The sequence below is a fragment of the Apium graveolens genome, chromosome 1 (genome assembly GCF_009905375.1).
Source record: "Apium graveolens cultivar Ventura chromosome 1, ASM990537v1, whole genome shotgun sequence".
Classification (NCBI taxonomy): Eukaryota; Viridiplantae; Streptophyta; class Magnoliopsida; order Apiales; family Apiaceae; genus Apium; species Apium graveolens.
In genome coordinates, this window is record NC_133647.1 from 18,339,031 (window position 1) to 18,411,119 (window position 72,089).

Genomic DNA, 72,089 nt, shown 5'->3' on the forward strand with positions numbered 1-72,089 from the left:
ATGCCACGAGTTGCTTTACGTGGTTTGTATGTAGCATTTGGATCTACAAAAAAATCAATAATAAACACCAACATGTAATAAATAAAGGTATATATCTTTCTATAATTACCATATTGTGTTTTAGAAGAGGGAGGGTCATTCTGTTGTTCACTCTGTATCACAGAGGGCCGCTGGTGTTGTTCAATATGGGTACTGGATGGTGTGATGGGTCTAATCGGTTCACCATATAGAACAGACTGTGTTGTGGATCCAACTTGTTGACCCCTAACCTTAGAGCAAGTGGTGCACTGAGTAACTTGGGAAATTTTACGACTAGAATCGGTGATGCATTCTTTTTCAGTGATACTTGCATTAGTATCATTAGTTGGAGTTTCTTTCTCCCTATGTACAGTCGATCTAGTCATCCGCCCTCCAGGAGGCATGATGCACAAACCTGCAACAAAAGAGAAAATTTACAAAATTTCAGAACTGGCATATGATATTGGAGCAATCATATACATGAACTGATACATATAAATATAAAATAGGTTACCAGTGAAACTACTAATGTTTGATGAAGGTACGTAAACAGAGAAATTAGTCCAAAAGGCTTGTGGAATATGTATAAGATGATGAGAGATGGAGGTTTAACCCTAGATGTATTACTAGGTATTTAATTACATCTAATAAGCGGTTGTTTAGTCTAATGTTTAAAAAAATAAAAAATGTTGGGGGAAAGGGAAGCGCCAAACCGAAAAACTTCCCTCCTAGAAAAAATGTGTCAATGCATTGTACTTGTTTAATTGTTACAAATTTTAGACATAATATTTCTTGACTAATACATTTATATGGACTTACAAGTAAATGGAAAAGAATTTTTTAATTTCTCTACAAAAAAAAATAATTTATTAATTCAAAATTTTATACTAATATTCTTTTCTGACATGTTCATAATTATAAAACTGAAAAATACACTTATCTCCTCAATTTGATATAAATATTTTGAAAAGATAACTATTAGGTTTATATTAAATTAATATCTAAATGAATAGTTTTTAGAGATTTTTTGAAAAAGAAATTTTCTCAGTTTTCAACTATTTTCTTAGAAATGAAAATTTTAGAAAATTTTAGTAAAACAAAAAATGGAAAAATGGAAAAAATTTCTACAAATAAACAACCCATAAGTTGTTTTTCACAATTTTATTCCTAGTTATAAATCAGAAAACTGTATTTTTCATTTTTCTAGTTTTCATTTTAGAAAATATGCAAGTTGAACACATATTCAAAAATTTTTATTTTCTAAGAAAAGTTTTCTGAAAAACTGGCGAAGTAAACACCCCTAACTTTCAAACATTTTTATAAAAATACCATTTTGCAATTCATTACCTCCCATTAAAATAAAAAATAACCTAAGTTATCTGATAGAGATAAATAAATCCTGATTATGTAATTAAATTACAGTAATTATACATGATTTGGGCTGCCAGACCCAATAAGAAGATGTATGACATTCAGACCAAAAAGGTTAACACATTGATCAGACCTGATGGACCAGATCAGGCCTGATGGAACAAAGAAGGCCCAAAAACCCTGAATATTAATTAATTAAGAAATTAATTAATAAGGGAAAAATCAGCTACTGAGAAGAGTCCCAATAAGGATATAAATCCTTGCAGATTAGCCTCTAAGGGACCTAGAAGGATAATGAATCAGTTTCCTACTATATAGGACTCCAAAGTCCATTCAAATTCAGAGACTTGCTCACCAAGTCTCCTAACCCAAGTCTAATTCAAGGACTCCCAACATCTATATAAGGGGCTTCACCCCACAAATCAGAACTACAGTTTTTGGCTTGATTCTCTAATCACAGAGATACGTAGGCATCTCATAAAGGCAGAGTTAAGCTACGAAACACGAGAGCAGCCATTAAAGTCCTTGAGCTCCCGAACCTGAGCAATAAATACAACAAATAATAACCTTAGTTTTTTATCCATGACATTTGGCGCCTTCTGTGGGAAATCACAACAATAACCATGGCGAAAACACGGAGAACAGTTAGAGCCCTTGGAGGAGGAACACCAATGGGGACAACCCAAGTGATTTCTTCAACTGTGGAGGTACCTCCTCACTCAACCTATGCAACCACCCAAGTGGACATGTTGGACGTAGTGAAGCACGAGGGCGTTCGCCCCCATACATATGAAGTTTGGCTCCTATCCCTGAGGATCAGAAATTTTCTGGTCCTTATACTGAGAGAGACTCCGAATCTTCAGATGATGAAGTAGCCCCAGGAAGGAGACGTGCTGGCAAAGAGCCGATGGCTGATGGTAGCCAACACCCTTAAAGCACCCAAGGGACAAATCCCCAAGAAGTACAGGAAAGAATCAGGGCTCACGAGGCTGAGATTCAAAGGCTGAGGCGCGACTTGGAGGCGCACCAAATCACCAGACCCTCAGTACCTCCTAGGGGGAGAAATCCTCCTCCCATCATAAACCTGAATGGTCCAGTGCAGAGAAGGGCTGTTGTCCCAAGGGCTGATCCAAGCAATGTTCTTCCCCTTGGAGATCCTGATTATCCTACTCCACCCTTCACTAAAGATATAATGAATGCCCATATCTCAAGGAAGTTCAAGATGCCAACTATAAAAGCTTATGACGGCAGGGGAGATCCCGCTAATCATGTTAGAACATTCTCTAATGCACTGCTATTGCAGCCCGTGAATGATGCTATTAAGTGTCGGGCCTTTCCTCAAACCCTGTCGGGTATGGCTCAAAGGTGGTATAGTCGTCTGCCCCAGAACTCTATTGGGTCGTTCAGAGAATTAAGTCAGGCTTTTATTAAGCAATTCATCAGCGGGAGAGTACATGAGAAAAGTTCAGCATCCCTTATGAGCATTATGCAGGGAACAAAGGAATCCTTGAGAGACTACCTGAATCGTTTCATAAAGGAGGCTTTAAAAGTCCCAGACCTTGATGATAAGGTAGCCATGATAGCGCTGCAACAAGGAACTAGGGATGAGTTTTTAAAGATGTCCTTAGCCAAACGCCCCCCTGAAAGCATGTTGCAGCTCCAGGATAGGGCAGGGAAGTACATCAAGGTGGAAGAAAGCATGAGGAAGACCGTAGAAAGTAATGAGCCCACTGGAGGCAAGAAGCAGAAAACTGATTTGGAGTATATCGCTAAGGAAAAGTATCCTAGAACCGAGCAAAACCCTGATTCAACCCCCAAGAAGGGAGGACCTGGGCAAAAGTTCAGTGAATACGCTAAGCTGAATGCTCCTAGAAGCCAGATCTTGATGGAAATCGAGAAAGATCGAGATATTCGTTGGCCTAAGCCCTTGAAAGTTGATCCTGCCAAGCTAGATAAGAGCAAGTATTGCATATTTCACAAAGATGTCGGTCATGACACCGATGAGTGTAGACAACTGAAAGATGAAATTGAGTTCCTCATTCGAAAAGAAAGATTGAATAAATATACTGGAGATGGAGGGGAAAGGAATAACAATGTAAGAAAGAACTTTGAAGATCGTAGGAGGGACCAAGATGATCAGGGGTGGAATCCCCAGCCTAGGGGACCTGTGATAAATACAATCTTCAGAGGACCACGACCCCGAGGGCCTGTAATAAACACAATCTTTGGAGGACCAACTGCTGCTGGGTTATCCAAGAACTCCAGGAAAGCGTATGCCCGAGAAGTTATGCAAATTGTTGGGGAAGCCCCGAAGAGGGCCAGGACAGGAGTAACAATATCTTTTGATGATTCTGATCTGGAGGGTGTGAAATTTCCCCATGACGACCCGTTGGTTATAACCCCGATAATATGGAACAGCCCAGTGAGAAGGGTCATTGTGGATAATGGTGCTTCAGTGGATATCTTGCTCCATGACACCTTTTTGAGAATGGGATATAATGACTCCCAATTGACCCCAACCGACATGCCAATATATGGGTTTGCGGGAGTGGAGTACCTCGTAGAGGGGATAATCAAGTTTCCAACAACCATAGGGCAGGAACCAAGGCAAGCAACTCAGATGTTGGACTTTGTGGTGGTGAAGGCTAGTTCGACTTACAACGCTATTATGGGAAGAACAGGGATACACGCCTTCAAAGCAGTCCCTTCTTCCTAGCATTCAGTTATGAAGTTTCCAACCCGGGATGGGATCGGAGAAGAGAGAGGAGACCAAAAAATGGCTAGAACTGTTATATTGCCTCTTTGAGGGCAGATGGAGTTGGGGGCAGGTTCTTCCTATTGAAGATCTGGATATCCGAGAGAATGATGAGAAAAGAGGAAAGCCAGCAGAAGACTTGGTTTCAATTCCTTTAGCCCCCGAAGATCCTGAGAAGGTGACTTTTATTGGAGCAACGCTCGAGGAGCCCCTTAGAGGGAAGTTGGTGAAATTTTTGCAAGAAAATAGTGACGTATTTGCATGGTCAGCAGCTGATATGCCAGGAATAGACCCAAAACTGATTACTCACAAGCTGAACGTGGACCCAAATCGGAAGACAATGAAATAAAAGAAAAGAAGTTTTGCTCCAGAAAGGCAAGAAGCTATAAAACAGGAAGTGGAGAAGCTCTTGGAGGCTGGTTTCATTGAGGAGATTCAATTTCGAGAGTGGTGAGCAAACCCTGTAATGGTGAAGAAGGCCAATGGAAATGGAGGATGTGTGTGGACTTTACTGATCTAAATGATGCCTGTCCTAAGGACTGTTTCCCATTACCAAGGATCGATACTTTGATAGATGCCACTGTTGGGCATGAAATGCTGAGCTTCATGGATGGATTCAGTGGATATAATCAGATCAAGATGCACAATGATGACATTCCAAAGGTATCATTCATCACTGACTTTGGTGTTTATTGTTATCTAGTTATGGTATTTGGCCTTAAGAATGCAGGAGCCACCTATCAAAGGTTGGTAAATAAAATTTTTAAGAATCTTATTGGCAAGACTTTGGAAGTTTATGTCGATGACATGTTAGTCAAGTGTCTAGTAAAGATTGACCATATAACCTATTTGAGGGAAGCTTTTGAGGTCCTGAGGTACCACAAGATGATGTTAAATCCTACAAAGTGTGCTTTCGGAGTAGGGTCTGGAAATTTTTTGGGATTGATGGTCTCCAAGAGAGGGATCGAGGCTAACCCCGATAAAATAAAGGCAATCCTGGACATGGAACCACCAAAAACTGTCAAGGATGTTCAGAAGCTCACAGGAAGGGTTGCTGCGCTGGGACGATTCATCTCCAAGTCAGGAGACAAGTGCCTATCATTCTTCAAGTCACTAAAAATATTAAGGACTTTGTATGGAGTGAGGAAAACCAGAAGGCTTTCGAAGAATTAAAGAAATATATGGCCCATTCCCCGTTGTTGGCCAAGCCAGCTTTGAATGAAGTTTTATTCTTGTACTTAGCTATTTCAGATAGTGCCTTGAGCGCTGTATTGGTTAAAGAGGAACTGAAAATCCAGAAGCCCGTATACTATGTCAGCAAAATTCTGCATGGTGCTGAGTTGAATTATTCAACTATTGAGAAATTTTCTCTAGCCTTGGTGATGGCTTCAAGAAAGTTATGTCCTTACTTTTAGGCTCATCAAATTGAGGTGCTAATAAATCAGCCCCAGAGAAATATCATTCATAGTCCCAAGGCTAGTGGGAGGTTGATCAAGTGGGCAATAGAGCTGGGAGAGTTCGACATTAAGTACAAGTCACAGACGGCAATAAAAGGCCAGGAATTAGCTGACTTCGTGGTGGAATGTACCATACCCAACCAAGAAGTCGGGGGGCAAGAAGATATCATACCTCAAGACAAGGAAGTTGATAAGGTGGACAAAGAGAAGGTTGATAAGGAGAAAGAATATTGGGTTCTCTATTTTGATGGAGCATAAAAAACAAAATCAAGTGGAGCAGGTTTGGTTTTACAAAGCCCTGATGAGTTCTTAATTGAGTATGCCATGAAGTTAGACTTCCCAACCATAAACAATGGGGCAGAATATGAAGCTCTGATAGCTGGTCTTGGCTTAGCAGGGACACTTAGAGTCAAGAACTTAAAAGTCTGTGGAGACTCAAAGTTGGTCATATCCCAGGTGAAGGAGAGTTTGACGCAAGGGATGAAACGATGGCAAAGTATGTCCGCCTGGTAAGGGCCGTGATGACCCAATTTGATGAATACCATGTTGAGCACATTCCAAGGGAGGAAAATGCCAAGGCAGATGCGTTGTCTAAATTTGCTTCATCTGAGATGGAAGAAAGTTCTGGAAGTGTATACTATCGCGTTTTGAAAACACGGAGCATTGATGTTAAGCTTGTGGCTCCTATAGGCCTGGGGACATCATGGATTGATCCCATTAAGGCCCACATTCAAACCGGTTGGTTACCAAACGATGCTACTGAGGCACGAAAATTGGATGTTCGAGCACTGAGATACTCTTTGATAGATGGAATTCTGTATAAAAGGTCTTTCGTGGTTCCCTACTTAAGATATCTTAGGCCCGATGAGGCTCGCTTGGCTCTTGAAGAAGTACATGAAGGCATATGTGGGCAACACCTGGGGGGCAGGGCCTTGGCTCATAAGATAACCCGTTTAGGCTTCTGTTGGCCATAAATGATGGTTGATGCCAAAGAATATGTGAAACAATGTGACCGCTGTCAGAAGTACGCACCAGTTGTTAGACAACCCCCCGAGATGTTGACCTCTATTAACTCGCCCATCCCCTTTGCTATGTGGGGAATGGATATATTAGGGCCCTTCCCCATGGACACTACACAAAGGAAGTTTCTGATTGTAGGCATTGATTATTTCACCAAGTGGATTGAAGCCAAACCCTTGGCCAAGATCACAACTAAGCAGGTTGCACAATTCCCGTGGGAAAGTAATATGTGCCGGTATGGAATTCCCCGCATCCTAGTCACTGACAATGGAACACAGTTCAACAATGAGGAATTCAAGAAATATTATGAGGAAAATGAAATTGAGTTGTGATTCACATTCGTGGCTCACCCGCAAGCCAATGGGCAAGTGGAAGTGGCAAATCGAATAATCCTGGATGGACTAAAGAAGAGGATCGAGAAGTCAAGAAATAACTGGGTGGATGAAATACTCCCCATACTATGGGCCTATAGGACTACCTGTAGAGTCACGAATGGAGCAACTCCCTTCATGTTAGCATATGGTGCAGAAGCAGTTGTTCCTGTAGAGATCTCACATTCCTCCCCCAGGATTCAAGCTTTCAATATTGAGGAAAATATAGAAAGGGCAAAGGTTAGCCCTGGATCTAATTGACGAAGTACGACATGAGGCACATACGAAGATAGTGGAATATCAGAAAAAAGCTTCGTTCTACTACAACCTAAGGGTTAAAGAAAGGTTCTTCAAATAAGGTGACTTAGTCTTGAGGAAAGTGGAAGCTTCTGGTGTAGGACAGAAAGGGAAACTTGCCCCAAATTGGGAAGGGCCGTACAAAGTCAAGAGCGTTCGGGGTAGAGGAACCTACAAGCTGGAGACTATGGATGGTTTTGAAGTCCCGAGAACTTGGCATGCCCAAAACCTGAAGGTTTACTATATGTAGAACAGTTAAAGTACGATTCTCACTTGTCAATATGACAAGTAGGTTTAAAAGCACCTTGAAGCTTTGCTTGCTTAGGATTTTTCTATATAGAAGCTATGTTTAGATTTTATCAGGGTTGAATACATTTCATGTAAGGTATCAAGAACACTAAGTTATAATATAAAGCCTTCGACTTAATCTCAGCTTATTAGATTAATGCATTGTGAAGGATAAAACCGAGTTATAAACTTGAGTTTGAAAAATCGAAAGAAAAATATGACGATACTTGGGCAAAATACTACTGAAAATAATAAAAGTCAATTACAAAGTTCAATATTAAGAAAGAAGAAATACATAAAAACTTAGGCCTTGGAAGGCTGGGATTCTTCGGAACCACTATCCGAAGTTTCCTCAGATGTCTCTTCAGTCGGTCCCTCGGAAGTCCCCTCGGAAGTCTCCGCAGAGGTTCCCTCGGAACTATCTTCGGACGCTTTGGATGCTGCAGGAGACGCTGGTTTAGGAAACGCTGTCTTTGGAGGCTCTTCTACCCTGGCCTTCTTTACAACGGGCTCAGGCTCCTCCTCAGAAGAAGATTCCTCCTCTTCAGAGCTGGACTCAAGCTCCTTCCTCTTTTGGCCTTGGCCTTGACTCCCTGATGGGCCGTCCTTGATCAAATCAGCAAGCTTATCTGTAACGCCCCCAAGTGCTGGAACTCGCACAGGGCAAGGGAAGGAGGACTGTTCGAGGACTTCTGGAAATTCGTCCTGAATGGCCTCCACAGCGGCGCCCCAGCCTTCCTTATAGCTGACTGGATGAAGGAGGGCATCGTGCTCCACCATTAAATCCTTGAACTCCTGAGTGTCCATCCAGCTGTCAAAGGCTTTATCCTTTTGAGCCTTGAGGATAACATTTTCGGCCCGGGCCGTTTCCAAGTCAGAAGTAGATGAGGCAAGTTGGGCTTCAAGGGCCTCTATTCTTTGGTTGGCCTCCTCCAGCTTCTTGTTCGCATCCTCGAGGCCAACCTTCCAAGCCTTGGCTTGATGAATCGCCCTTTGAAAATGGGTATTCTCCTACAAGATACACAGCAAAGGTAAGAAATGAAAAAAATCAAAAAGGTAAAAAATTACGAATTGCAAAGGAAAAAGACGTACTGTCGCCAAAACCTGAGCTCCGAAAAGCTCGTTAGCCTCTAAGTCCTGTTGAAGGACAAACTCTTGATAGTCAACCGGGGAAATGGAATGTATAGACCATTCCTTGGCAAGCGCTGTGCTGCCAACAATGGAATCCTTGCCCCGGATTCCCCAAGCAGGTTGGAAGTAAGCCCCTGGTTTTTGCTTGGTACGTAAAACTTGGATGGGGCCTTCTTCGCCCGGTTCCTTTGCCAGGAGTAGGAACTCCGGGAAACGATCCCCAAGGCGCGGGTCTTTAAAGACTTTTCAAGCACGCTTCATCCTGGTCGTTTCCAGGTCTTTAGGCTTTGTAGCCTCCTCAATTTTCTCAGCCACTGCAACAAATAAGATAAGTAAGTTGAGAAGTTAGCAAAATGGAAGATAGAAGGAACAAAAACAACTAGATAAGGAAGAACACGTACTCTTTTTAGGGACGGGAGAAAGGCCGCGTTCTACAAGAACGGTCTCCTGATAAGATCCCAAGAATGGGAAGTCCCATTATCTTGCATAAGGAGGCTGAAAGCTCTTGTCTCCTCCTCAGACAAAATTATATCGTTTGGGATCCCATCTACGGATAGCCCAAAAGACGAGCGAAATAGGGTGCCCCAATCGCCACCCTCCCAAACGACGAACTAGAAAATCTTTCTTCCACCCCAAGGTATTGTCGGGGATGGACTTCCCGTTCACTATGTGGGGAACGGTTGGGCGCTGGTTTAAAGAAACACACCCCGGATTCTTGTCAGGACTGTTCTTGAACTAGAAAATCTTTCTAAAAACAGCAACAGAGGTAGAGACATTATGCTTGGCACATTGCGACAGATAGCACAGAATCAACCTCCAAGAGTTAGGAGGTAGTTGGCAAGGGCTGATGCCCACATCAGCTAGCAAAACAGGGATGAATGGGTGAAAGGGGAGTTTAATACATGCCCTTAAAGTATCCCTGTAGACGCATAGTGCGTCTTTCCTCCACTGACAGGCCCTGTCGGCCGGACCTGCAAGAACTAGCTTGAAAGGATCCTTGATTCTGAAACAACTGCTCAACTTGTCCAGCTCCTTTGGATCCCGCAAGGAGCTGATATGGTCGTGCTCGTCTAGATGCGCATCTGACGGGTACTCGTCCCCTCGGGTGTTGATCATATCAATCAAGGAAGTGTACTTTGACCGAATGGGGAATTCATTGGACATTCTGGCCACATTCATCTTGGCCAAACGAGTCATTTTCTTATCAGCCATCTGAAAAAAAGGGCACATAAGGAGACAATTTTAAAACGTAAACTATGCAAAAACAAGCACAAAAAGTAAAGGGAGAAGTCTTACCTGAAGTAATGCTCCTAAAAAAGGCTTTGGGGCTTAAGATACTCCGACTTACTGTTATTGCTCTGAAATTCTTAAGAGAAGAAGAAAGAAGAAGAAAGAAGAAGAATTTAGAAATGAGAAAGTGAGGAGCAGTAGACTCTACTCACTCCTTTATATAGGAGAAAAAGTGAAGTTGAAGGAACAAAAAGCCCAGTAAGGATAAAGGCCCAAAGAAAAAAGCCCAGAAATGGAACATTCCAGAATATTCCAAGGAATTCCAAAGAAATTTCCGAGAATTCTAGAGAATTCTAAAGAATGTTTTTAATATATTAAGCCCAGAATAATAAGAGGCCCAATGGGAGGCCCAAATCCAATTAAGATTTGGAAAATAGAAGGCCCAAATCCAATTAAGATTTGGAAAATAGAAGGCCCAAATCCAATTAGGATTTGGAAAAATAGAAGGCCCAAATCAAAGCCCCTAAAAAAGATAAGGCCCAAACAAGGCCCAATCCAAAATAGGATGAAAATGAAGCCCAATAAGACCAGCATTGAGGTCGAATTCTAGGTCGTGAATTCTGCTCGAATTCTTTCGAATAGACACCCGAAAATTACGGGTATAATAGACCAGGATTGAGGTCGAATTCTAGGTCGTGAATTCTGCTCGAATTCTTTCGAACAGACACCCGAAAATTACGGGTATAATAGACCAGGATTGAGGTCGAATTTCAAGTCATGAATTCTGCTCAAATTCTTTCGAACAGACACCCGAACATTACGGGTATGATAGACCAGGATTGAGGTCAAAAGTCAGACCAGGATTGAGGTCGAATTCCTGAATCAAGCATAATATTTTTCAAGAATGGGTGCAGAAACCTAGACTCAAATCCAGGTCGAAGAATCGACTAGGATCCTGGTCGAAACCCAGGTCGTGAATCCTAGTCGAAATCTAACGACCAGGTGGCAAATAAGCATAGAAGTCTCGACTAAGATTCAGGTCGAAGGTTCGACTAAGATCCTGGTCGAAAGCCAGGTCGTGGATCCTAGTCGAAGTCCTTCGACCAGGATTAGAAAGCTGGCCCAAATTTCGAGTAGGATCCAGGTCGAAATTTCGACTAGGATCCTGGTCGAAAAAGGGCTGAAAATTTGAATATTTGTGAAAGATTGCAGAAAATGTGAAAAAATCTCGGAAAAAGGGGAAAATTCCTGGAAAAATACCAGAAAATTCCTAAAAATAGGGAGAAGGTAAGAAAATAGAAGGGGAAGTTTTTAAACGACCCTGAAGCCACGTACAAGGCAAATCGTTGTAAGCGTGTAGGTTGCTCCACACTTTACGCAAAACGATACCCTAAAAGGGAGTGAACGAACTTAACTTTTGCGAAATCTTATACGGTTTCCCAAAAGTTGGGGGGCAAATGATAGGGATAAATAAATCCTGATTATGTAATTAAATATTACAGTAATTATACATGATTTGGGTTGCCAGACCCAATAAGAAGATGTATGACATTCAGACCAAAAAGATTAACACATTGATCAGACCTGATGGACCAGATCAGGCCTGATGGAACAAAGAAGGCCTAAAAACCCTGAATATTAATTAATTACAAAATTAATTAATAAGGAAAAAATCAGCTACTGAGAAGAGTCCCAATAAGGATATAAATCCTTGCAGATTAGCCTCTAAGGGACCTAGAAGGATAAGGAATCAGTTTCCTACTATATAGGACTCCAAAGTCCATTCTAATTCAGAGACTTGCTCACCAAGTCTCCTAACCCAAGTCCAATTCAAGGACTCCCAACATTTATATAAGGGGCCTCACCCCACAAATCAGAACTACGTTTTTTGGCTTGATTCTCTAATTCAGAGAGATACGTAGGCATCTCGTAAAGGCAGAGTTAAGCTACGAAACACGAGAGCAGCCATTAAAGGCCTTGAGCTCCCGAACCTTAGCAATAAATACAGCAAATAATAATCTTAGTTTTTTATCCATAACATTATCCTTAAGGATATAGATAGAAGTTGAATTTGATTGCAAATCGATTTTTGGAAAATATTTCAAAAAATGGTAAAATTATAAAAAAAACTCGAAAATTGATAATTTTTCAAATCTATTATAGTTAGAAAGTTTTAGACAGTGATTTAATAGTAATTTTTGTCTCAACTGAATTTAAAAGTTAATGGATTTAATAATTTAACATATTATTTTTCTCGTATATTTACATAATTAATTTTATTTTTCATCATATATAGTTAAAAAATTTAATTACTAAATTAAAAATGAAAATTAATTTTTTTTATAAAAAAATTGTTCAAATTTGATAAAATAGTTTCAAGTGGTTCTAACAACAATAAAATCAAATTTATCCAAAATTATTACACAATAGAATCATACTTAAAATTAATATTTTTTGAAATTTCAATAAACATTTTAATATATTTAAATATTATTATTCTATGTTAGAAACGAGTTTGATGAAATTTTATAATAGAATCAAGGGTTCTCTGATTCTTTAAGAAGTAGGTGTATGTTTATGTATGTTATAATAGTATTTCAATGTTAAAATATTAATATTTTAAATTTCTTTCTTATTTTAAGGTAAGATAACTTCATATGTATTTTTTTAATTTCATTTTTTAATAAAAATTAGATATTAGAACTTAAAATAAACGATTTATTTTAGTAAAAATAAAATGTTGTGTTGTTCTGAACAAAGTTAAAATAAAAACATGGCTTATTTGATACTTAGAAAAAAATAAATAAATTGTTTTGAAAATTAAAACTTAAGAAAGTATAATTTTGGCTTTAAAACGTATTTTTGAAAAAATCTCAAAATATAATAATGAAGACCGTTCATTTTATAGGACTTTAAATACACATAAAATATGGAAAGGAGTAGTATTTTGAGAAAAAATAAATAATTAGAACTGAACTATAACTCTTGTATTTACGTATTATAATTTTATATCTATTTGTTAATTAAATTATTTACAACATAGTGTACTTAAATCAAACATTATTTGTTATTTTTTATAAAAATAAAGCTTAGAAAACAAAAGTGTTGAAACTTGAAAGTTGGCAAATGAGCAAACAAATTGATCATACTTGGGTCAACATTAATATTACACAAGTATTTCACATATTACTATTCTCTGGGACTTGAGAAAAATCAACAATTCTACGGACAAATACGAGTATCTTATCACTTTTCACAACTTTAGCAGCAATAGTACCCAAACAGCATCACAGCCCTGCAATCTGCCAAATGGGGAAAATCATTGGCATTACTTTATAAAAAAAAGTTCCGGTCTGGTATGTAAAAATTAAGTCCCTTCATTTTTTTTGTCCTACACATGTATAAAAGCAAATTTCAGAATAAGTTGAAATTAAAATCTTGTATAATGCAATATCAACACTGAAACTAAGCAACTGAGCTAAAAAATATCAAACCTCATACCATGACTTAACAAAAATTCTAAGCACTGAACTATATATAATCCCAAAAAAAATTAAACCACTAAAAAAAATTAAACCTCATAACATGACACCAACCATACCAGCAAAAAATCCAAATATGCAGAGCAGTGGCGGAGCTATGGGGTCACGTGCCCCCACAATTTAAAAAAAAGAGAATTTTTTTTAATGTTAAACCTACAAATGAAATAACAATCACATGTAAATACTTATGCAGGTGCCCCACTTTCCACCTCTTTTTTTAATTAAACTATGCTTGTAAACTGGACCGAGAATGTAATAACCAGTATTTTTCTTTATATATATATGAATTAAGTTAATTGTAGTTGTAAAAAAATTAAATATTTATTAAATTGAGTGGATCCATATACATAAATATGCAAGATCTTAAAAAAATATATATTTGAATAATACATTTCTTTATGTTTCAAAATATCTTTAAAACAATTATATATTATTTTATGTGTTTACATGTCTATTTTTACTTGGTCAAAAAAACAAACAACAACACGTTATTTAGAGATAAGATATGGGTCGGTTATCATAATAGGAGGGCACTACCTAAAATTTGTAAATAAATATAGGTGTCTCGGCTAGTTTATTTCTTGCACAGCATCTTCTTTGTCAGTACTTTTGTTTTCTCTAGATTTTCTTTTCAACCTGTGTGTTTGTATTCATTTATGTAATGGTCATATTATTTTTAATACTTAATATATGTGCTTGTTGATTTATATATTTTATTATACATTGAGATTTTGTTAAATACTTAATGATCTGTTTAAAAGTAATATTTAATTTTAAAGAGAATGATTTGTGAAAAGAAATATTATGTACATGTGATATTTCTGGTTAACTCCTTTTATATGATTTTGTTAAATTATATTGTTAAAGTGATAAATGTGAAAAATAGTTAATTATGTGTATTATTTTTATAAAAGATTGTTATATGTAACTGTTTATTTATTTTATGAGATATTATTATTAGTATTTTTATTATTATGTTAATGACACATGTAATGGTTTTATTCTCTTTTATAAGTCTCTATTTTGTTAGATTTATTTTTATAAATTGATCAATCATTTATTCATTCTAGAAATTTTTAATTATATTTTATTAGTATATGTACATACATGTTTATTTATTTAATTTTTATTTTACTTATGTGTGTTTTTAGAAAATGGTAGTAATAATATTAATTGACTTGTATAATTTTAAAAAAAAACTCATTTAGTAAATTCTTGTTAGTATAATATTTCATTATATTTAGTTTTTTTTTATATTATCTTGTTGCCTGGTTTTGTATTGCAACACATGTTATTTTATAAGGTTGGCTGATTTTGTATTGCAGCTCTGTATATGTTGTTTTTATTGCCTGGTTTTTGTTTTAGAATCCTTATTTTGTGTATATATAATTTTATATATATTATCTTTTTCCTGGTTTTTATTTTAGAGTTCTTATTTTGTGTATATATAATTTTATATATATATATATTATCTTTTGCCTGGTTTGTGTATTAGAGTGTATGAGGATAATTAATTATGTTTGTTTTTAATAATAACTACATAGGTTGGATTTCCCTGCGTGAAGTGATAAATTGTTAAAGTGGTTGTCAGTGTCAAGGTAAGTTAACTCTTCACACTTTATTTTATTTTAAAATCTTTTAAATATTTTGCACTGCTTTTGTTTTAAAAGTTATAGATCAAGTACCCTGTTTTAGAAATAAGAATTCCCATTGAGTTCTGACTTTTGAACCAGTTAGTAATTGCGTATAGTTCCGGAACTAGCCTTTGATACCTTACTTGGGAGTGCTACTTATGATGCCTTCGGGAGCGCACACTCTATGATACCTTAGTAAGGGGCGCATTATTGACATAAATTATGAACTTTTGATATTGTGTCACCAGGTATTTGTGGCCTTAGCGAGCTGTGGAATTTTTATATCTTATGACATATGGATTTTGGAAAATGATTTTTGTTTTATAAAATTATGATACTTGATCCACTAGTGTAGAATTATTTTCTTGCTGGGCCTTGGCTCATTACTTACAAATTTTCAGGTGCTTAGCTTTTGGGACAGTGGACTTGATTTGACCTTGCTTGGGAATAATATTTTAGTGATTATGTTTGTATTGGAGCTGCGTCTCCCAGGATTTGCTTTATTTTCAACTCAGATGACTTTATTTATGTCTCGGATTTTTAGAATTTTATGGAAAACTAGAAACTTATTCATATTATGGATTTAATTTGGAGTTTTAGTTGAATATTTAAGTATAATTATTTTCTGAAAAGTTGGGGTATTACAAAAAATCCAAATATACAGAGCCAGTGGCGGAGCTACACCCAAACACCTGGGGTCACGTGCCCCCATAACTTAAAAAAAAGAGAAATTTTTTTAATGTTAAACCTACAAATGAAATAACAATTGCATGTAAATACTTATCCAGGTGCCCCACTTTCCACCTTTTATTTTAGTTGAACTATACTTGTAAACTGGACCGGAGAATGTCACCTGACAGTAGTAATGACTGATAGATGATTAATTGGTATACTTTGATGTAAAAAAGACATGTGTGACATTAAGAACCAATGTTGTTAGCTAGGAAAAACAAGAAGATCAGAAACTCGGATTAATAGTTGATGCTTACATTGAGAGATTTTATTATACATCAACAGAACATCCAAAGATCATATATGATCCTGCAGACTATGATTGAAAATAAACAACAGAATGACAAACACACAAAACAAGCCGTACATGATTAACTCATGCAAGCTAATGACCTGCAATATTATTGTTGATCAGAAAAAATGTTTAATTAAGAAGAGAACCGAATCTTGACACTGCCAATGGTGACTTTCCCTTTCCCAGTTCTCGGAACCAAGGCCACCACCAGGCCTTAATCATCATCAGCTCCCAAGTCCTCGAGAAGCTCCATTATTCCCAAATTCAGGATGGTTTTCACTTTTTTGCTCACTTAAAATGGCACATTGGAGAAGGCCCCTGCGAACTCAACATTTTGAGGTCCACTGTCTACTTCATCTTCGTCGTTGATGTAAACATCAAATTTAATATACTCATCTCTATCATATTCAATCCCGTCTATCTCCAGTATCTCATCCTTGTCTTCCTTCTCCTCTTGAGTCCTTGATTTTTTGGGCCTGGGAACGTTAACTTTCAGGATTCCATCCAGAACTTTAGGCAGTGCGCTAGCGTCTAATATAGGTGTTGGTGCTTTAGCAGCATTGGCAGACCGCACCTTCCTTTCTTAGGCTTTTTAGTCTTTCGGACAGGACGGGATCTGAGCCATGGAAGTGGAACATCTTGGTAAATATATCCCAGCTTTTTAGTATCAAGACAGTCCCTGACTTTAACTCGAACCAACTGCTTGTTCTCATCATTGAAAAGGAAAGCAGAGTCCAAATAATCGATATCCATAATGTCCTTATGGTTTCTTCTAGGGAGTGTCTTCCATATGTTCCATATTTCATCAAACAAGAATTGAAAATATTATAACTTTATTAACTAAAAATGTGTTGTTAATCAAGATATGGTATTGCAAATTTATAACCAGATTGTATGGTGCCCCCATGAGGTAAACCTCCTGGCTCCGCCACTGTGCAGAGCATCACTAAAGTAAAAAAAAATTAAATTTTCTCTTAAGTATATATACTATCAACAATATCTTCAACTATATTTCTTACACTAAAGGATATATAGATCTCAACGAACCACATTACCCATCACAAACCAAACCAAACTACTAAGAACAAAGAAAAACTGAAGTGCATACCTGATATTTCATACCTGCAACCAATAAATGTAACACCCCCAAATCCGGGGTCGGGGATCCGGGTTGTCACGAGTTCTATTTCCCTTAATAGCACCCAATCTTAATAAACAATCAACTACTCTGTACTGTGACCCCATAATAAACACACACACCACAAGTTATCGTCTCAGAGATGAATATCCAAAAATAACACGAGTCATTTTATTCCAAAATTATATGTCATTACACCTTAAAAGGGTTTCTGAATAAATTTATATTTCTTTGCCATCATTACAATGAATAAAGATACATAAGTCTGGTACATCAAAAGCTGAAAGCCTAGCCTATTGGTAGTTCCTACCTCAGCTACAGCGATATCAACGCCTATAGGAAACTGCGGAACATTTCCTATCCGCTCGCGAATTGGGAGCTTGATCCTGTTCATCTTGTCTATCTGATGTTGTGTGATGAAAGCAGAAAGCAAGGGTGAGCAACAAGCCCACCGAAATAATATGTATAATAATTAACAATATATGAGCATTTTCATAGTACTCATGAAAGTCTTGGTCAAGAAGAAATGAACCAAGCTGATATCTTAACGTGACCAAGTCGCAAAATATTCAGTATATATATACATATACTTTTCACAATCTTTGAAATTCTCTAACATGTATAATATACACAGAGTTCCAGTTTATAACTGTATAAAAAAATATCGTTGCAAGGTGATCTCTTATATCTAACCTTGTCTCAACATTTTTCTGAAAATCTTTGACATGCACAAGATAATCATTTACTAGATATAAGTTTAAAAGATGAAGTTACAAGATACTTCAATATACTTATATCTTTTCCGAATACTACTTGAACTACCACCGTTCAATGTATAAATAGTTCATCCCATAGATTAAGCTACGAGACAAAACTTGTATAGAATCAATCTTTAAAATATCATCAAAATAAAATGAAGTTACGAGATACTTCATTTGATGCAAACATCATTTTGAAAACTGTTCCCTGCCAATACTCAACAATCGCCCAACCGTAGCCTTCCTATCGAAGTGCTCTGGGTAGTGTTGCAGAAATATCCAATTGGATGATGAACTCATTACGGGAGTTTTGTCACGCCAGGAAGACCACTTACGATGATCAGTCGTAGTAGTACAACCCCACCATTTTCTACATGTAGAGAAGAACCTGTCGGATTTACTTGTCAACCGACACTGGACGCCTAAGGAATGGACCATCTTAGAGGAGCTTCCAGGCCATTTGGGCCAATATAATAAGGCTGGGCCGGCGCCACTCGACCACTTACGCCACTCCTAGTTCAGATGAAATCCATGACTCTGAAACGTAAAGCTCATCCTCACCTTCCCCAAGTAGAAACTTGTTGATACGGCTCCACCAAGAAGTCGTATCTAGTTGGAAAGAAAAACTCACCGATATTTCCCAGGCGATGCCTGTTAATGGATTAACTTTTTCCAAGAATTTTACTTCCCGAGTATTGGGTAAGTAATCAAAAATTCTTTTATCAAAATAGCAACCTTGTTGCGAATATACAATACACCACAGAGCCGGATCCCTCAGGTTTTGAGCGAGTATCTAAATCCCCTTCGAAAGGAGGATCTTAAATATATAAATGAGTTTTGGGATCCGCTCTAACTTTTAAAATCATTTTGAAGACTCCCAAAACATTTTTTAGAATGTTTGGAGTGATGCTGATTTAATAAAATAAATCAGTCCCAATATATTAGAAAATATCTGAATATTATTATTTAAATAATATTCCCATAAAGAATAATCTTTATAAAAATAATTGAAGTAGAAGTTTTAAAACTTATACTTTAAATGAATATTAAATAACCAAAGATATACTTATAAGAAAGTACTATCTTTATTTGAATAATCAAAAGTAAGTTTGATTATCGACACATTATTCCTTAATAAAATAAAGAATAATAATTAGTAAATAATCGGAGTCATAAGTCCTCGAATGAATATTCAAATAATAATATTCATTAATAAAATAAACGGAGTCATAAGCCCTCGAATGAATATTCAAAATAATATTCAATAATAAAATCAACGGAGTCATAAGCCCTCGAATGAATATTCAAAATAATATTCAATAATAAAATAAACGGGGTCATAATCCCTCGAATGAATATTCAAAATAATATTCAATAATAAAATAAGGTTATCGAATAAACCTTATTTGATTCATAGTTTTAAAACTATTCATATATATATATATATATAAATATATATATTATACTCGGGAGCATCGACTCCCGGTTTTAAAAAAATTCACCTTTGGGTCCCGTATACTAAGGGTATATGTAAATTACCGCTTATCTCTAGCATAGGTATTATCAACTGAATCAACAGATATATGTATCAAGAATACGAAACAGGCATGCATATATACCATATCACATGCTACAATATATCGCAAGAATTTGCTAATTAACCATCATGCATCTATCACAAGATAATGCATATACATATGTATACATGACAACAACAGTATAACGGATAGAAAACTTGCCTGAGCGATTGGGGGTTACAAATGGCTTGGGACGAGTCTGGTAACCTATAAACAACATATAAGTTGGAATTAAACCAAAGTCACTTATCAATCTATACTTTAACCAATTTAGACTCTAACGCTCGCTTTGCGCTTATTGATTCTCTTAAGTCGCTCGAGTACCCTCGGCTCCACCATTTTTAATAAATTAACCATTATGAGTTTTAAGGCGATTCTTTCGCGAATGTCTTATCAACTGCCTAATAAACTTTACATAAATGCTTCATACTCCAATTAGTCCTTTAAAGGGCCTTAACCAAGGTTTCAAAGTAAGGCGAGGGGTAATGGTTCGGTCGCGAAACGTCGTTACTTAAAACGTTTGTTTCTCCTAAACCGTACATCGGATTCAAGCGTACCACATATCAAAACGAAGCTCGTAACATGAACTATCTAAACATGCAATGGTAAAAACCTAACAGTGAGTTCAAGGGTTCTGATGTTAAGAACAAAAACAGTCTACGGTAAATCGGGCATGACGACGGCTATGTTTACGCGATTTCCCAAAATTTTACCAAACCAAATCATCTCACAATCAACTAACAATCAACATCCCAACCAAAACTCCATCCATAATTCATCATAACAGCCCCAACAACTCCACATTATCAATTTATACTATTCTTAAACATGAATTTAAACTACTCTTAAGTTCATTAATCAACAATCCAAGAACTACCACTCCAAAACTTCACAAAACCAACTAATCTCTACATTCACAACAAGCAAGCCTCTCATGAATTATAACAACAAAACTAAACCTAATTACTCAAATAAAGTTAGGGTTTGGAGGGGTTATACCTTCCTTGGAGAGTGGAGAATCAAGTGAATAGCTTGGAATCACCCTTAAAGTCCTTATCCAAGCTTAATCTAAACAAAACTTCAAGAACAAAAATTTTAGTTCTTGAAAATCACTATTCACCATCTTCTTCCATGATTTTTAGGAAGAGATTGTGAATGATTTAGGAGCTCAAACTTATAGGATATCCATAACCATGCATAAGAAGTCTTAGATAATTACCTTGCAATTTAACAAAGCTTGGAACTAGGATTTTGATTTTCTTGCTTTGGAAAAGAAGAAAAAGCCGAGAGCTTGATGAAGAATGGTGAGATAATTTTGTGTTTTTGGTGAAAATGAATTGTTGGCTTGGTTGGTTGACATTTTGATTTGTTTTGTTACCTTTTTACCATGGTAATTTTTGTGTGGTTCTAGTTCAACCAACAACACACTTTGCTTGGTCATGCTTATGTCACCATGTTATGTCACCCTCCCTCATTTGTCCTCTTCTTATTGGTTTGATGACATTATCCTCACTAATATCTTTGATTAGCTTTTAATTATTTGGCTAATGACCGCTGATCTGTTATACGGTTCGCTTAACTTTCGTTTTCGTTTATCGTTTGAGGGATCATACCCGGGATCTTATTACTTAGGTTCCCTTAACCTTTCTCAATACATTATATTCCTTTTATGATCCTCTATTAAAATCCTTGAATTTAATTCCTTTTTATCCTGTTACCTTATACTCAATTCTTTCGATATCTGGTGGATTTTCGGGAAAAATCAAAGTGTTCGGATTTTGATTCTGACGATCTTTACATACACTTATATACCACATAAAGTACAAATAATATCCCAGAAGATCAATAAAAGAACCCCTACATAGTGTGGCATGAAAAGTTTTCTTATTCAGCACAATCAGCAAAACACTATTCATAAGGGTTTCCAAAAATTTCAAAAAAAATTGGGGTTATTACAGTCTCCCTCCTTAAAAGGATTCCGTCCCGGAATCAGATAGAAAATGAATAGGGATACTTTCTTAGCATTGCACTTTCTAACTCTTAAGTAAATTTTTCCCACATTGTGGTTCTTCCATCAAACTCTGAATAGTTTGATAACCCTTCTCCTAAGCACTTAATCCCTTTCCATCTATAACCCTTCCTGGTTGCTCTATATAGGTTACGCCTGGTTGCATGTCTATGCGCTCATATGCCCTTATTTGTCTGGCATCCGGATTACACTTCCTTAACATTGATATGTGAAACACGTTATGAACTTGCTACAGGTTCGGGGATAGGGCTAGCTCATATGCTAACTTCCCAATACGTCTTAATATCTCCAAGGGTCCAACAAATCGTGGACTTAGCTTTCCTTTCTTTCCAAACCTCATCCGTCCTTTCCAAGGGAATACTTTTAACAATACAAGGTTCCCTCCTTCATACTCTTTGTCCTTTCATTGTCAAATCATCATACTTCTTATGTCCATCTTGGGCTATTCCCAGCCGTCCTCTGATTAGATCTATTATATTCTTGGTCCTTTGGACCACTGCTGGTCCGAGCATCTTGCGCTCTACAACTTCATCCTAACATAAGGGAGATCGACATTATCTTCCCTCAAAGATCTCATAAGATGACATCTCGATACCTGACATACGATCTATTATCATGAGAAAACTCAATCCGCGTTAAGTGATCATTCCAACTTCTTTCAAGTCTATTGCACAGACTCTCATTATAGTTTTTAGCATTAGAGCTTTTGCTTCTCAATACCCATTCTTTTCCAGTTCGTAATCGCTACTACCTTCCGTTCCTAATATTATACTGGTTATACTTTTGCTCGTTAGCGTTCTATAACCTCTTAATAACCACGTCAACCTTAGTATCACGAATGCGTTAGAATCGGAATACCACCATACTTGGTACCACTTCCTCTCTAGCTGCCTCCATCTTCGAAAGCTTGGTCCTTCATATAGAGGTAAAAGAATTTATTGAGAGATCACTATAATCATGAACATTTGTTCTATTGCATAGTTAGTACAGAAGGTGGCCAGCCTTTAGTACTTGACAAGCAATTAAACAACATGTGGTATCCTACTAGGCTTCTATCACACAAATAGATAGTCATTCGGCAATACCTCCCCTTCTGGAAGGGTTGTTCTTCTCAGCTTATATGAAATGAAAAGAAGAGAAAAGAACGAATTAAAGAGAATTTTATATATGTAAAAAAATACTGCCACAAAATATCTGGCTTGGAATCTACCTCTGAACTATAGAGGTTTGTCATAGGAGAACAAAACATATACGTATTTATATCAACATCAAATATTATAGCATCGTATTTCACATGCCTAAATATTTTGCTATTCCGTCCATCCTTCTATGGACCCATGCTCTTCCTCGAGCTCATAAACACTCACCTTTGAAACTCCCTCGACATCGAAACTCGAATAAGGGATTTCATTCTAGACATCATAGTTACTAGAATCCATTGCTATTACGTAACCTTCTTCGTATAGTAATACGACTCTCTATTGATAAGAAGGAATAAATATTCAATAGGTAGATAATCTACTTAATTAGTATATCAATGATAACTTATACACCACCACGACCCGATTAGTGGTACCCAATCTTAACATCCATTACAATACAACTCTCACAGTTGCAAGTAATTGGCTCATTACTCGTAGAATCATTCCTGCATTACTATGGTCCACCATTGACCTACTGTCTTCATTCACTTTCCATGAAATCTTAATATCTAACCATACGGAGTCCATACATGTCGTATAGAATTCCTCTAAGGAGTTAACATAATCACCATTCATAATTCATGAAGAACACTCCAAATTCTGACGTACTTTCATGACATGAAGCAGATAAAATTGCAGAAGAGTTTCAATCAAAGCAACGATAGCAAGTTAATACCATTCTTAATCATATGCCTTCAATAGAAGACTTAACTCAAAGGTTTGTTTAGTCCTTTTTGAAACATGGTTCTGGCTTATTCTCAATATAGGACCTTCTAGGATAGATAGCCCGCTCATGGCGATTACACGAATTAAACCTTTACCAACTACTATTACGGTTGGGTATTGCACAGTCATCAGAAGGAATGTCAATCTTCCAAACCATAATACAACCTTCACAGCTTTAACCATCATCACTTTATTCCTTTGGCACAAGAGCCTATAATTATCCTCTTACATTTAAAGTGTCGGCCACCTCTTTGGCCTTTCCTGATAGTAAAATTTCCTTACAATCAATGTCATTTTAACCACATCCAACTAAATTTTCTACCTCATTTCAATCACTGCTTATATGAAAATGCTTTCCTTAAAATCTGATGAGTAAAAAAAATACCATCATTTTTCCATAAGTTATTGCCTCAGTCTTTAGAGGTTAATCATTGTCACGACTGACTCTCGATCGTACTTAGGACGTCTCTTATTTTGGGTCCTTCTTGTTTTCACCATTCTTGACCTTCGTTGGGTTCAATCTATACTTTCTCATGGTTTAACATGTGCCCCACTTGGCATTATTTTTATTACGTCATATTTCCTTTATCAAAATTTCTATTCTTGAGAATTTTGAATATTACCTTTCTCCTTGTAAAACCTCTAAGGTTATCCTTGAATCGTTCCTCCTGTATTCCCTAGATACAGGGCATATCAAAATACCCTATACTAATACTAGAACCATTGTCTATATGTTTCTGAAAAAATTTCTCCACTGATACTTAAAGGTTGTTATTACCTTAATCTTTTCCAATTCATACTGTCAAAACTCATACTATCCCTATTAAGGGTGAAATGCCAACCTTTATGCATTCCCCTAGGATTCATTTTAAGTTACCGATGTTCTATCTTTAATTCCACCTTTAAAAAGGTACATGCATCCTTTCATGGATAAATCAGTCATATATCCCTGATAAGGGTGCCTTATTCAATCCTTCCCACCTCGATAGTATATGCCTAATTTCACAATAACATCTGTATTCAAAATGAGGTCAATCAATATGGCCTCCAAAAGATAACTACGGTTATCTACTTTTCCTGCTTGATTTGGTAATGATAACAAGGATGTTCTGGAAGATATTGGTCGTGTTCAATGTGAACTTCTTCTTAATAATTCCGTATTTACTTTTGTTGTTTATCTCAACAGTCATCTCAATGTTGGGATATCTTTCATACCTGGCGTCTCCCTTTCTGGGTATCAAGCCACCAGTCTTACACTTCACATTCTTGAAGGTCACTTCCTTCCTCCAATTTTCCTAATTTCTTACTTTCTTGTCTCCTTAGTCTATCCGCGTCTCATTATTTATCCTTCGAACTATCTCAAGGTTTCCTCGAATCCTCCCAACTTACAGGGGATAAAATCTATGTATCTCTTATGCCTTCAACCATCAATTTAACTCATGGTGAATCACCCTCATCCTGACGATTACATACTTTTCTATTTCTATTGCTACGAGTCTTTAGGGTTTCCTCATACCCAACTTCCTTATCATTCCTCAAACTCTATTGCCTATATATTCCTTTCCACTTCAGTTTCTTTTTATTTTCCTTTCTCTTATCATTATTTCATGAACCAACACAACATAAGCATTGATTTCAAACATCCCGTCATTCTGGATTCGTGTCCTCAGAACGAATCTTGACAACTTTTACAACTTAGATTCATAATTCATCATACTCGTCCGCCTTTGTTCTGGCTCTAAAGCTTTTACACTATCTCCATAACCTTGGGAAGTACTTTCCTGAAAACAATTGACTGAACTTTAATCAGTTTATTGTAACCTCTGGCTTCGTGCCTTCCTTGGACTTTCACCAGCGGGTGGCCTCTCTCTTAGGAGGGTAAGTGACAAAAACAGTCTTTTGTGATTCGTCAATCATTTGAATCTCAAATGATTCCTATATTTCCTTTAGCCAGGCTCTTGCCTCGACTGGGTCAGCTTGTTCCTTGGAACTCTGAGAGCTTAGCGACTTAAAGGTCCTGAAAGAATATCTCACCTCATTGTTTCCTCAGGGTCGTGGTTGGGGATAATAGTCTAAGTTCTGTCTAGAAAGGTCCATAAATTTTCGTGTAGGAGTACCATCTCGGGTCTCCTTTCCTTACTCGACTTCTGTTTCCTTAGTCTGAACATTCCCTCCTCCTCCCCATAATCGGGGTCATATTACATATTTTAAATCCTTATTTTCCACTTCATCATGTTATAGGTTCCTTCTATCTTGATGGCGACCTCACTGACTATCACGTTCAGGGTTTGCTCTAAATCTTATTCCTCAAACTAGCTTTCATCTAAGATCTCATCTTTAAGCTCTTGAACATTTGGAACCCAGATTCTATAGTAATACCTCATTATTCCCTTATCATCTTTCTTGGTATTAATCTCTTATCTATTTGTTGGCTCTCTGCCTTCATTCATCACTTTTTCTGGCACAATCTATTCTTTTCCAATAATTCGGGCTGTATTGCAATCTCAAACAGCTTTTCGGTACCGGCTCCGGTTACCTTCACTTCTATTTCCATTTTCTCAAAATCTCTTATAAACTCTCTCAAAGACATTATCATCTTGAGTCTCTCCTTTTTACTAAGGGCATCAGCCACCACATTGGCTTTCCCCGAATGATAAAGAATCTCATAATCGTAATCCTTGATTAGCTCTAACCACCTCATTTGGCGCATGTTGAGCTCTTTCTGCGTGAAAATGTACTAGAGCACTTATGGCTTAGGTAAATCTCGCACTTCTCTCCATACAAGTAGTGCCTCCAATCTTTAGGGCAAAACTATTGCCACGAGCCCAAGCTCATGGGTGGGGATATCAAATTTTATATTCCCTTAATTTTCTTGACGCGTACGCGAGTACCTTGTTGTGCTGTATAAGAGCACCCTAATTCCTTATGCAAAGCGTCAATATAAATCACAAAATCTCCTTTTTCCATCCGGCAATGCCAACATAGGGGCCGTCACCAACCTTTACTTCAGTTGTTAAAAGCTTTTCTCATATTTCTATGCCTATTCAAACTTCTCAGTCTTACGAGTAAGCCGCGTTAAAGGGGCTACTATCTTTACAAACTTGAACGAACCTCCGATAGTGACCGGCCAATCCTACCTATGGTAGTTTCCCTAACCATGGTCATCAATTCCTCAATGGTCCTTTATTCATTCTTGTTAGGATCCTCCACGAGATCCTCCTCAGCAACAATCCCATCTAGGATAACATCCTCAACCACTAAATCCTCAATATGAACATCATCCGGTCCTGCATTAGGACGCTATATTGGATCCACAATCTGATCTCCAATAACTAATAAAACATCATCGCGTTGTTTCTCCTCAACCTCAGGGTTCGGAGTCCCGCTACCATCTACGATAACGAACTACGCTTCTATCACGATATTTATAAGGGTTCCCATAAGGGTTTTAACTGTCAGTACTACGTTAGGTAGCCCGACTATGAACTTGGCAAGAGTTCTTATTATCTTAGTGAACTTATTATTTTAACGTCATATCATCTCTGAGGTTTATAACGCTTGGCTCTGATACCATTTCTGTAACACCCCCAAATCCGGGGTCGGGGATCCGGTTTGTCACGAGTTCCATTTCCCTTAATACCACCCAATCTTAATAAACAATCAACTACTCTGTACTGTGACCCCACAATAAACACACACACCACAAGTTATAGTCTCAGAGATGAATATCCAAAAATAACACGAGTCATTTTATTCCAAAATTATATGTCATTACACCTTAAAAGGGTTTCTGAATAAATTTACATTTCTTTGCCATTATTACAATTGATAAAGATACATAAGTCTGGTACATCAAAAGCTGAAAGCCTAGCCTATTGGTAGTTTCTACCTCAGCTACAGCGACATCAACGCCTATAGGAAACTGCGGAACGTTTCCTATCCGCTCACGAATTGGGAGCCTGGTCCTGTTCATCTTGTCTATCTGATGTTGTGTGATGAAAGAAGAAAGCAAGGGTGAGCAACAAGCCCACCGAAATAATATGTATAATAACTAACAATATATGAGCATTCTCATAGTACTCTTGAAAGTCTTGATCAAGAAGAAATGAACCAAGCTGATATCTTAACGCGACCAAGTCGCAAAATATTCAGTATATATATACATATACTTTTCACAATCTTTGAAATCCTCTGACATGTATAATATACACAGAGTTCCAGTTTATAACTGTATAAAAAAATATCGTTGCAAGGTGATCTCATATATCTAACCTTGTCTCAACGTTTTTCTGAAAATCTTTGACATGCACAAGATAATCATTTACTAGATATAAGTTTAAAAGATGAAGTTACAAGATACTTCAATATACTTATATCTTTTCCGAATACTACTTGAACTACCACCGTTCAATGTATAAATAGTTCATCCCATCGATTAAGCTACGAGACAAAACTTGTATAGAATCAATCTTTAAAATATCATCAAAATAAAATGAAGTTACGAGATACTTCATTTGGTGCAAACATCATTTTGAAAATTGTTCCCTGCCAACACTCAACAATCGCCCAACCGTAGCCTTCCTATCGAAGTGCTCTGGGTAGTGTTGCAGAAATATCCAATTGGATGATGAACTCATTACGGGAGTTTTGTCGCGCCAGGAAGACCACTTACGATGATCAGTCGTAGTAGTACAACCCCACCATTTTCTACATGTAGAGGAGAACCTGTCGGATTTACTTGTCAACCGACACTGGACTCCTAAGGAATGGACCGTCTTAGCGGAGCTTCCAGGCCATTTGGGCCAATATAATAAGGCTGGGCCGGCGTCACTCGACCACTTACGCCACTCCTAGTTCAGATGAAATTCATGACTCTGAAACATAAAGCTCGTCCTCACCTTTCCCAAGTAGAAACTTGTTGATACGGCTCCACCAAGAAGTCGTATCTAGTTGGAAAGGAAAACTCACTGATATTTCCCAGGCGATGCCTGTTAATGGATTAACTTTTTCCAAGAATTTTACTTCCCGAGTATTGGGTAAGTAATCAAAAATTCTTTAATCAAAATAGCAACCTTGTTGCGAATATACAATACACCACAGAGCCGGATCCCTCAGGTTTTGAGCGAGTATCTAAATCCCCTTCAAAAGGAGGATCTTAAATATAAAAATGAGTTTTGGGATCCGCTCTAACTTTTAAAATCATTTTGAAGACTCGAAAACATTTTTAAGAATGTTTGGAGTGATGCTGATTTAATAAAATAAATCAGTCCCAATATATTAGAAAATATCTGAATATTATTATTTAAATAATATTCCCATAAAGAATAATCTTTATAAAAATAATTGAAGTAGAAGTTTTAAAACTTATATTTTAAATGAATATTAAATAACCAAAGATATACTTATACGAAAGTACTATCTTTATTTGAATAATCAAAAGTAAGTTTGATTATCGACACATTATTCCTTAATAAAATAAAGAATAATAATTAGTAAATAATCGGAGTCATAAGTCCTCGAATGAATATTCAAATAATAATATTCATTAATAAAATAAACGGAGTCATAAGCCCTCCAATGAATATTCAAAATAATATTCAATAATAAAATCAACGGAGTCATAAGCCCTCGAATGAATATTCAAAATAATATTCAATAATAAAATAAACGGGGTCATAAGCCCTCGAATGAATATTCAAAATAATATTCAATAATAAAATAAGTTTATCGTATAAACCTTATTTGATTCATAGTTTTAAAACTATATATATATATATAAATATATATAAATATATATATATATATATATATATATATATATATATATATATATATATATTATACTCGGGAGCATCGACTCCCGGTTTTAAAAAAATTCACCTTTGGGTCCCCTATACTAAGGGTATATGCAAATTACCGCTTATCTCTAGCATAGGTATTATCAACTGAATCAACAGATATATGTATCAAGAATACGAAACAGGCATGCATATATACCATATCACATGCTACAATATATCGCAAGAATTTGCTAATTAACCATCATGCATCTATCACAAGATAATGCATATACATATGTATACATGACAACAATAGTATAACGGATATAAAACTTGCCTGAGCGACTGGGGGTTACAAATGGCTTGGGACGAGTCTGGTAACCTATAAACAACATATAAGTTGGAATTAAACCAAAGTCACTTATCAATCTATACTTTAACCAATTTAGACTCTAACGCTCGCTTTGCGCTTATTGATTCTCTTAAGTCGCTCGAGTACCCTCGGATCCACCATTTTTAATAAATTAACCATTACGAGTTTTAAGGCGATTCTTTTGCAAGTGTCTTACCAACTGCCTAATACACTTTACATAAATGTTTCATACTCCAATTAGTCCTTTAAAGGGCCTTAACCATGGTTTCAAAGTAAGGCGAGGGGTAATGGTTCGGTCGTGAAAAGCCGTTACTTAAAACGGTCGTTTCTCCTAAACCGTACATCGGATTCAAGCGTACCACATATCAAAACGAAGCTCGTAACATGAACTATCTAAACATGGCAATGCTCAAAACCTAACAGTGAGTTCAAGGGTTCTGATGTTAAGAACAAAAACAGTCTACAATAAATCGGGCATTACGACGGCTATGTTTTCGCGATTTCCCAAAATTTTACCAAACCAAATCATCTCACAATCAACCCACAATCAACATGCCAACCAAAACTCCATCCATAATTCATCATAACAGCCCCAACAACTCCAAATTATCAATTTATACTATTCTTAAACATGAATTTAAACTACTCTTAAATTCATTAATCAACAATCCAAGAACTACCACTCCAAAACTTCACAAAACCAACTAATCTCTACATTCACAACAAGCAAGCCTCTCTTGAATTATAACAACAAAACTAAACCTAATTACTCAAATAAAGTTAGGGTTTGGAGGGGTTATACCTTCCTTGGAGAGTGGAGAATCAAGTGAATAGCTTGGAATCACCCTTAAAGTCCTTATCCAAGCTTAATCTAAACAAAACTTCAAGAACAAAAAATTTAGTTCTTGAAAAACACTATTCACCATCTTCTTCCATGATTTTTAGGAAGAGATTGTGAATGATTTAGGAGCTCAAACTTATAGGATATCCATAACTATGCATAAGGAGTCTTAGATAATTACCTTGCAATTTAACAAAGCTTGGAACTAGGATTTTGATTTTCTTGCTTTGGAAAAGAAGAAAAAGCCGAGAGCTTGATGAAGAATGGTGAGATAATTTTGTGTTTTTGGTGAAAATGAATTGTTGGCTTGGTTGGTTGACATTTTGATTTGTTTTGTTACATTTTTACCATGGTAATTTTTGTGTGGTTCTAATTCAACCAACAACACACTTTGCTTGGTCATGCTTATGTCACCATGTGATGTCACCCTCCCTCATTTGTCCTCTTCTTATTGGTTTGATGACATTATCCTCACTAATCTCTTTGATTAGCTTTTAATTATTTGGCTAATAACCGTTGATCTGTTATACGGTTCGCTTAACTTTCGTTTTCGTTTATCGTTTGAGGGATCATACCCGGGATCTTATTACTTAGGTTCCCTTAACCTTTCTCAATACATTATATTCCTTTTATGATCCTCTATTAAAATCCTTGAATTTAATTCCTTTTTATCCTGTTACCTTATACTCAATTCTTTCGATATCTGGTGGATTTTCGGGAAAAATCAAAGTGTTCGGATTTTGATTCTGACGATCTTTACATACACTTATATAGCACATAGAGTACAAATAATATTCCAGAAGATCAATATAAGAAACCCTACATAGTGTGGCATGAAAAGTTTTCTTATTCATCACAATCAGCAAAACACTATTCATAAGGGTTTCCAAAAATTTCAAAAAAAATTGAGGTTATTACAATAAAATTGATCAGAACACTATTTACTTGTTAATTAAAAAATAACAATATGCAATAACAGAGTGGTAAAGAATATTTAACTTTTTTCATTTCAAGATATTTGACCTTAATATCCTCATGCATCTGATTCCATTTCAGAGGAGGTTTCATTATCATCATCACTTGAACATAATTCTTCATTATTTAAAAACATATATCCGTCGTCATCAATTTCATTTTCTTCATCTCCTTCTAAATCATTATCATCAGCAATATGCTGGTTTTCAGTTCTAGAAAATAAATCAGCAACAAGTTGGTCTGTAAGAGTTACAGCTGCAACATCTCGCCGAACTAAAGATGAACAATCAATTGAATCCTCCACTGGCCGAAAAGGTGGTAGTTGGACTGATTCATCTTCTTGAAATACATCATTGTTGGTATATCACTAACCACTTCAGATGTTTCAGGAATATCATAAACATTTCGATGATTAACTTTTTGAACAAAACGCCAATTTAAACCACGTCTTATATCTAGCAGATAGAAAACTTGTTGAGCTTGGTTGGCCAAAATAAATGGTTCATTCACATACCAATTTGATCCTGTATTAATGGATGTAAGATTATTTTCCTTATACACTGATTTGTCTTTTGGATTAGAGTTAAACCACTTGCAGCGAAATAAGTAAATTTTTCGATCAAAAAGGAATGATAATTCCAGAATCTCAATCAAGACCCCATAAGATAGGATGTTCTCATTATTATGATCCCCTTCTATGCAAACTCCTGAACATTGTGTCCGAAGAGTATCATCATACTCTTTGCAACGAAATCGAACACCATTTACCACACAACTTTGATAACTATGATATCGTTCCAACGGACCTTGAGATAAGGCATACAAATCATCACTGATTATAGTTGGTTTTTGCACTTTCATTTGAGATATCTAAAAAGATAAAGCATATTATATGATATTAGTTGCCACATTAGTAAATCCTGAAATCAGCATTTAACAAAAAAATATTATTAAATCGGCAAATATAATATTTCACCTTCTTCCTGACTCCTTATCATATCATCAATATTTGAATGCGAAATGCCTCTGACTTGCAATATCTTTTTATGATCACTACATACAAGTACCATACGTCAATTAAGCGATAAGTATATTAATGGTATGTAATTAAAAATTTACTATTTATCTATGAAAAAATTCAGCACTTACTCGATATATTCTTGAATATCATCTGCACAGTTGTTTAATATATACCATTGAATGGTACTCTTCCAACTTTGTAGCAACTGAATAGAAGCTGCTCCTAAAAGACGAACACTAGAATTAAAGACTTCTAACTTGTGATTTGTAAGAGATGAATCCCAATTACGTTCAAGTTTAGTAAATTTGGTTTCTATGTTCGAAACATATCTTGTTAAGAAACTAACAGCCTCATCTACAACAAAAGCTTTTGCAATGGAACCATCTAGTCGAGCCATGTTTCGCACATATCGCTTAAACAACCCCATATGGCGTTCCGTTCCAAACATCCATCTTGGAGCAACGGGTCCACCTTGCAATACCTGATCAGGTAAGTGTACGCAAAGGTGGACCATTATGGTAAGAAATGACATCGGAAATATTTTCTCCAACTTGCATAAAATTATAAAAATTCCCTGCTTCAATTCTTCAATATCGGAAATTCGAATTGTTTTAGCACAAATTTTTTGAAAAAATTGACATAGCTCAATCAAAGTGCCACGTATATTCTTCGTTAGATAAGGCAATATAGCAACAGGCAATATCTTGTGAAGTAACACATGACAGTCATGACTTTTCATACCTTTGAGCTTATTATTATCTGTAACGTATCGACTTATATTTGAAGCATACCCATCCGGTAATCTTACTGTGCGAATGAATTGACAAAAACTCTTGCATTCTTCTCTTGTAAAAGTGTAACTAGCATGAGGTTTTTCGTATTTATTAGAAGCTGTCTTCTTTAACCAAAGTTCTTCATGAATGTTGAGATCTTGCAAATCTTTACGCGCTTTCAAGTTATCCTTTGTTTTACCCTCAATATCCAGAAGTGTGCCTACAATGTTATCACAAATATTTTTTTCTATATGCATGACATCAAGATTATGCTGCAGTAAGAGTGTTGACCAATATGGCAAGTCAAAAAGAACACTTCTTTTACTCCAGTTTAATTCATTGGCTCCACGTTTATGTTTTCTAGATGAGTTGTTTGGTGCTTTACCTGGTGTACGTACATGAACTTCTTCCAGTTGCTTCAAAATATCTTCACGAGTAAAAGTTCTTGGAGGACTACTCAACTCACTAGATCCATCATAATCTTTGCTCCTTCTCCATGAATGGTTAGCACTCAAGTAACATCGATGTCCTGTAAAACATTGTTTGTCAGTTATTCTTCGAGATCTTGTATCTTTTAAAAAAACAGGGCATGCTAATTTTCCAGCAGTACTCCACCCAGACAAGTACGCATAAGCAGGAAAATCACTAATTGTCCATAATACTGCAGCTTTCAATTTAAACATACGCCCACCATATGAATCATATGCATCAATCCCATGCCATAACTCTTTAAGTTCTTTAATTAATGGTTGTAAAAACACATCATAATCTTTTCCAGGAGATTTCAGACAAGGAATTAGTAACGACATGAGGTAGTTTGTACCATTCGGGGAAGCCCAAGGTGGCATGTTGTAAGGAATCAATATCACAGGCCACAAACTATAGGATGATGATAGATTTGAAAATGGGTTAAATCCATCTGATGCCAATCCCGTTCGTACGCTTCTGGAATCAATAGCAAAGTCAGGGTAAATGTTGTCAAAGTGCTTCCAAGCAATCCCATCAGCCGGATGGCGTAATATATCAGGTTCCTCTTTACGCACTTCTTTATGCCATCGCATATCTTTAGAAGTGTGTTTGGAACTAAATAATCTCTTAAGTCGAGCTTTCACTGGGAACCATCTAAGTCGTTTATGTGGAATCTTATTTCGTACATAACGACTACACTTACACACTGGACATGATATATCATTTACATTTTCACCGTAGAACAGAGCACAATCATATTGATAAACATCAATTTGCTCATATCCTAAGCCTACTTCACAAAGAAGCTTCCTTGTATGACAATAATTCTCTGGACAGTGATTACCTTCGGGCAATGTATCTTTAAAACATTTTAAAATATCATCAAATCCATTATCTGTTAACTTGTTAAGCACCTTAATATTCATCAACTTTACCACCGTCTTTAAAACATAATATTTACAATTATCATACAAAGGCTTGTGAAGAGATTCAAATATGACATTATACTTATCACTTACATTAAAAGAAGAATCGCCATCAAAATCACCAGTCGGACCAATGTCAAAATACTCGCTACCAATGGTGTCATTAAGACCTGAAGCCAAATCATCGTGTTCTTCTTCCACATTGTTAACTTGAGAATCAAAAGTTGTTTTATTTTCTAAGTCAGCTGCTAGCTCCCCATGATAGTACCAGCGCTTGTAAGTACTTAGAAACCCATTAGTAAGCAAGTGCAAATTAATCATTTTAAGGTTTTGTAATTCTTTATTGACACATCTAGTACAAGGGCATACTACCATTCCTTTTGCATCTAATGATTGTTTCGTGACACTTATAAAATCCTCGATACCATTTGTATATTCACTTGAGAGCTTATCGGGTATATTTATCCATGAGCGATCCATATCCTTCCTCCGCCAAAGAATTTTTTAGCCCGGAACAAATATGAATAGCATTAAAAAAATATTATCATGACTCCATGAAACAATAACTAGAATTCAAATAATCAAATCCTTAACTGATATAAAAAGTATAAAAGAGTGTTAATAACATGAATGCATAACACAGAAGAGGTAGAAATTAAATTGCCTAAGTAGTTGCCACCACATAATGTAGTTTAGACATGTAGTAAAATTAAACCTCTTTCCCCTAATTTTTTAAGAAGAAATCAAAAGTTTTATATTGACATATATATTATGTTCCTATTTTAATTAGTGAACTATCATTCTTGCTTTGTTTTTAAGAAAATCAAAATCTTTTTATTGATATTAATTTATGCTAGTACCTCTACCCGACTATTTTTAATCATAGTTTTCTTGGCTTGTAACAGTCTCCCTTTCTAAATAACTTAGTAGAAGCAATTTTCATTTCAACCATACACAATTTAAGAATTAAATTTATCAGACAATTAAAATATTCAACTTCATTCTCCTGCTTTCTTTCTAATACAAGGCAAGATTAAAATTTGACATCTTCTGGAACATGTATCTTCAACTGATGATCTGACATTTTTTTTTCTAAATACAAGTAAGTAATAATATTTTTGGAAGGTTTTTTGAATATCTTTTTTCTAGGAATACGAGTAACAATTAAAAGACTTAAATACAAAAAATAACTCAATAGGCAGAGCAGACTCATGTGTAGCTCAACAGAGGAGAAACCAAATGAATATATGGGGAGAGATTAAACAAAAACAATCCATAAATCCATAGTAACAAACCAAAGGCTACCATCACTAGAAAAGTACAGTAATTTCACTCTCCAGTTCATTTTGTAATATAGTAATAAATGTTCTTCTTAGAAAATACTAGCCAGCTTTGAACTTCATACCTCATATTACCAGACTGCTAGAAATGGCCACTACATAAATATTAATTCATTAATCTCCCATGGAACCCAGAAATTTCTTAATAAAAAATAAGTCCCACAATCATATCTTCATTAAACACAATGGTTTTCTTGTAATTACAAATAATCATGTGAACTAGTGTTCTAGCTGAGAGATATACACATACTCGTATCCACATAAATTCACTTCACAACACTAATGATACAGATTATAAACACAAATACAATATCAAAACAAAAAATAATCTTGACTTATCCGGTTCAAATTTGAAACTATTCATATATTCAAATTAGTATAAGAAATCAAACAAAAACCATGAATTCGTATATACATGAGAAATAGGAATACCGTTTAAGATGATTGTGAATTGGTGAGAGTGGTCGCCTTGTGAATTGGTGAAAGTCGTCGCCTGATAAGATGTTTTGGGGAAGAAAGTTCAATAAAAATTTAATTATCTAATTTAAAGTTTGACTGATAAAATCCTGTATAGACAGATGTTATGTAAGGTTATATAATAATACAATGATGTGGACATTTTTCTTATTTTAAATTTAATTTATAAGTAGACACGTAGGATTATAAAAGGATGGGGAAGGGATTAAAATAAAAAGTTTTAACAATTTTAGAAAAACTAATAATTACCTACCGATGAATTTTGACCAATAAATATTGGTGGATAAAAATTATTACTATCTACCAATATAAATTGGTAGATAAAATATGGGTAGGTAAAAGCCAAATTTTTTGTAGTGTCTCAGTCATATCTATGTCTTCTTCACTTTTCCTCCCTTTATCATTGATTCTTTGATTTTGAAATTTCATTTGATATTCCATGGCAATGAGTTCGTTAGTAACCTCAATAATTAGACAGTCCTAGTTATTGAAAGTAAATAAAAGACGACTGTCAGGAGGAATAGAAGTTTTATGTCTGGTTGCTACTTCAGAAATGAAGATAGTAGAGAGGATTCGGGTTCAGTATCGAAGGTTGCAGCTTTAGAAAGGTTAACTCAGTGGAGGAATGATTGATTGGAAACATCAACGGATGGACTCAGTAGAGTCCAGAGTTCCCTAAGTTTGACTCAATTTACTAAATGCTCTTCGTAGTTGGTGGCTGATATAGCCATCCCAATAATGCGATATATTGGATTAGTTAGTGTGCCACTTAAGCAGTGATGGGACGTTAATTAGTTGCTGTTATATGGAGAAGCTATATTATGTTGTCCAGTATCTTTATATTCCAGTTTTCCTGCACTGTTGTTGATTCTTCTACTATCATTGTTCCTATTGTTGTTAATCTAGATATCTTTTATAAATGGATCGTGATAATTAGGACATGGGTACCCTGATTGGGTAGCATTTTCTTGATACAGGTGCACCGTTTGAACGGTGATATTTTCTGTTATATATCCTCATTACGTTTTTGAGTAAACTTTCTGCTATATTTCAGGGAAATTCCACCCAAGAAAGCTACCCAGTCTGAAGAAAATAGCATTGGTTGTGCTGAGGGTCCAGTGATAAATGAAATTCTAGATTTGTTATGCCAGCAGCAGCAACAAGACAAAAGCTACCTAGTCAAAAGTTTCAGAAAAAGTTCGGAAGGAATGGAGATAAGGGATTTACAAGACAAAATCTTTCTCAGAATAAGCTTAGTACCACTTCAGTCAGTTCTAGCCAAGTCAAGATGATCAGGTCATTAATAGAGGAGTCTAAGAAATGTGGTAAAAGACATGGTGGCAGGTGCAAAAAGGATGTTCAATGTTTCAGATGTGGTCATAAGGGTCATTATGCGTTGGAGTGCAAGATAGAAAATTCAGGAGTTACTTGTTTCAACTGTGGAAAGGTTGGGCATATTGTGAGGAGATGTAGAATATTTACTCAGGATACTGCATTCCAAGGACCAACATCCAGCACAGCCAGCTCCAGAACCTTCAAAGTAACCAAGATGTCCCGCGCCTAGGAATCAGACGTAGTTGTAGGTGCATTTTCTCTCAACTCCATACCTATTAAAGTTTTATATGATTCGGGAGCATCTAAGCCCTTCACATCAAAGAAATGTGTGAATAAAATAAATTTGATACTAGAAGACTTAGCCAAGCCCTTAACCATAGAAGTGGTCAATCAGGATAGAATTTCAGTGAGTCAACTCTGTCTTAACTGTTAATTAGAAATCCCCGAGCACTCCTCTCCATCTGATCTGATACCCTTCAAGATAGGAGGGTTCGATGCGATTCTAGAAACGGATTGGTTGTCCTGTCATAAGGCAAAGATTGATTTCCAGAAGAAGTAAATTATAATATTTACGGAAGCCAATATTAAGGTAAGTTTTCGAGGGCAGAAGCAAGGTAAGAAGCCCTTCCAATAATGCGAGAAAAGGAGTTAATAAGCCATGGATATAAGACAGATCCATAGAGATACGAAGAAGAAAGTACTTAAGCGGGAAGAAATTCGAGTAGTAAATGAATGCCCGGAAGTTTCTCCAGATAAATCACTAAGATTACCCTAGATCATGAGATAGAATTTCTCATTGATATAGTAACCTGAGCCAAACCAGCGTCAAAGAATCCATGTTGTATGGTCAGCAGAAATGAAAGAATTGGTTAAGCAACTGCAGTATTTATTGGAAAGGGAGGTGATCATACCAGATATATCCCCGTGGGGTGCGCCAGTGATGTTATTGGAAAAGAGGGATGAAATTATGAGATTACGTACCGATTATCGAAAGTTTAATAAATTGATAATTAGAAATAAGTAACCCCTACCTAGAATTGATTATTATGTGACCTAATGTGGTATTATTCGAAGAGTGACTTAAGATCAAGCTACCCGCAGATAAAGGTTAAGCCTGAGGTTATATCAAAGACTACGTGTAAAACAAGATATGAGCATTGCGAGTTCTGGTGATATTACTCGAACTGGAAAATGCACCAGTCGCCCATAAGGATTTAATGAACATAGTGTATACGGAGTACTTGGATAAGTCATAATGGTATTTATTGATAACATCCTCGTCCCTTCGAGGACTAAGGAAGACCAAGTCGAACATCTGAAGATATATTTGCGAGGGTTGAAAAGTACCAACTGTATTTTAAGCTTCAAAAGTATAAATTCTGATCAGAATTGACTAAGGACTACGATTGTTTGATTAACTACCACCCAGGCAAGATCCATTTAGCGATAGATGTATTGAGCAGAAAAGAAAAATTGAATATTAGCAAGGTTGCTGAAGAATTAGCAAAGGACTTGGGGTAGAAAAAATTGAAGTCCGAATACCCGAAGGTGATAATAAGCAATTAAATGATATTACTTTCCAGCCTTAACTGATGAAAAATATTAATAGGTGTCCAGATGAAGTAGTAAATGAAGGATTATATAGTTTAACTGGGAAGGGAAATTGTACTTAAAAGGGAAAGCACTAAGACGTACCAGAATTTGAAGTAAAACTTTTGGTAACCAGGAATGTTTGAGAAATAAATAGAAGATGAATACCACCTACCATCCTCAGACGGATGGTCAAAGTAGAAGGACAATTTAAATGATAACAGATATGTTGAGAGTATGTGCTTTAGATTTTAAGGGAAAACTGGGATGATCATTTGTCGTTAATAGAGTTCTCCTATAATAACAATTAATATATCATCATTAAAATTCCACTTTACGAGGCCTTGTATGGACGTAGGTGTAGGTCCCCACCTTATTGAGATGAAGTGGGAAAAAAGAAGTTGTCAAGTCCTAAGTTAATTCAGCACACCAAGGACGCGGTGGTATTGGTTTGGAAAATAGTTGAAGCAACTCATGATAAACAAAGAAAGAGCGCGGACTTATATCAAAAAAATATGGATATAGGAATTTACCGATACCCTCTCGCCCCGGGCGAGGGCTCTCGTTCTTTGGACCAACCTATGACCGAACAAAAAGGAGTCGCTCTTTTTCACATACATCGGGAGAAAGGGTTACGATAGCAAGCCCCTCCCCGACCGGAGAGCCTCCAGAATAGGGAGGCGGCGATCAACCATCCGCACAGGATAGGATGGATGTCTGAGCGGTTAAAAGAGTCACTATGGACTATCATACGATAAAGAAGCCAAGCTGCTGGTCCTCCGATATCATCGAATCCTTGTATCTATTTACAAAGGCAAGGGAGAGCTCCTTATAACTTATAATCAAGGGTGCTAAGATCCATTCGCGAGAGAATCAATTCAATTCGTATGGTCGCCAGATTCTATTAGATATAAAGGTCTTATCAGTACTATTAGATTAACTGTCCTTCTCTCTTTGATGCGATCTTTTTCTATGTCATTTATCCGGATTATGCCCATCATTCTTCTGTTTCAGTTTATGCTGCTTTTCTAGTTCTATATTGGTAGAGCATGGTTTATTCCTGGAACCTTTGTTAAAACTGAACTTCATTCGTGAAGGAACCGAACTTTTGACGGGCCAACCCTTTTTTATATGGAACCTTCTCTTCTACTGCAAATTGGCCGTAGATATACGACCTAAGCTGTTACAATATTCCTTTCTATTCGTTATTATCATTTTTACCATCCATGACGCGACTTCTTCAGCTATTGACTTAGGGAACCTAAAGGGCAAGGAAGAAGACTTCAAAGGACGACTATATTATCTCCAATCATCTTTCACTTCTATGCCTACAGGGCTTATCCCTGGACGGTAGTTGTCCGTTCGTACTCAAACAATAATATTCCAGAGGGAAATGCACCTAAGATCAAATATTTCGAACCGGCTTCTGTGGGAAATTCAGACTCAAAAGCAAACAAGAGAGGAAAAAAACAGGTTTGTTTTGGGCTACCGAGACGCTATAATTTTACGTATTAGTTACTTATAAATTGATAATGTGTTTGGTAAATATATAAATTATATCTCAGTTGGTTAAAGAGGGGATAAATATCCTCATTTACCTTGGTTCACGTGGTTTGCAGGTTATTGTGTGAGCCCGTAGAGTTTATGCTGGGTAGCGGCTGCGGGTTATCTACGATAAAAAAATAAATAAATTATAAGTTATAATTTTTTGGGAAACAAAATTAAAATATAAATTATAAATTACACGAATTAATGATTTTGATACATGAATACAAAAAACAAAATTTCAAAGCAAGTATAATGAATTCGGGATAAAACTATATAATAATGATAAATATAGTAATATAGACTATTTTCTCGATGAAATAAAATGGTTTTATTCATCCGGGCTTAATAAAAATTCAATATAACTAAATTGATTTAATTTTGGTCGATATAATGGTTTCGGTCTAAAATAAAACTATACGATTAAAACGGGATAAAAAATTAAAATAAGAAGATAACTAACCAATTTTTAAAGATTTTAAATAAATAAATTTTATATCTTAAAATTTCATTAAATTATATTTAACATAATAATTTTAATACAGAAATATAGAACTAAAAAGAAAAATTTACAAATAGAAAATTAAATACAAATTATAAAGATGAAATAAGGTAAAGAAAAAAGGTATTCTAATTAATCGAAAATGGGTGCCTGAGCAAAACTAGAAAGGAGAAACGCGCAAAGTTAAGAATCTTCACACTTTCACTAATGAACCAAAAGAAGACAGATATGCACGTTTAATTTTCTACAGAAAATTGCAGTTTGTACCCTCTTATTTTGTTGTAAAAACAAATATGTATCAGTACTTTTCGTAATTCAGGTTGCACCCCTTTATTTCAACAGTTGATATCAGTAAGCACCCCTTATCCTGAACGCCCGTTAACTCCGTCCGTCACCGTTAAATATTGGGGACAATTTAGTCATTTCCACATGTAAAAGAAGGGGGAGAGTTTAGAACTGTACATTACCCTCGCTACACTTACTAAATCCCTAGATTATGAGTCCTCTCAATTAAATACCTAAAAAACCCTAAAATTGAACGGAAAAAATGAGAAATTAATCTACTTACATAGCAGCTGAGATGGTTAGAGGTCGATTACGAGTTCAAGACGGTGCTGATGTTGGCCCGGACCCTCCCGATGGTGTTAACAAAGGCCCCGATCAAGAATGCCCCAATTATGATTGTAAGTTTTTCTGATCTGTGATTTTAGTGTTGTTTATATGTTTGCGTATTGATGTTGTTTTTGTGTTTATTGTCTGCATGCATGTTTTAGTAGTCTCCGATTTTTATTGCAATTATTTATTGATGTGGTCCCAAAATGTTTGTTCGTGTATTTTTTATGAGTGTATCTATATTATATTTCTATTACAGCGGCTGATTATGAACACTTGTCAATTAAAGTATATCATTCCGGGGATTTTGATGAAACTAAGACATATTATGTTGAAGGTAAAGTAGATTTCTTTGACATGTGTTCCAAAAAGGGAATGAATTTAGTTGAATATGATGCCATGCTCACTGGGTTGGGGGTTACATTAGAAGAAATTTTTTTGTGGTTGTTGCTTCCTGGTACCGGGCTTCCACATGGTTTGTTCCCAATTGATAGTGATGAGAATGTCATGATGCTTAGTGAGCTATGTGACTACACAAAATTGCAAGTTTTGTATACAACACCTAAGGAACAGGCTGAACATAGTGACTGGTGTGACTTCTCAATGACCCAATATGAGGAAGAAGAAAAGGATAAAAGGTTGATTTCTATGATTGAGGAAGTAGATAATGGTACCTGTCAAAAAGAACAACCGAAAAAGAAAAAAAAGAAAGTACCTCCGCCAAATCCTCCGTATAGAACAAGAAAAAGGGGGAGATACTCAATGCTAAGAGTAAGAAATTTTGGCAACATTGCGTATTCTCTGTAGTGATATGTGGCTGCTTATCTGATTAATGTATATGATTGTTTGCAGGGATTGTTCAAAAACACAGAGGATACACCTGTGGTGTTGGATGATGAGGAAGTTAAAGAAGATGACAAAGGTGTAGCTAAAGGAGTTGACAAAGGTAAGAAAATTATCGATAGTGAATACCCTATTACTGATATTGGTGAATGTGGTATGAATAAAGATGTTGGTGGAAGTGGTTTGAATGAAAATGTAAATGGGAAAGATGTTGGAGGAAGTGGTGTGAAGAAGGCCCAAGCTGTTAATGAGGAAGCACATTTGAGAGAGTATTACAGGGGGGATGATACTGATAATATGGAGAGTGAGGTAGACTGGTCTGATTATGAAAACAATATATGGGAAGAAGAATGTGATGTTGGCAATAAACAAGATGTTATAAATAGTGATGGAGAAACAGATCATGAATGGGAAGATGATGGTAGCAGTAGTGAGAGCTTGTTTAACAGTGATGAAGAAAGAATGGTTGTTTCCTCCTGTGATGAAGCTGATCCTGAATTTCCAGAATTCAACGAGTTTACAGACATGGATGATCCCCGATTCAAGTTAGGAATGTTGTTTAGCAGTGGTCAAGTATTCAGGGCGGCAGTGAGGAAGTATGCTATAATTCATCAAAGAGGTGTTAGATTGAAGAAGAACTTGTCAGATAAGATTAAGTGGATATGTATAGAAGGTTGTGAGTGGAAATGCTATGGAAGACAACAACAGAGATCAAGTATAATTCAGATTAAAACATTGAATGATAAGCATACATGTACTCCAGTTTGGGATCAAAAGCAAGTCACTTCAACTTGGTTAGCTAGTCATTATGAGGAAGAAATTAGGATGAATCCCACGTGGCCAGTTGCAGCTTTTCAATTGAAAGTCATAAATGATTTGAAGTGTAATGTTAGTCATTCAATGGTGTATAGAGATTTGACAAAGGCAAGGGAGGCTGTCAGTGGAAAAGAAGAGGAAGAATTTGGGAAGGTTTATGATTATGGTAATGAGATACTCAAAGTCATGCCAAATTCAACTGTTAAGATCATGACAGAACCAGCTGAATTTGGAGTAGTTGGAATGAGATTTAAAAGAATGTATGTCTGTCTAGGTCCTTTAAAAGAAGGATTCTTGCATGGATGTAGGCCAGTCATTGGTCTAGATGGCTGCCATTTGAAGACACTCTTTGGAGGGATACTACTAACTGCTGTTGCAACAGATCCTGATGATGGAATCTATCCACTGGCTTGGGCCCAGGTGGAGGCAGAAAATAATGGTAGTTGGGATTGGTTCCTTGAACTATTAAAAAATGATTTAAGGATAAAGAATACTGGAGCTTTTACATTTATTTGTGATAGACAAAAGGTGATGTTCCTTCACTGTGTTCAATTATTTGTTTATAATAATTGACATTATTTTTTAGCTTTTACATTGACTTTCTTCTTGATTTTATTACAGGGGTTGGTCAATGCACTTGAGAACATCTTTCCAGAGTCTGAGCACAGGTTTTGTGCTATGCACTTGTCAAAAAACTTAGCCAATGAATACAGAGGTATGGGCGTTAGAAAGCTAATGTGGGTAGCTGCCAGGTCAACCACTCCCTACTTTTTTAACAAGAACATGGATCATTTGAAGAAGCACCAACACAAACAACAAAAGAAGGGGTTGACATTGAAAATTGGAAGTCAAAGACTGGACAACAGTTTACCTCTTTGAAGAAGCTACAAGAAACAGGATTGAAGAAGCAAATGGCCATGTCTAAAAAAAAGACTAAGATGATGCATTAACTGGTGTTTATTTATGTTTTCAATATTTCACTCCTTTTCTCTATTTGTCTAATTATGGCTTTCTTGTTTGGCCTTAACTTTTAGCCGTGTATGTGGCACAATAGTTGTTGGCAAGTAGTTGAACCATTACTCCATCTTTTGAGAAGTATGTAAGGGCACAACTACTTCTCTTTTGGGTCTTTTGGTGTTTATAAACTCACATTTCTGCTCTGTTCTTGGTTTTTATGTGCCATAATGAAGGACTCGGTTGGTGCCAAATTTATTGTTTACTTGATGTATGTTTTGTTGTTAGCATTTGTTGTGCCAATTCTATTTTATATTGCATCCAACAAAAGCAAAACATTACATTACTTCTCAAAACAAGATAATCATAACTAATAAAATAGATAACTTGAGATCTCATAATCTTAAGATACCATTACATTTCCATAGCCTATAATCTGAGGTATGAAATTCTACTTTCCAATCACTCTTTTACGGAGAAAATGTAGGCTAAAATCATAATCCAAGTCACTGCTAGTACTAGCTTTGACATATTGAGAGAATTAGAATTTTGAACCAATTGAAGATTAGTTGTTTTAACGGATTTCAGCTCAGCTTCGAGGTTGTTTATCCTTCTTAGAAGGCCTGGAATGATCACGGCAGCGCGGGGACACAGGGGAGCATCTAACCACCGGAAAAAATGGCATCTCCGGTCAGCACAAGTAAGAAATCATCGACCGACATTTGTGTTTTTCCATACTATTTGCAGTACAACCATTTTTCTGCAATAACAAAAATCGCCCATAACTTGAATCTGAGGGAGTCAGTTTGTGTATTTGATGTTGGTGTGTGTGCAAAGAAAAAGAGGAGGAGGTTATATACACAATATAACCGTTATAACAAATAATTCCCAGTATACCCCTGCAACATTTGACGTTAACTCCTCGATTTGACGGGAGGGGTGTGTACTGAAATGATAGGTCGAAGTTGAGGGGTGCAACCTGAATTACGAAAAGTACTGATACACATTTGTTTTAACAACGAAATAAGAGGGTACAAACTGCAATTTTCTCAATTTTCTATGTTAAACCATCCGCTAGAATACATAATGGGGTTTTCTTTGTCAAACCATCCACTAAAATACATAATGGGCTTTCAGCCCATTTAAGATTAAATGTGAAGCACAAAATTATTATATTGCTCCCTTTCTTCCAAAATACACCTTTAACTTTTTACATGTAATCATATTTTAGCATATATTTTTTTTCTTTAATTAAAATTTAATATGTATATTTTTATTCAGAAAGAAATTAAAAATTATTTTGTGAAGCTATCTGTTTTATTCACTTTAAAATACGCGTAAAAGTCAAAACGACCTGTATTTTAGGACGGGAAAGTATATATGATATGAATAATTAATTAATTAAATTAGTTTTAATTTAAAAGTAACAAAAATGGTTGTTTTATTTTAAAAAAAAAGGAATGGATATAGCAGTTTTTTTAATTGCCTCAAGAACTTTTCCTAAGATTAATCTTTAAATCGCTTTTCTCAAAAAATAATTTAAACTATGAACTCATCACTATATTAAATCAGATACGGGGAAATCTTTGATGCAATTATATATTTTTTTAATTATGCCATGTATATTTATCATTAAGTTGATGTAATAATATTTTAAGGGGTCGTTTGGTTCAAGATGTATATCGGGTTGGAATTAGAAATCCAATTAAGGTGGTATTAGGTTGATGTATCATATCTGATATCATCTATTTAGTTGAGTGCTGGAATTAGAGCGGGTAATTTGGTACACGACATATGAACACGACACGACACGAAAAATACGGATATGAGTTTTAATTTATGGTACACGAAACACGAATGTACACTAACACGAAATTATACGATAGATATAGTGTCAGATGATTTAGGTACACGAAAGTACACGAAATTACACGAGATAAATATATTTATAAATTAATATATATAACACATGCATATATTAATGTATATAATATAAATATAATATAAATATTTACAAGTTTTTATAAAATACTATGTAAAAATATATAAATTTATATATACACTCTCCATATTTTATTAAATAATACATTAAAATAGATTTTTTTATATATTATATGTATATATATTATATTAAATTTTTATTTAATATACACAAAAAGTACACGGAAAGTACACGACACAATTCGAATCGGATACGGGTTTCTCATATGGGTACACGAAATCATTTCGGGTCGGATATGGATTTCGTGTTTACGTACACGAAACACGAAATTACACGACATGAAAGTACACGACACGACCCGATTTCCCGCTCTAGCTGGAATGAACATCTTTAATTTAAAATATTTTAAGTCAATAATTTTAATTTAATTAAATATATAATTTAATTATTATTTTAATATATTTTTGGTTTATATATTTATTTAGGTATTAAATAATTATATTTAAATGATTAAATATGAATTAAATTAGTAGTTATAAGTTTATTCCCCTACCGCTCTCTCATACCCACCTTCCTACTTGGGTATGAAAAACCATATCTTGGGGGTTTGAGAAATGAGTATTGCACTTTTTTTTTCTAAAGCAAACATGGGTTTGGAATGATTGAAATTCATACATGATTTCAAATTTGGCGAACCAAATGACTCCTAAAAAGATGCCTAGACAAACAAGATTCTAAATGACCGAAAATTAAAGAGGATACTGAGAATGAATACATTGTAAGTTACATTTTATAACTGATACTTAATTGTATACATAATAAGTTGGAGTTATAACTTTAAATGAAGATATAAAAGAGAATTTAATGTATGATAAATTGTATTTATAAACAATATTCAAAGTTATGAAAGAGAATTTATAATATTGATAAATCGTATTCATAAACAATATTCAAAGACTAAGTGATTATCAAAGTAATAGAAAACAATGCTAAATTACACACGGACAAATTCAATCGTGGTAAATGGATCGTATTCTACTGAATTTATGGTCAATTGCAATGTTTGACTGGGCACGACTAAATATGACTGCTAGAGGTCGAATTCAAAATATGATTGAAAGAGTATGGTTAAATTTAGTAATAAATTCGATTGATATTTTTATACGATCGATTTTCAATTACTAAATTCGACCGGTATTTTTGTACGGTAGAATTTGACCCCGTCAAAAAATTGAAGGGATTGTCTTGCCAATTGAATTATTTTTCGCTCTTATATTTAACTAGTCAAATTTGGCCTTGCCAAAATAAAGAGAATTTTCTCTCAAATGAATTTATTTGGCACTCCTACATTTAAATATCGAATGGTATTGTATAGTATCAAATGTTATATATTAATATACAAGGATAACATTTATCACATGTATATATATTTTTGCTAACAAAAAAAATACGAGATAATAGATTTTTTTTTGTATTTGATAATTTTCTAAAATTTAAATATTTGTTTAATTAATTTGAAAAATTACAAAAACATTACAAGCATTCCACATCTGCATACTTTATTCACAATAATTTTTTTAGAAAACAATATTAAGGTAACAATAAAGTTATTCTAAAATAGATATATATGAGTAATTAGTATGGTTAGATACATAATTTAGGGGTTATGAATTTAAGGTGTAGGGTATGGATTAGGGTTAAACTTTATAATTTTTTAAAGTAATCCAACTGTTACTCCTTAAATAATACAACAATAATTACAAAGGGGGGGGGTTGAATGTAATTCTGGCTACTTTTTGAGATTTTAAGATTGTTCTAACTTAATATATATGATAGTGTTTGATTTGCAATAGTGCGGAATGAAAGAGTAATAGAAATCAAAATACTATATAATAAAATACAAGCTTTAAAACTTTCTGGTGGATTTGAAAGTATCCACCAGATATATATATATATATATATATATATATTAGATTGAGAACTCTGTGAAGCTTTGAATAGCTCACAGCTGTTTTACAAGTTGAACAAACAGAACTACAGAGAAATTCTTACATAATACAGCTTGATATGTTTCTCTGAAAATAAGCTTGCTTAGTCTATTATTCTACTTGCTACACTTGGTTTATATATCACCAAGTTACATGACAGTAAGACAAGATAATAAAACAAAATAAAATCCAGTCTATTATCATGCTACAACATCACTCTATCCAGCATCTTTGAATATCTTTACATTTAAATGGAAATGGTAATGCTTCTTTGTTCTCAAAATCCTGCTTAACAGGATGCCACATTCCTTTTGCAAACCCCCGACACATGTGACTGTCTTCTCTCTATCAACAGCTATTTGAATATGATCATCCGTCGGGAATATGTTGATCATCCGTCGGTAATATGTTTATCATCTGTCGGGAGCCTTGTAGATCATCCGTCGGGTGTCTATCTGTCGCTTTACTCTATTTCACTTATACAGAATTACAAGTCATCTCATATTTACAATTAGCCAACCTATTCTGCATATCAATCTAGTAGTCAATATGACTTAGAGAATCCTACAGAATCTACTAGACTAAAACATGTTGTTTGCAGAAATGTGCTACAGTACTTATTTGTTACATAAGCTACACTCTCGATGGATGTCAAATTATCATATGTCGGGACTATAAAGTTCATCCGTCGGGATTATATAAGAACATTCGTCGAGAGCTACAAGATTCAGTAAGTTAAATCTAGTAAGGTATTTTGTTTAACCTATCATCAAGTTCACAACATATTCCTAACAATCTCCCCCAATTTATGTCTACTGGAATTGTAGACATAAATTAAGAGAAACTTGATGATAACAAAGCATCCTAAATGTACAGATTAAAATATAGATAAAACTGATAAGTGCTACAATTTTATTGAAATTGAACAAAGCAAAGTTTTCAAAGTGTTCTCACAATCATTATCAAGGTGCTCCTCTAGACTGAGAAGATGACTCTTATTTTCTTGATTGTCTGGATTTCTTCCCATGCTTCCTATTATTCTCTTCTATTAGATTCTGGAGTTTTCTGTGGAATTCAAGTTCATCACCTTCAGATAGATCCAGCTTTTCTTGCATTTCCAATAGAGTCTCATTGCTAGAGATACTCAATTGGTCATCCAGTCTGAAGAATCTTCCAACACCCTTATCATCCATGAATTCCATCAGCTAATAAGGCCTTAAATGCACTCTACTTCCTGTGAAGGGAATTATTAGAGTTCTTGGAAGTGCATTCTTGGCTTTATTACTCCTTAGATCTTCTATCTTCTTTAGGACCAATTTCCTTGCAGTTACATTAAAACCAAAGTTTTTCTTGAAAGATGAGAAGATCTTTATTAGTACAGAACAGCTTTCCTGAAGAATCCTGTGAAGAGGCCATGTGATTTCTCTCCCTCCCTTGTACTTAAACACCACTCTTTCAGGAAGATGTCTGTGAGCATCAATCCCTCTTACTTCTTCCAGTTCATCCAAATAGAGGTTTAAATCTGAAAATTCCTTGATGTCACAGATATATAAAAGATCTCCCTTATTGACTATAGGTTAAGATTTGGTTAAAGTCTTTGTTCTGAAAGTCACAGGCTTGACCTTCTTGTTTAACTTTAGTCTTTATTTTCTTTGGCTTGTTGAAGATAGGTAAATTGAGTTCAGGAATTGGCAAACTTTCCCAGTCTATTGGCTCATCCTTGGGAATTATAGGCTCACCATGAAAATTCTTTGTTGGATCCACCTTGAATTCCTCATGTACCACAGAGAGCTTGGATGTTTGAATTGAAGTTGTAGACTGTTTGGGAATGTAGTCTTCCAGTTCCTCATCACTGAAGTCCAATTTTCTCTTGATTCTTTGCTTGTATCTTGGTTTCTTTGTCTGCTGAGGTTCATTCTGCACTATTTGATCCCGAGTTTCAGTATTCCCAGGCAGTTTTTTAGATATTTTAGTTGCAGCTTTTACAACTTGAAGATTGGCTACTATAGCAGTTTGCTCTTTCTTCTGTTTGAGGTTCTTAGCATCTAAAGCAGCTTGCCTTTTTTCTTGTTTGATTCTTTCTTTTTTCTTCCCTTTTTGCTGCTGCAAACTGAGGGTGTCCAGCCAACACACAGATCTCTTTTCCATTCTTGTAAATTTTGGCAATTCTCTTCTTTTGTGCTGAATCAGATAGGTCTTTGTAAAATGCTATGGACCTTGACAACAGTTTCCTTTCATCTGGTTTTGGAGTCTCAAACATGAGATCCAAGGGATTCTTGTCTGATGACTTTGGATAGTTCTTTTTAGGCTTCAAAATCAGATTGGCCCTTGGAGATTTGATGCATGAAGTTTGGCCTTTTTCCAAGCTACCTAGACTCATTTCATTCACTGAGATTTGCTTGACTTGAGAGTGATGATGAAAAATCTTGTTTGGTTTCTATATCTGACCAAATTTCTTCATCTATCTTCTTCCACTTGTCATCCAGTTCCTTCTCAACAGCTGCAACATCAGGCATCTTGAGATTGGAGTTTGAATTCAGTTTAGCAGCTGCTATTTAGATCAGATCAATGTTGTCCAATACTGGTGGCTTTGGCAAAGTAATTTTTGGAACTATTACTTGACTTATTTGAACATTTATCACATGCTCCCCTCACTGATTTGCCCTCCATGACTAACTGGGATGACTGAATCATTCTCCCCCTTTTTTTATCATCAAGTAGAGTGGAGGTGGAAGTTTGTGCAGCCACCAGCTTTTGTAGCAACTGAGTTTGCTGTGCTTGATGTAGGTGAATAGCTGTGAGAGAGGCTTCTACAGCTTTCAGTCTTGTGTCCAATGAATCCACTTTAGTTGCAAGATTAGAATTATTCCTCAACTATTTGTTGATGTCAAGCATTGTTGTATCTGGAAATTTAGCATCCAATCTATCAGTGACATCCTTCTTGACTTGGTCAATCTCTGTTTTGATTGAAGTGACATCTTGATTGTGTTGAAGAGCTTGTATCTGATATAGTTGTAGAGAGTTGAGGTGTGCTTGTAGAAGCTTCTCGGTGCTAGCATTGGTAGTGTCTTGAAGAACAGTGTGTGTCTGTTGAATAATGTGAAAAAGAGTTGTCTTGAAATGCTGCTCATCACACTCTTTAGAAAAAACCCAATGTGGAATGTTTGATCTAAAGCTAGGGCCCACTTCTCCCCCTATGTCCATGAACTCTTCTTCATCACCATCTTCATCTCAAAAGAAGTCTTCAGACTCACCAGTTCCATAGTCAACAACATCACTAGCGTTAGGTGGTATGGCTGTGATGGCATCCTTTGCTCTTTGCATTGAAGCAGTTGTATAAACTTGATATTCTTGTTGAATTAGTTGTCTCTTGTCAGCCTCATTGACATCCATTAACTCACTTACAATGGGCTCTTCCCATTCAGTTGTACCTGCTTTTCTCTCATTTTCTCTCTTTTCTTGCATCAAGGGCTCCCCTTAGCCTACCACCCTCACACCCTCACCTTCACCTACTAAGGTGCAGCTCCTCTCACTCTCTTTTTCCAGGCTTGAAGAAATAGCCTGCATTTGTTCACTCCTTTCCTCTCCTTTTTCCTGAGAGCAACTCAGCCTCTCACTCAATTCACTCCATTCCCTCAGTCCTAAGAGTGATTGCACAACTACTAACGCATCTACACTCGTAACAATTATTGAAATTTCAGTGTGTGTAATGAGTACCGACGGATGAGGAGCATCCATCGGGGTAGTAGTCAGGCTAGCTGACGGATCACTGCTGTTAGGCACATCCGTCGGGATATAATCACTAACCGACGGATGAACAATATCCACCAGAATAGAAGAAATGAATGAGTTTGGAGTGGAGACTATTGTAGACTATGTGCAGATTGATGAAAATTTGGGCACAGATGTCTCAATAGTTCCTAAAAGAATTGGCAAGTGAGCCAACAAATCATCCAAAAGATGATGCTCACTTGCACTAGATTTTGGCTTCCCCAACAGAGTTAAAGAAGGGGAATCAGGAAGTGATGTGGTGATTATATCCACATCCACAGAATTTCTGGGAGAGTTTGGTGTTTGTGGTGCTTCTATGATTAAGGATTTTGGCTGAGACTCCACATTTATTGGAGCCTCATCAAACTGAATTTATGATGGTGCATGTACTGAGTCTTTGACTTCAGTAGGCACTGTGTATGCACCTTGTGTATCCCCAGTTGGTTTGGATTTCTTTTTTCTGGCATATGTTTGAGGTGAGCTAGTGTCCCTTACTCTCTTGTCCTGTGCTCTTGGCTGAGAGCTTTGTTCAATAGATACATCCTTTTGGGAGGATGTAACTAGCAATGAGCTTAAGTCTTTTTTAAGCACTGCAGTTATTTGAGAAACTGCAGTATGGTTAGGCTGGGAAATACTCAACTCTCCAACCTTATCCTTAGGGCTTCTTTGATGTTCACCCTATCCCTCACCTATCTCACTCATCTTCACACTCCCCTCTTGGTGTTTGGTAGATTTTGCAACTGGTTTCTTTTAAGAGAAACCAGAGGGGGTTTTCTTTGATTTGGTTTTTGAAATTTTTGTTTTGATGACTTGGGTAGGCATCTGTTTGGTCATTGACACAAATGCCATGGTCACACTTAAAGGCAAATAAATTTGAGAGGTTGGAATATTAGGGATAATGGTGCTTACCTCACTTACCTGAGGACCCTCCATGATTTAAAAATAAACCAAAGGCACCCCCTTGTGGTGATCAGCTATATTCAAGTCTACAATTCTTCTTCTTTCTTGAACCCAACAATCTAATTTGTTGGTTGGGTTCTCAATTACAAGATCTTCACATATATGGTTAGCAATAATCATAAGGAATCTAGCATAATAGATACATTTAGATCTCTTATTAACCTCTCGTAACTTATATCCTAACTCAAACATAACAGCATCACTGAAATTGAAGTACTTATCAGTAAGAAGCATATAAAGCATGTTAAGCATAGTAGTATTGACATAATCAAAGTTACTTATGTTACCAGAAAACACTTTGGTAACTACATCACACAAGAAACTCCACTCTTTCCTAAGACCTAGCCTCCTAATCTCACTTAATTTAGTAGTAGAAAGTGCATAGCCCATGGAGTTAAGAAAATTAACTATATCAGCATCTGTGTGTGGATTAGTAGTGGTTTTATCTAGAATTTTAAAGCATGCTTTGATATTGTCACAGTTAATGCAGTGTTCCTTAACTTTGATGGAGAGGGTGATTGTTTTGTCACTAGCCTGATAAACAACAGTTGTCCACATCTCCTCCACAACTTCACAGTAGATTGTGGGTGATTCCAGCATGACATAATTAAGCTTGCGTCCCTTCACAAAATCCATCATTTTGTGATAATCTTCAGATGTTGGAATCCCTTTGTTCACAAGTGCCACAAAATTGTTCTTCTAATAGATAAATCCTAAATGAGACATGATTTTGACTACTGGTGCCATTGTTAGAGCAAGATAAGTTACAGAAAGAGAGGTGTTTTGATTTGAAGAAGAAGAGAGTAGTTAATTGCAGTAGAGAAAGATAAAAGAAAAGAATGAAAATGAATTCAACTTTTATACTATCTTAGAAATAAACTGTCAAAAGTAATAAAGTAAAATAAAGTAACCAATCAAAATAGCCTAAATCAGCCGTTTAAAAATAAAATAAACTGTCAAAATTCTGTCAATTATCCGTCATGATATACTTACAGACTGTAAGTATATCCGATGAATAATGTTCAACACTTTAACGGCTAAGATGTAGACAATTCGACGGATGAGGATAAAATAGTTATCCGTCGGGTATATAATAATCCAGAAAAGTAATTGATTTTTATTAAGATATTCTATTTTGACGGATGATCAAACTTGATGGATAATGAGCATCCTTTGAGATGTGAATATTGACTTAGCCAAAATTTCATCTAAAACAGAAAAATCAATTAAATTTATGGCTGCATAATAACTTGCAAAATTATCAGAAATATTTTAAGAATAATTAAACATACCTAACTCACTTACCAACCTAGAGAAGGTGAATCATCAAGTAGCTTGGTGAAGATATCTGCAAGCTGCTTTTCACTTGGAACAAAATAAAGTTCCACAGTACCATTCATCACATGTTCCATAATGAAGTGATACTTGATGTCTATGTGCTTTGTTCTTGAATCCTGTACTGGATTTTCAGTGATGGCAATTACACTTGTGTTATCATAGAAAATAAGAATTATGTCCACTTGTAGACCATAGTCTAACACTTGTTTTTTCATGTATAAAATATGTGCACAACAACTACCAGTAGCAATATATTCAGCTTCAGCTGTAGAAGTAGAAACTGAATTTTTCTTTTTACTGAACCAGGATATAAGCTTATTTCCTAGAAGTTGACAGGTTCCTGTTGTACTTTTTCTATCTATTTTACAACCTGCATAATCTGCATCTGAATAACCAGTTAGATCAAATTCAGAATCTCTAGGGTACCAAATGCCAAGTTTTGGTGTTCCCTTGAGATATCTGAAAATTCTCTTAATAGCTACCATATGAGATTCTCTAGGATCATCCTGAAATCTGGCACAAAGATAAGTAGAAAACATTATATCTGGCCTACTAGCTGTTAAGTACGGAAGTGAGCAACCATGCCTCTATAGCTTGAAATATCCACAGACTTTTCAGTAGTGTTTAATTCAAGCTTAGTTGTAGTGGCCATGGGAGTTTTTGCAGATGTGCAATCCATTAGATCAAACTTCTTTAAAAGATAATAGATATATTTGGTTTGACTAATGAATATTCCATCACTAACTTTCTTAACTTGAAATCCAAGAAAGTAAGTTAGTTCTCCCATCATGCTCATTCCATACGTACTTTGCATCAATTTGGAAAACTTTTTGCAAAGTTTTTCATCTATATAGCCAAATATAATATCATCTACATAAATTTGAACAAGTATACTGGGGCCATTAACATTTCTAAAGAATAAAGTTTTATCAACAGTACCTCTTGTGAAGTGATCTTCTAAGAGAAACTTTGACAAAGTATCATACCAGACTCTAGGTGCTTACTTCAATCCATAAAGTGCTTTCCAAAAGATAGTAGACATATTCTGGAAAATTTGGATCTTCAAAACCAGGAGGCTGACTAACATAGACTTCTTCCTCCAAATCTCCATTTAGAAATGCACTTTTGACATCCATTTGATAGACTTTGAAATTGGCATAGGTTGCATAGGCTTAGAAAATTCTGATGGCTTCAAGTCTTGCAACAGGAGAAAAAGTTTCTTCAAAATCTATTCCTTCTTGTTGACAGTAACCCTTAGCAACCAATCTAGCTTTGTTCTTGACAACTATGTCATTTTCATCCATCTTGTTTCTGAATACCCACTTGGTGTCAATTGGATTCTTTCCTTTAGGCTTGGGTACCAACTTCCATACCTTGTTCCTTTCAAATTGGTTTAGCTCTTCCTTCATAGCTAAAACCCAATCAGGATCCAACAGATCTTCTTCTACCCTATTTGATTCTTCCTTAGAAAGAAAGATGCTATATGGACATTCTTCTTGAGTTGCTTTCCTTATTTGAACTCTAGAGGATACATCACCAATAATGAGCTCAAAAGAGTGATCTCTAGTCCATTTTCTCTGTTGTGGTAAGTTAGCTCTAGAATAAGAGGCCTCATTGTTGTCTTGATGTGTGAATGATTTTTGATTATTAGAAACTCCCCTGAGTTGGTGAATCTTTGATTTGAGGAAGGAGGTATTTCTGTAAGTGACCTGTTTTTACTCTCAGCTTCTCTCATTGTTCCGATGGATGATGCACTTTGTATCTCGATGGATGAAGCTGATTGTCTTCCGACGGATGAAGCATTATGTAACTCGACGGATGTTGAGTTCTGTGCTTCATTAGGTGTATATTTTTTCTGTATTGTCCTTAGCCACTATTTCTTAATCACTTTCATCATCACTGTCATCACTAACCATTTCAACATTATCAAATTTGAGGATTTCATGGAAATCTCCATCTCGCAGTCCTTCAATCTTTTTATCATCAAACACAACATGTACAGATTCCATAAAAATGTTGGTTCTTAGATTGTAGACTCTATATGCTTTTCCCACAGCATATCCAATAAAAATTCCTTCATCTACTTTGGCATCAAACTTTCCATGTTGATCAGTTTTATTCCTTAAGATATAACATTTGTAGCCAAAGACATGTAAGAAATTTAGAGTTGGTTTCCTATTCTTGAACAACTGTTAGGGTGTCATGCATTTTTCTTGATTAACCAAAGAAATATTCTGAGTGTAGTATGCAATATTCACAGCTTCAACCCAAAAATATGTTGGTAACTTTGATTCTTCTAGCATTGTTCTTGCAGCGTCAATGAGAGATGTATTTTTCCTTTCTACCACTCCATTATGTTGTGGTGTTCTAGCTATAGAAAACTCATGCATAATCCCATTTTTTTTACAAAACAATTTCATCACTGAATTTTTGAACTCAGTTACATTGTCACTCCTGATTCTTCTTACTTTGAAGTCAGGATGATTGTTAAATTGCCTTATGTGATTGATGATGATTTCACTAGCTTCATCTTTGGACTTTAGGAAAAATGTCAAAGAGAACTTTGAGAAATCATCTACAATTACTAGGCAATATCTTTTCCTTGAGATGGATAACACATTAACTGGTCCAAAAAATCCATGTGCAATAGCTGTAAAGGTTCTTTAATTATTGAATCAAGCTTCTTTCTGAATGATGCTTCAATCTGCTTTCCTTTCTGGAAGGCATCACACAGTCCATCCTTAGTAAACTCCACTTGAGGGATACCTCTGACCAACTCTTTCTTGACTAGCTCATTCATGGTCTTGAAGTTTAGATGGGATAGTTTCTTGTTCCATAGCCAACTTTCATCTTGACTTGCTTTACTGAGAAGACAAATTACTGAGTTTGCATTTGATGAGTTGAAATCAACTAGGTACAAATTTCCTTTTCTCACTCCAGTGAGAACCTCTTTGTTGCTCTTTTTATTGGTCATAACACAGGCTTCTGAATTGAAAGTAACTAAGTTGCCCTTATCACAAAGCTGGCTGATACTCAACAAATTATGCTTGAGTCCATCCACTAGGGCAACCTCTTCAATGATGACATTATCCTTTGAAATCAAGCCATATCCCACAGTATAACCCTTGTTGTCATCTCTAAAAGTAATATTGAGGCCAACTCTTTCCTTGAACTCAGTGAGCAGGGTAGAATCTCCAGTCATGTGCCTTGAGCAACCACTATCCAGATACCAATGATTCTTTTTGTTTCCCTGCACACATCAAAATCAAATCAAGTTGAATTTGGTACCCAAGTTTTCTTGGGTCCTGCCTTGTTAGCCTTTTTCTTTGGTTTCTTAGGTTTGACCTCATTTGACTTGGGGATTTCAGATTCATCCTTAGTCATTTAAGTTGAACCTTTGAAACCAGTCATTGAAACAAAATTATCATGCATATTTTGGTTTACATGAAAAGGCATGCTATTTACAAACATGTTATTCCAGTAAGGCATGCTAAATGGCATTTGTGGAATACTAAATGCAGTATAATAAGGATTAGGTATAAATGGCATATTAGCAAATTGTATATTCATAGTCTGTACAGGCATAACATTCATAGGAATAGCAGATATGGTAGTCATGTTGGAGAAAGAAAAAGGTGCATACATGGAAGTAGGCATAACAATCTTGCAATTAACAGACAAGTGATTAACACCACCACACTTAACACAGATTTTTCTAGGTGCATATTTATCAGGTGTGTAGTTGTTATGTTTGTTAATCTCTACCTTCCCATTTCTATTATTTTCCTTTTAGCTTCTGTTTTAGCCTCAATCTTTTCTAGTCTTTTATTCAATTGCTTGATAGACATATGACCAACATTAACTTTCTTTTCTTTTCTAACTTGGCTTGATTCTCCTAGAACAAAGTTTTTAGAAACTGATTCATATTTCTCATTCAATTTAACTAACCTACATTTGCTACTGGTCTACTCACAGCCGACATATGTGGCTCCTTGTCTCTCGACGGATAATCCTTTTGATTATCCGACGAATGATTTTCATCATCCGTCGAGTCCACATCTGTAAAGAGTCCTTCAACCATATTAGAATCAAGCTTCTCTTTGCTATTTTTCTAGGCTGCATCACAAAAGGATTCTATACCTTGAACTTTAGTAATTTGAGCATGAACATCTCTAGATGATTTCCATGCTTTAATTACTTTATGTTCTCGTTCAAGTTGCTTTCTTAAAATCTCCTCTTTCTTTAAGGATTCTGTAAGTTCATCCTCAGCAACCTTGCATTCTAATTTCAATTTTTCAAACTCAATAAATTGAGACTCTAGCACATTATTCCTCTCACTTAAAAAAAAATTGTTTTCTTTAATTTTAGTATTTTCCTTGGTGTGGGACTTAATGTTAGTGTAGGTGCCCTAGAGGCAATACATTATTCTTTTAAATCTTTATGTCAGTTGATCATTCAATAAATATATTTATTATGACCTTAATTACTGTGATATTTTGTTAGCATAATAAATGTCCTTAGAATCATGATACACATTGTATAGTTTAAGTACATGACTTAAACTTGAGATTATATAATATATCATATTCTTAAAGGTCCCTAGTCGAGTATTATTATATAGGACAATAATAACATATAATTAGACTAGCATGTTGTTTGACAAGATAACCACATCGCATTGGTTATAAGTATGGGGATACTAAAGTCAATACATAGGTACATGTGAGAGTACACGCTACTGGACAAACCCACTGTGAGATTCTTCATGTTTAATAAAGTCATAAGAAAGACTCACAGTGATAATGGTGTAACGATCCTTTGACTTGAAATCATTATATTTCTATACGAGGATTAATATACTTTGACTACATTAAAAGTTACTTTTGATCGGGTGATGATAAAAGTAGACATCGGGTATATCATGAGTCGTATGAGAAATATGAATGATAGATAAAGGATTTAAATCTCCTATAATTAGGAGAGATATTATTGGCCTCTTGATTGAGTGAGATTATAAAAAGCATGGTCATGCTCAAATAATGATTTGTCTTGATAGTCTACTCATGGATCAAGTAAACCCGGATTAAATGTTGAAGAGGATGACTAAATACATGCCTCGAGTTTAATCTATAATATGTATGGTTAAAGGGATTATATTACACGAAAAACATTAATCACGAAAGGTTTTATCTAATCACGATTTAATTATTATTTAATTGGGTAACAATGATGTATTACTAGATACCGCTCATTGTTTATAATTTTATTAGAGAATAAAATTATTGCCAATTAAATAATAGCCTATAGGGTCGCACAAATAGAGCACATAATGGAATAGTTAATTTAAATTATGGATTTAAATTAATTGATGATTATTTGAATTTTATTACAATTAAGTAAGACTTAATTGAGATAATATAAATTAGAATTAAATGGAATCTTTTTGCCCATAATAATTAAGTATGACTTAGTTATTAATTAAATGATAGAAATTCGTTTTTATTATTTAATCCTATACCTATTAGGGTTGGGCTTTGCTGTTATGGGCCTTTTAATCAGCCATTATAAATAGATAATGATAGGTTAAAGAGGCTAGTACGTTTTTGGAGAAAACCCTAGTAGCAAAGAGAGGCAAAGGCAATTCGGATCGTCAAGAAGGAGGCTAGTACATCCATTCCGTAGTCAAGTTCATGAGACGTTCTTGGAAGTGCTCGTGTGGATACCATAAAGGTGTTTCTCCGAGAGGTAGACACAAAGCGTGATAGCTAGGATCTCCGTTGAGTTCGTGAAAGTCAGGCTCTTGAAAGGTGTGATTCGTTATCTCCATAATCTGCCCATAATTATACATGGATCCTGTTTTTGGGTTTCGAATTCTTTTGTTTTATTTAAGTTTATCCACTGCGTTTTATGCCTCGGAACCCATCAATGGAATCAGAGCTACGTGTATAAGGGGCTGATTTGGTTACATGTTTACTGTATTTTTACAAGTATGCATGTGTGATGTGTCTGCCATGATAACAGTTATGTTATATGAGTCTGCCATAATAACAGTTATGTTATATGAGTCTGGCATGATAACAGTTATGTTATATGAATGATATGATGAATCTGTTAAATATCTATATGATGATACTAGTATGTTTAAGATCTGCCATAACTCATATGTATGCATCTCTTAAAATATGTATACTGATATATGTTTTTGGTAACTGGGATATGGGTCGTGTGTATACTGATACATGCTTCTGGAATAGTATTCTGATACATGTTTTGCTAGTATTCTGATACTAAGGTCGATCCGCGTGTTTAGGGTTTCGTTTTAATTTGTGCTATGACATATACTTTACTTATTTATTATTCTTGATTGGATCATGAAAAGTAATAAATAGTATGTCATCTTTATATGATCTATCATGTTCTTTAATGGTTACTTGAGCATGGTGCATAGTTATGGCCTTAAGACCTTAGTTGTAATGGTTTATTCTTTTGGTTTGTAATAAATACGACTTGCATATCATTTTCTATTTGTAGCTGTTTTATCTCGAATGTAACTCGAGTTCTTTTGTAAGTTCATTAGTATAATTCTTAATGTAACATCCAAGAAGGACAGGGAACAAGGAGGCATCCTATGGAGGCTAGGAGACAATGGAAGCAATAGAGAAGACATATGTAATAGTTATTTTTACACCAGAGATTGACCTTGATCTTTTCATTCGCCTGAAAAGATCACATAGGAGTGGGCCATAACTATTGCACGTTTACTTTATGCACTTTTCATATGATGTATAAATAGTATGTGTAGAGTAGAAAATGCATGTTTTAATTAGATTAATGATGCATGTATGTATTAGATACATCACCCATGCCATGCCTTTAAACAAGATAAAATCTATAACGACTCAAAATTTAAAATTAACAAACGATCATGAGATTCTCATGTTTATGAAACATGGAATAAAATACGAATTTTCTTTATTTCTGACATGGGGCTATTTTTTCAACAACGGGTTCATAGAACTTGTAAGGCTGTGGGTTTTAAGCGAGACCGATGTGACTGCTCCATTACCTAGAAATCAAACCATTGACTAGTATTGATTTGAAGTATTTTATCCAAGGAAAAATTGGGAATCTCTTTATGATGGGATCATGATCGTTCTAAATTAAAAATCCCTAAGTAAAAATATTAAGTTTTAATCAGATGCTTTCCAATGAATGAACACTCATTGAATTCTAGATCGATAAGGGGAAGGGCTGTCAGTGGCAGGGGACTCCTATCTATCGTGGTGAAATGCGATGAATATAAACGGTTATATCGGACGTTGTATCATTGGGTCTAACTTAACTGAGTCATCATAATAAGGTGAATATACACGGTTATATTCAACTATTATGAACTTAGAAGCATAGAGTTTGGTTAAAAAATCTATTTGATAGATAAGTTCAATTGTTGTTCACCAAACTATCCAAGAATTATATATGATATAATTGACAACTGTTGTCTACCTAAATAATCATGTTTTAAGGATACCAGTGGTTGACTTAGGACATGACGAAGTATGGATCTTGGCTCACTAGAAAGATTTATGGGATATACTTTTCGAATTAATAGTTATGGCTATTAATTTGATAAAAAATAGTGGGAGATATATTATGAATATATCATAATCATATGAACATAAAATTTTAACTCAGATAATCTAATGTTTATTTTGCGCTTTTATTATTGTAGATACTGAGTAATGGCAAACAACACAAACACACTATCCGTACGTTCAGTCCTTGAGAAGGACAAGCTGACAGGAGGAAACAACTTCCTAAACTGGCAGAGGAATTTGAGGATTGTCCTCAGGCAGGAGCGCAAGCTTCATGTCATTGATATTCCTCCTCCAGGCCCCCTTCCTGAGGGTGCTACTGCTGATGAACGAGCAGCACGCACAAGGGATGAGAATGATGCAAATGATGTTGCATGTCTTAGGTTGGCAAATATGAGTGCTGAGCTTCAAAGACAGCATGTACATATGGATACATATACTATCAATGAGTACTTGCAAAGCATGTTTGTAAGCCAAACTCGTCAAGAAAGGTTCAACACGAGTAAGTCACTTTTTAATTGCAAACAAGGGGCAAGTGAACCAGTTGGCCCACATGTTCTGAAGATGATTGGTTACATTGAGTACCTTGAAACTTTGGGTTTCCCGATTGGTCCGAAAACTGGTATTGACCTAATCATGAATTCTTTGAACAACAAATTCACTCAGTTTATTGTGAACTACAATATGAATTTGACAAAACACCTACTGAATTGTTGCATATGTTGAGAACATATGAGACCAACATAAAGACAACTGAACCTGCTCCCATACTGATGGTGGGAAATAAAGGTAAGGCCAAAGGGAAGGGCAAGTGGAAGGGTAAGAAGAAGATTGGATCTGATTCTACACCCAAGCCAAAGTCAGGTCCCAAACAGGCTTTAAAGCCTAAAGGTGGTGTGGCCAAGGGTAAATGTCACTACTGTAAGAAAGATGGTCACTGGAAGAGAAACTGTCCAATTTACTTAGAGGATCTGAAGAAAAAGAAAGCAGTTCAGATTTCTGGATCAGGTATTTATGTTATAGAAGTCAATTTGTCTATTTCTACATCTTGGGTATTGGATACTGGATGTGCTTCTCACATTTGTATAAATGTGCAGGGCCTGCAGAGAAGTAGAACTTTGGCTAAGGGAGAAGTGGACCTAAGAGTAGGCAATGGAGCAAAAGTTGCTGCTTTAGCTGCAGGGACTTATTATTTATCGATGCCCTCTGGGCTTGTTTTAGAACTTGAAGACTATTTTTACGTGCCTGCGATTCGCAGAAACATTATTTCTGTTTCTTGTTTGGACAAGAAAGGTTTTTCGTTTACAATAAAGAACAATAGTTGCTCTTTTGCTTTGAATGATTTAACCTATGGTGTTGCGCGTTTATTTAATGGTTTATATGTTCTTGATTTAGATAATCCTGTCTGTAATATAGAAAACAAACGACTTAAAATGAGTGACTCAAATCAAACATACCTCTGGCATTGTCGTCTATGCCACATAAATGAGAAACGCATATCCAAATTACATAAGGATGGATACTTGGATAAGTTTGATTTTGAATCATACCAAGAATGCGAATCTTGTTTGCTTGGTAAGATGACTAAAGCCCCTTTCACTGGTAAGGGTCAAAGGGCCACTAAACGTCTGGAGCTAATACATAGTGATGTATGTGGCCCAATGCGTGTGATGGCTAGAGGAGGCTACTACTACTTCATAACATTTACGATTGATTTCAGTAGATATGGATATGTATATCTTATGAAGAACACGTCCGATTCTTTTGAAAAATTTAAAGAATACAAGGTTGAAGTAGAGAAGCAAATTGGTGGAGGTGCAAGTATTAAGATCTTATGATCCGATCGTGGGGGTGAATACTTAAGCGCCGAATTTAGAGAGTATTTGAAAGAGTGTGGTATTGTATCACAACTCACTCCGCCAGGAACACCTCAATGGAATGGAGTTTCAGAGAGGAGAAATCGCACCTTGTTGGACATGATGCTATCGATTATGAGTCATGCAGATCTTCCAATAAGTTTCTGGGGTTATGCTCTAGAAACATCATCTTTCATACTTAACCGTGTTCCTACTAAGAAGGTTCAAAAGACTCCATATGAGATATGGAAGGAGAAACGGTCAGGCATGAACTTTATGAAAGTTTGGGGATGTAAGGCATTTGTGAAACGTCAAGAATCTGACAAGTTTGGACCTAAATCCGAAGAGTGCATTTTTGTGGGATACCCTAATGAAACAAAGGCGTATTATTTTTATAGTCCTTCTGAGCAGAAAGTGTTTATTGCTCGAGATGCTGTCTTCATGGAAAGAGATTTTGTTTCCAAAAGAAATAGTGGGAGAACTATAGATCTCGATGAAGATCGAGAACCAAAAAATAGCATTGAACCTAAAGTGGAACAAGAGCTGAATAATGATAATGCTCAACAAACACAGGTTGTTCATAGATCTGGTAGAATTCGCCATGAGCCAGAGAGATATGGATTTCTCTTGACTCAGTGTGGTGATTTTATGCTCATAGATGAAGATGAGCCTCTCACATACCAAGATGCTATGAACAGTCCAGACTCTAAGATATGGCTTGAAGCCATGAAATCCGAGATATATTCCATGTACGAAAACCAAGTATGGACTTTGGTTGATCCACCTGAAGGGGTAAAACCTATAGGGTGCAAATGGGTTTTTAAGAAGAAAAAAGGCATGGATGGAAATGTTCAGACCTATAAAGCTAGGCTGGTTGCGAAAGGTTTCAAACAAATTCATGGTACTGACTATGATGAAACTTTCTCACCAGTGGCTATGGTCAAGTCTATAAGGATTTTACTTGCCATTGCAGCATTCCATGATTATGAAATCTGGCAAATGGATGTCAAAACAGCCTTCCTTAATGGAAGCCTTGAAGAGGATGTATACATGACACAACCTGAGGGTTTTGTCGATCCAAGGAATGCTGGCAAGGTATGTAAATTGCGTCGATCCATTTATGGATTGAAGCAATCCTCTAGGAGATGGAATATCCATTTTGATGAAATAGTCACAGAGTATGGCTTTGTTCAAAATGAAGATGAACCGTGTGTTTACAAGAAGATTAGTGGGAGCTATGTGGCATTCATAGTACTATATGTTGATGATATACTACTAATGGGGAATGACATACCTTCTCTAAAGGATGTTAATGTTGGGAACCACGGACTTAGGGTGTTACTACATTTTACGATAAAGATTACGAAAAAAGGATTACCTTGTTAATGGTTGATTCCACGCTCTTCTATTGTATTCCCAAATTCCCTTGAGCGAAGTGTGGCCTCCGTCTTCTCAAGTTATCCTCTCTTCTTGCTCCTTGGTGGCTACAATATGTTTTCACACCAATTCCAAGCAAGAAGAGAATAAGAATATATATAGGCTACAATAGGGACCATGGATAATTAGGTTGGGCCTTCTAATTACATCTTGAGCCTAGCCCAATGTAATTAAATATTAATTCAATCCACTAAAGAATTAATATTTGCACTACCTTTCCTAATACCGTAATTTAATTAATTCGGTTCCAATATTATTTGCTTATTAAATTCCCCATATTTAAAATATCATATGTCCATTAATTAAATAAATTACTGATAATTTATTTAATTAATATCTTTTATCCTTGATCATCCACTCAACCTTTATTTAATTATGCCAGAATAAATTCCACCTGCAGGGTTTCACATAATTAAATCTTTTTGAGCTTTCAAGGGGACATCATTAACCCGAATATTATCAGGACATGGATTCCTTCAATAAATAATATCCACCATGTATATAATTCCATCACCCAAAATATAATGATATAATTTAAAAGAATTATTTCATATATAAATCAAAGCATGTAAATAATATACACGTGTCAATTACTATTTCCGGATTAAGAACCTAAGCATTAATAATAACATAGAATCTTAGTTCTCCTTCTTAATCAGTATTAAGGGAACAATTCTAAATTTGATCTTGTTCAATATACACAAAGTATACTAGCATTATTTATTAGTCAATATAAACTAATTTAAATAATACTACAGCCATACTAGTGGATTGTCCAACACCACCTGTGATGTGAACCTTATTATATTATATAACCGTATTTAACAATCTAATATTCTGTATCCCATTTGATACTAGATTGTTCACAATATATAATATTAGACAACATGTAAACATTCAAATGATTCTCAAATAAACTGGCCAGAAATAAATGTACATACTTCAAATAAATATTTTCAGTATATACTAACAATCTCCCACTTATACTCAAAATATTCTATATGTACATCAGTGTTTATTTAATCCACTATTACATAAAAATCTATGTGTCCATCCATCTGACTCATATCGCTTCCACATGCTTGTCAAAAACCTTGGTTGGCAAGCTCTTTGTAAAAGGATCTGCTCGGTTGTCTTCTGATGATATGTGAGCCACAACTATATCCCCTCGCTTTACGATTCCTCATATGAGATGATACTTATGTTCAATATGTTTAGCTGCTTTGTGGTCTCGCGGTTCCTTTGAATTTGCCACAGCACCAGTGTTATCACAATACACCGTCAAGCTCCTAGGCAAATTAGGTACCACATCTAAGTCCAAAAGGAAGTTCCTGAACCATACAGCCTCCTTGGCAGCCTCAGAGGCCGCCACGTACTCGGCCTCCATGGTGGAGTCTGCAATGCATTTCTGCTTTACACTCCTCCATATAACGGCTCCACCTCCCAAAGTAAAAACATATCCCGAGGTTGATTTCCTCTTATCCCTATCTGAATGGAAATCTGAATCAGTATATCCCAAAGGAAATAGATCTGAGGCCTTGTAAATTAACATATACTCCTTAGTCCTTCTCAGGTACTTGAGTATAGTTTTTACTACACTCCAATGTTCCTGACCTGGGTTCGACTGATATCTACTAACCATGCCTACAGCAAAGCAGATGTCAGGCCTCGTACATAACATAGCATACATTAAGCTTCCACATGCTGAAGCATAAGGAACTGCTTTCATACTCTCTATATCCTTAGGTGTCGAAGGACACTGCTTCTTAGATAGAGCAACTCCATGCTTAAAAGGTAGAAAACCTTTCTTGGAGTTCTGCATGTTAAAACGAACTAATACTTCATCAATGTAGGGCTCTTGAGATAAAGCCAACATCCTTTTCTTGCGATCCCTTATAACTTTAATCCCAAGGATGTATGCCGCTTCACCTAAGTCCTTCATGTCAAATTGTTTGAACAACCATGCCTTTACTGATGACAACATCTCAACATTGTTTCCAATGAGTAAAATATCATCTACATATAGTACTAGAAAAACCACTGCATTACCTTCACTTCTCTTATACACGCACGATTCGCTTGGACTTTGATCAAATCCATATGACTGGACTGCCTGATCAAAATGAATATTCCAGTCTCTAGAAGCTTGTTTAAGTCCATAAATAGACCTCTTAAGCTTACATACCAGATGCTCTTGGCCTTCCTTAATGAATCTTTTTGGTTGCTGCATATAGATGGTTTCTTCAAGACTTTCATTAAGAAAAGCTGTCTTGACATCCATTTGCCAAATCTCATAATCGAGATGAGCTGCTATAGATAAAAGAATACGGATTGAATTAAGCATGACTACCGGTGAAAAGTTTTCCTCATAATCGATACCTTCTTTCTGAGTATACCCTTTCGCAACAAGTCTTGCTTTCCAGGCTTTCACCTTTTTATCTAATCCCCTCTTTTTCTTGTAGATCCACTTACATCCAATAGGTTTTATACCTTTGGGTGGTTCCACGAGCTCCCAGACCTGATTAGAATACATTGATTCTATCTCAGATTCCATCGCCTTTTGCCAAAGATCTGCATCTTTGTCTTGTGCTTCCTCTTCGTATGTACGGGGATCATCATCATATTCACCAGAGACCAAGTCTGAAGACTCACCCAAAAACATGAATCTATCAGGCTGTTGAACGACCCTCCCACTACGACGAGGCACTGGTGCGGTATTAGTGACAGGTTGTACATTATGTTGTGGTTGTTCTACTAGTACTACAGCTTCATGGGTATTATTTGTCCCTCCCACTAGTTCCTCTAAAATGACACTACTCATGGGTTTGTGATTCATTATATATTCCTCCTCTAAGAATCTTGCATTGGTGCTAACAATGACATCCCGATTCTTCGGACTATAAAATAAATATCCTTTCGTTCCCATGGGGTAGCCTACAAACAACCTTACTTCTGTACGAGATTCTAACTGAGTCGCGTTCTTGTTCAGCACATGTGTTGGACAACCCCATATTCGAATATGTCTTAGACTCGGTTTATCCCCGGTCCACAATTCTAAGGGGGTTTTAGGAACCGACCTAGAAGGTACTAAGTTCAGAAGATAAGCTGCTGTCTCTAAGGCATGTCCCCAAAACGACTTGGGTAAATCCGAATAACTCATCATCGATCTAACACTCTCTAAAAGAGTCCGGTTCCTTCTCTCTGCTACACCGTTCTGCTGGGGTGTGCCTGGTACAGTTAACTGGGATTATATCCCATTTTCTAATAAATACTCCCTAAATTCTCCAAGCAAGTATTCGCCACCACGATCTGATCGTAGTGACTTGATACTTTTATTAAGTCGCTTCTCCGTTTTAGCTTTGTACTCTAAGAACTTATCAAAGCACTCAGACTTACGGTGCAACAAATAAACGTACCCATATCTAGAATAATCATTAATGAAAGTGACGAAATATTCATAACCACCTCTTGCTTGGATATTCATGGGTCCACATAAATCAGAGTGAACCAATTCTAATACTTGTTTGGCTCTATTCCCTTTTGCCTTGAAAGGCCTATTAGTCATTTTACCTTCCAAGAAGGATTCACAAACTGGAAATGGCTCCACTGCCAATGAGCTTAAAGGCCCGTCTACTACCAGTCTTTAAATCCTCCTCAAGTTAATATGACCTAATCTCAAGTGCCAAAGATATGTTTGGTTCAAACTAGAAGGTTCCTTTCTTTTAGTAGAGTTAGAAGATGTGTTGTTCAATTCCCTAAATTGCAGTTACAGTGCAGGTCGACTAGGATTAATTATATACAAATTGTCTTGTAATGTACCAGAACATATAATTCGTTTATTCATCATAATAGAAACATTACGATCCAAACAAACATTATAACCATCCAAAGCAAGTTTAGAAACCGAAATTAAATTCCTTCTAAAAGAAGGTACATAAAGACAATTGTTCAAAACCAAAATCCTATCAGAACCAAAAGATAAATGAATAACTCCTACTGCAACTACTGCTACTTTCGTAGCATCTCCCATGAACACGTATATCTCACCATCTCTAAGCATTCTGGATAGTTGGAACCCCTGCATAGAATTACAAACATGATCAGTGGCTCCTGTATCTACACACCAAGTGCTCATAGAAATAGCCGCTATAAATGTTTCTGTAACTAGAGAAAGAGACATACCAGTATTGTTTATCTTCTTAGGAAGAGGACAATCCTGTTTCCAGTGACCTGACTGTTTGCATCTGAAGCACTTTCCCTTAGGCTTTTTCACACCACCCTGAACTCCCACTACCTTCATAGCTTTCTGTGTCTGAGCCTTTTTCTTCTTCTTAATACCTTTCGATTTAGAGGAAGAACCTTTCTCAGCCACATTCACTTGAACACTCTGCCGAAATAATCCTTCAGCTGCCTGAAGTTCTGTCAGCAGTTCCGCGAGACTATACTGCCTCTTGTTCATGTTGTAATTCAAGCGGAACTGCTCAAAACTCCTGGACAAGCTCATAAGGATAATGTCAATCTGGGTTTCCCCGTCAAGTTCAACATCAAGGATCTCTATCTCATTCAGATATGACATCATCTTGAGAACATGATCCCTTATAGGTGTGCCTTCAGCCATCTGAGTGTTCATTAAAGCCTTCATGGTTACTTGCCTAGCAGCCCTATTCTGATCTCCAAAAAGTTCCTTGAGATTAAAGAGCATATCCGAAGCAGTGGCCATAGACTGATGCTGATGCTGCAAAACACCCGATATTGCTGCCAGAATATAACATCGCGACATCTCATCAGCCTTAATCCACCGTTTATAATACTCTTTCTCATCTTCAGGAGCATCAGCAGCAGGCTGTTCAGGCTTGGGTTCATAAGTGCAAAACTTGTACTCCTCAGCAGTCAACACAATGTCCAAATTTCGTTTCCATTCAATATAGTTAGGTCCGGTAAATTTGTTATCCTTAAGTATGGTGAATAGTGGATTAAAGCCCATTTTATCCTGAGAATCATGCATAAAAACATCACATAAATAAGGGTGCATTAATTATTAAGATCTATTGATTCCTCTAACAATTATTAAAATTTAATGCACTAACATATAAACACCATAAGCTTCTGGTACGCCACGATGTGTGACATGTATACCACCTAATTTTGTTTAAATGTTACTTCGGTCCTATTACTAAACAATATGCCACGTTGGGGTGGACTATATTATTTTTCATAGCTAAGTGTATACCATCATCAAATCTTAAATTATTCGAAATCTATGGAACTTGGTACGCCACGATGGGTGGCGTGTATACCTTCCAATATTCGTAATTTTGCCTTGAATAGAATACTTCAATTCAATATTCATCAATGGTTTGATTTCCAGGTAGTGGAGGAGTCACATCGGTCTCGCTTAAAACCCACAGCCTTACAAGTTCGATGAACCCGTTTTTGACAAAATCGCCCCAAATCAGAAATAAAGAAAATCCGTATTTATTCCTTTCAAAATTTATTAATTTAAGAAGTTTGTTCTAGTAATTTCTATAACATTCTAGACATCACAAATTACATGCCACGATGGGTGACGTATATATAATTTATATTCGTCTTTATATTAAATTACCTACAACCAATAATGGAGACCATGGGTTTTAATTTCATATTAATTCTCTCTCCTACTTAGAATTTTTTTATTAAAATTGAGGAATTTTAAAATTAAATGGGGCCCTATGTTGTTATAATTATGTCTAATCATGCATTCAAAATACACACATAATTTTAGCAACATATAACATTTAATTAAAGCAATAAATAAATTTTATGTCCATGTCGTCCTAATTAAGTTAAACATGCAATTTTAAAAGAATTACACACATAATTAACGACACACATAATCAATAAATTAAAGCAATAATTAAAATTTAATGGAAAAAATTAAAATAAATTTTCCACTATTATGGCCCTTGAAAAAAAAATTCAGCTCTCAAAAAAAATCTGCCTCAAGCGCGCCCCGACGCCCCCAGCAGCCCCAGCAGCCCCAGCTGCCGCAGCAGCCCCAGCAGCCCCCGCAACCCCAGCAGCCCCAGCAGTCCCAGCTGCCGCAGCAGCCCCAGCAGCCCCTTGTAATCACAAAGCGGAACAAAAAACTACCGGAATTGATTTCCGATCGCACATAACTATTACAAAATACCTGGAACAATTACAAAAAAAATAGATCTAATATAAAACTAATTTTGTAAAATCTATTCTAACACGATCAACCCTCGTGTAAATTACAACCACGATTAAATCACGTGGAAACCAAAACAAAAATTAACCACGATTAAACCACGTGGGATCCAAACACATAATTAAAATATACATGGCCATAATAGTGGATTAACAACCTGCATCAAAACCAATACAAGCAAAACAGTATATACAGGCATATATAATTATGACATGGATATTATATCATAAAATGTAGAACCCATTACCAGGC

General features: G+C 35.8%; 1 protein-coding gene across 1 annotated transcript; it reads right to left on the reverse strand.

The window, feature by feature from the left end:
* Positions 1-31,598: 31,598 nt before the first annotated feature.
* Positions 31,599-35,208, reverse strand: LOC141719504 (uncharacterized). Its single transcript, XM_074521903.1, has 3 exons — positions 32,735-35,208; positions 32,517-32,593; positions 31,599-31,879 (listed from the first exon to the last, which is right to left on the reverse strand). The coding sequence occupies exons 1-3, from the start codon at positions 35,206-35,208 to the stop codon at positions 31,599-31,601; spliced, it is 2,832 nt and encodes a 943-aa protein (XP_074378004.1).
* Between the last annotated feature and the right edge of the window lie 36,881 nt (positions 35,209-72,089).

Coding starts and splice junctions, on each gene's coding strand:
- LOC141719504 (XM_074521903.1), bottom strand. CDS start 35,208: ATGGATCGCTCATGGATAAATATACCCGATAAGCTCTCAAGTGAATAT. Junction 32,594..32,734: donor TGGAAGAGTACCATTCAATG/GTATATATTAAA, acceptor ACTTGTATGTAG/TGATCATAAAAAGATATTGC. Junction 31,880..32,516: donor GATAAGGAGTCAGGAAGAAG/GTGAAATATTAT, acceptor ATGTATTTCAAG/AAGATGAATCAGTCCAACTA.